This window comes from Adiantum capillus-veneris, chromosome 25 (genome assembly GCF_014529385.1).
Source record: "Adiantum capillus-veneris isolate H3 chromosome 25, ASM1452938v2, whole genome shotgun sequence".
NCBI classification, from domain to species: domain Eukaryota; kingdom Viridiplantae; phylum Streptophyta; class Polypodiopsida; order Polypodiales; family Pteridaceae; genus Adiantum; species Adiantum capillus-veneris.
The window spans coordinates 68,469,813-68,541,901 of NC_140955.1; the positions used below are offsets into that span (position 1 = coordinate 68,469,813).

Consider the following 72,089-nt stretch of genomic DNA (forward strand, 5'->3'; position numbering starts at 1 on the left):
CACTTGGAAGATGAATCCACCAACAGCTGTGCCCTCACATATGTTAGGGGGAAAAAAGCGTTGGCTAAGAAAACCTTAATCTAATGATGGAAGTTATAGGGCCAGAATAGTTTTTTTTTTGTGGTCCCGTTTCCATTGCGAGAGAGGACTAGGTCTCCTTCTAGGGCTATAAACCTAAACCATTGTCAATCCTGGAATTTTTCTTGTGTAAGGACTCTAACTTTAGTAGATCTAGAGACCTGTCAATGGTCTCATTCCACTTTTGGTGTAGGCAGGTTTGGGGACCTTACAAGTGGTATCATAGCATGGTTTAACAGGGTCCTGACCTTAGGAGGGAAAAAGTTGAAAAAATAGGCAAGTTATATTGTATTTTTAACTATGGTATATTGTGAAATGAGAATTTCCCTATCAATACAAAAAAATATCCGCCAAGCTTACCGAAAGTTTGTGATTTTCAACATCATGTTCGAGGCTGCTTGCAACTCCAGTAAATTTTTATTTCGCAAGAGCATCATGCAATTATTAGATGAAATGTTTTCCCCTCCTCCTACATGGGGAATCAGCTGGTCACAGTTTGGCAAAATTTTCATGATTGATGCAGGACAGATAGAAGGTTTTGCACTCAATTTGAAAAGACTCAAGTGGGCAGAAACACTTCAGACCATCGAAGTTTTCTTTTTCAGTGGGACTGAAGATCAAGATCAGACCATTACTATAGATGGGGATAGAAGTGTCACAAAATCAGTGGGTATATGATCAGGTAGCCAAAGTAATATACCCAGGTAGGGTCAGACCCATGAGGGTAGGCCCAAAATTTAGGGGACCAAAAGACGTCATATTTTTTGATCCCTTGTAAGACCCACCAGTGGTGAAGAGGATTTTGGTATAGAGAGTCACACATTGTATATAGCATGAGTCCATCTTGTATATAGTATGAGTCCATCTTGTATATAGTATGAGTCCATCTTGTATATAGCATGAGTCCATCTTGTACATAGTATGAGTCAGTATTGTATTAACTCTTGTATATACCATGGTTTTATGACATGCTTTGTGTAGTTTAATTGAGATGGTTATAGTGATTGTCAGATTTCTGTTTTCATTCAAAATTTCAAAAGTATATAGATTAGAAAACTTGCATGACAAAATAAAAATATTGTTATTACTAAAAGATTTTCATTAATTAAAAACCTAGGGTAATGCAAAAATCCTCTACACTTCCATTCAGGAAAAGAAACTATTGTTAAAACAAGTTCAACTCCCAAACTTCAAGGGAGAGGGAACCAACTTAGAACGTGATGCCGAAGCCTGGCTCGATGCCATAGATGATTATTTCTTGGCAGCAGGAGCTGCTTTGGAAAATCAGGCAATGTTAGGAATGTTTTGACTCACTGAAGATGCAAAACTCTGGTGGAAACAATACTGTAGAGATAACCCTTCCATTAGTCCCTCCTGGGAAAGAATGAAGCAGGCAGTTAAAGAAAGGTATCTTCCTCCAACTCACCAAGCTATTAAAATGAATGAATTCTTCGCCCTTAAACAGTTAGGGCTTACTTTGGAAGAGTACTACACTAAATATGTGTCTTTACGACGTTATGCACCCCCAATGACAATGGAACAACAGATTGCTCGTTTCTGCCAGGGTCTAAACAAACTTTTAAGTACCCTAGAAGCTATGAGACCTATATCTATTCAAGATGCTGTTCTGAGAGCTAAACCACTTGTAGTTGAAGGAAAACCCCCTGCAAGGAGCTATTACAACTACAATAACTTTAGAGAAAGAGCAAGGGGAAATTACAACCAAGGAAATCAACGAAGGGCAGTGTCAGCTACAGCCGCTATAGAGCAGAATTTTCCAAACATCAGATGCTATGGATGCAATAGAATGGGGCACTACAGGAGCCAATGCCTAGAGGGGGAAAATCCCCGAGTTGCTGCCGGAACCACTCTTCATACTCAGATAGGACAAGGAAATAATCAAAGAGGTAGAGGAAATAGAGGACGATGCAGAGGAAGAGGTAGAGGAGCCAGAGCTTATGATGTAGTAGGAGAGCCAACCTTGTTGGATGAGGAAGACGAAAGAGCTACTCTTTTTTCCTCCATTGATAACCCTGGAGCTCGGCAACAGTATGCTGTCATCCAAACCACTGCAAACAGAGAAGGTGAAAAATTTGAACTACTTATAGATTGTGGCAGCACACACTCTTTTCTCTCCCCTAAATGTTTAAGGAAACTTAAATTGATCCAATATTCCACCAAGAAATTAGTGGTAGAACTCGCAAATGGGAAAGAGGTTCTATCTCAATTTACAACCAGGGAAGTTGAGTTTGAACTAGGAGGAACCCTTCCTTCATCTTACTTTAGGACTCTACAAGTAGGAATCTATGATGGTATTCTAGGAATGGATTGGTTAATCAAAAATCAAGCCCATATTCACTGTGCTCAAGGGAACCTATCCTTCAAAAATCACTTAGGCGAAGAAACGTTAGTACAAGGATCAAATGGGAAGCCTAAGTCTCATTTAGTTAAGGCTAGTTGACTTCTGACGGGGTTACGCAAGGGGCAATAGATCTTTGTAGTAAAACTTAATAAGGCAGATGATTCAAGGGTTAACACAACTCCAGAATGGCTTAAGGAATTTTCAGATATATTTCCGGAAGATCTCTCAAATTTACCTCCTCCAAGGGACATAGACCACGAAATAGAAACCTTTCCAGGTAGTGAACCAATTTCAAAAAGACCCTACAAAATGTCCCTCCCTGAAGCTATTGAATTAAAAGAACAGCTTTGTCAGCTTATTGAAGAAGGATTCATAAGACCAAGCATTTCACCTTGGGGAGTTCCTGTTCTATTCCAAAAGAAGAAGGATGGATCTTTACTTCTCTACATCGATTATAGGGGACTTAACCAAGTATCAGTAAAGAATAAGTATCCTATTCCTTGCATCGACGAATTTCTTGATAGATTACATCGAGCCAAGGTATTCACAAAAATTGATCTTAGATCGGGTTACCATCAAATCCGGATTAAGGAGACAAATATTTACAAAACTGCATTCAACACCCGGTATGGGCATTATGAGTTCATCGTGATGCCTTTTGGTCTTATGAATGCTCCAGCTACTTTTAATCGTCTCATGCAGGATATATTATGAGAATATCTGGATGATTTTGTGTTGGTGTTTTTCTACCATATCTTGGTATATTCCAAAGATGAAAAAGAGCATGAAGGCCATGTACGTAAAGTACTTCATCTTCTACGCCAACATGAATTATATGCCAAGATGAGTAAACATGTGTTTTTCACATCCGAAGTTAGTTATCTTGGTTTTATAATAAACCGTGAAGGAATTTCAGTAGATCCCACAAAGATTAAGGATATAATATACTGGCCACAACCCAAAATGGACAGTGAGATTCGAGGATTCTTGGGCATTACAGGATGGTATAGAATCTTTATCAAAGATTATGCAGTCATCGTCGCACCCTTAACGCAGCTACTTTAAAAGACAACCAAACTTACATGGGAAAAAGAACAGGAGGATTGTTTCCTCAAACTAAAACAAAATCTCACATCAGCCCCTGTACTCAAACTTCCTGACTTCACACAAGAGTTTGAAGTAGTGACAGATGCCAGCGGTCTTGCTATAGGAGGAGTCTTAAACCAAGAAGGCAGACTAGTCGCCTTTACTTCTCGACAATTAAGAATACACGAGTTGAATTATCCAACTCATGATCTGGAACTCCTAGCTGTCATTCATGCTCTAAAACTCTAGAGGCACTATCTTTTAGGAGAAAAGTTCTAGTTAACCACTGATCATCAGAGTTTAAAATGGATTTTTTCACAAGCAACACTCAACATGAGGTAGAGAAGATGGATAGAACTCTTACAGGAATATGATTTTGAAATAAAATATAAACCAGGGAAAGAGTGTGGTTGCTGACGATCTTAGCCGTAAGGTTTTTCTTGGGGCTATTTCCACAGTCGACAATCCAATCCTAAACAAGGTTAAGGAAGCTTCCCTGGAAGATGAGGATTATCAAAAACTTCTACAAGTTATTAATCAACAGGACCTAAAAGAGAAAGAGAAAGATAGAATCAAGGATTATTCACTTGAGGATGGGCTTCTCTATTATAAGTATCGGCTTTACATTTCTAAGAATCCAACATTAAAGGAGTTAATCCTTTATAAAGGACACAACGCTCCATTTGCCGGCCATCCTAGCTTTGCAAAGACCCTTAATGCCATAAGGAAAAGCTATTTTTGTCCAGGAATGAAAGGAGATATACTTCGCTACATCAAACAATGTCTTTCCTGTCAAAGGATTAAGGCTGAACGAGTAATGATGCCAGGAAAACTTCAACCTCTGGACATTCCTCAAATGAAGTGGGAACTCATTAGCATGGACTTTGTAAGAGGCCTTCCCACTTTTCAAGGGGGTTACGACTCCATTATGGTGGTAGTGGATATGCTGACTAAAGTATCTCATTTAATGCCTGTAAAAACAACTTACACTGCATCAGACTTAAGCCGTTTATTTATCAAAGAGATCTTCAGATTACACGGACTTCCTAAGAGAATAGTCAGTGACAGAGATGCAAAATTTTGGAAAGCTTTATTTGAATCCTTAGGTACCCAGCTATGTTTCAATACAGCCTATCACCCTCAGACGGACGGCTAGACGGAAAGAGTGAATCAAGTTATTGAAGACATCCTTAGAGCCTACTGTAGTAGAGAACCCCGGAAATGGATACAATTTCTTCCTCTAGTGGAATTCTCCTATAATTCTTCATTTCATAAAAGCATTGGGATGTCACCATTCAATGCTCTTTATGGGCATGAATGTATATCAACCCTAAAAAAATTTGACCCTACTACAAGAGTAGAAGCTTAAAAGAAAATGTTGGAGGAGATGGATGCCCAAATTAAAGCCATACGACAGGACATTCAGGCAGCTAAGGACCACCAAAAACATTATACTGATCAAAAACGGTCTGATCGATTTTTCAAACAAGGGGATAAAGTATTCCTTAGGGTACGACCAAAAAGAAGCACTTTATCCTTGGGAAAATACAAAAAACTAAGCCCCAGATATTGTGGACCTTATGAAGTGATTAAAGAATCAGTGAACAAGCTTATAAATTAAAACTACATGAACCCCTCAAGGTCCATAATGTATTCCATATCAGTCTTATAAAACCCTACATCCCAAATCCCAACCACACTCTAGATGATGAACATATAGTGATGCAGAAGCAGGGAATTCTTGAACTCCAACCAGATTGTATTCTCGATACTAGGGAAAGGAGTCTACAAAATAGAGTTATCAGAGAATATTTAGTAAAATGGAAGGACTACCCACTGAAGACGCCACATGGGAAGGCGAAGTATCACTTCGCAAAGATTTTCCCAATTTCGGTTGAGATGAGGATATCTCAATTCCTTAAGTTGGGGTGATTGTAAGGTTTCAAGTTTATGAAACCTTAGTAATTGTACAAAGCCTGTAACTTTAACTTGAAAACACTGTAGGCTGATATTGGTATTTTTGGAATCATAACCAGAGCTTTACTATGGTTAGTATTTTTCAGAATCAGATTCTGATAAAATCTAGGAAAATTGAATGGTTTCAGTAATTATTATTAACAAATACTTTCTTATCCTAAGGTTCTAGAATTTACTGATATTTCCAATTTTCATCATTAAAAATCAGTGAAAATAGTCAAAATCGATTTTGGAAGCTGAGGGGGCAGTGTGGAGCTGTGGGGAACCTGCTCTGGTCAGTTTTAGCAGCAGGTGGCGCTACCTAGAAGCTGAGGCCTTGCTTGAGGTGCCAGAACCTACCAGGAATAGCCCGGGGCCCAGAAAAACTATAAAAAGATCCCCTTCCTTCATAAAAAATTAGACTCGGAGCCTTGGCACATTCTCTCTCATCTAGAGAGACCTTTACGCAGAAATCATTAGAGATCAAAGCTCTAGTTGGTTAATTAACGGTAATTAGCACTAACCTTTCTTAATTAGCAAAGCTAGGTTAACCTATTTACAATTTTCTTAATTAATTGAAGATTAAATCCTATGTATACTCAAAAATCTTCTCTTAATTAAAAATTCTCTGTTGATTATTGTGATTAAGCTTAGGGATACTAAGCTAATTAATTATTATATCGTATTAGGGTTGAAATTATCCATTTCAATCATAAATTAATGTAATTATACTAATTAAATTTAGATTAAGACAAGATAATTATCAAAGCTGCGTTAAACTGTCATTATGCTAGGAAAATTATCTTGAAATTTTTGAGTAATTTTCATAATTAATTAAGCAAAATTACATTGTTTTTGAGCGAAACAAAAAGGGGGAATTGATCAAACTAATCCAAAATGCTTTGAGATATTACTTAGAACTAAATTACATCTTAGGGAACCAGTGATAATTATCTTAACATCAGATAATTAGTTTACATAATTATCCTAGCAGAATTATAGTGTATTTAGGACAAATTAAAAAGGGGAAAATAGCAAATTGATCCAAATGCACTATTTTTAGGGAAAATTAAAAGGGAAAAATAGCAAATTGATTCAAAATGCTTTCAAATAATTAGCAAAGGTAAACCACATTTTATGAAACCTGTGAAAATTATCTTAACCTCAGATAAGTAGTTTAACTAATTATCTCACTATAATTACACTGTTCTTAGGGGGAATTAAAAGAGGGAAAATAGAATTGATTCAAAATGCTTACAAAGAATTATCAGAGGTAAACGACATTTTATGGATCCTATGATAATTATCTAAATCTCAAAAAATTAGTTTAACTAATTATTTCAATAGAATTACACTAATTTTTGGAGAAACTAAAAGGAAGAAAATAGTAAACTAATTCAAAATGCTTTTAGATCAATATCAGAGATAAATCACATTTTATGAAATTTGTGATAATTATCCTAACCTCAGATAATTAGTTTAACTAATTATCTCAATAGAATTACATTGTTTTTAGGAGAAAATAAATAGAGAAAAATAGCGAACTAATCCAAAATGCATTGGGATAATTATCAGAGGTAAAATGCATTATATGGAGCGTGTAATATTTATGTTAATCTCAGATAAGTAGTCTAATCAATTATCGCAATAGAATAACACTATTATTTGGAAAAAATAAAAGGAAGAAAAATGTAAACTAGTCCAAATTAATTTGAAATAATTATCAGAGATAAACCATATTTTATGAGACTCGTGATAATTATCTTAACCTCAAATAATTAGTTTAACTAATTATCTCAGCAAAATTACATTATTTTTATAGAGAAATAAAAGGGGGAAAATACTAAACTAATCCAAATTACTTTGAAATAATTATCAGAGGTAAATCATATTTTATGAGACCCGTGATAATTATCTTAACCTCAGATAATTAGTTTAACTAATTATCTCAGCAGAATTAATTATTTTTAGAGGGAATCCGTGATAATTATCTTAACCAAAAACCTTTTAAATAATTATCACAGGTAAAATACACCTTCAGGAACCCGTGATAAATATCTTAATCTCGGATAATTAGTTTAGATACTTATCTTCATTAAAAATAATCGATTTTGTGTATAAAATAGAGAAAGGAAATTAGTAAATGAATTTATATAATTACCAAATAAATACATGAGGTCTGAAATCACTATTGAAAGTTGGAAAAACTACCTTAGCATAAATGATTGGTATAACAAATTACTATCGGAAAAATTTGTCTAAATTAGACCATAAGTATAGGACGGAAAAGCTATAAATCAATTTTATGAAAATTCCTAAAGATAGAACATATCAAATTACATCTAGGGTGAGTAATCCACTAGCAAATAGGAATTATAATTTACTAATGCTAATTATAAGATATTCATGGAATATAGACTAAGAAGGAACTAGTAAAATAGCTCTCCTAATTAGATGATAATTATGGGAAAATACTAATAGTACAAGGAAGTTACAAGAGAAAGATCTCATCCAATAAACTATCAAAGATACCTACTTACTCCAAAAATCCTTATTTTTTGGTAAAAAGGAAGAAAAGAGATTATTCAATTAAACCTCTAATCGATTAAGTCCTTTTATAAAGACTGTCGATATGGCTCCAAAGAGAACCAGAGGAAATCCTCTTACCGCGGAAGAGGATATTAGCAACAAAATAAATAAAGCCACTTATGACCATGACGCTGGGCCTAGCCATAGGCCGACGGGGGAAAGTCTGCAGGCTCCAACGCAGCAGCACATGGACGACCAGTCCCAGGTGGATTTCTATTTTGTTCGCTTAAGTCTTTTAAAGTTCATTTTTAAGTTAGCATTGCATACGTAAGGGTTAGGAAGGATAAACTGACTGTAAAAGGGAAGGTAACTTCCAAGAAACCAATGAGCAATGATTGTAAATAGGAAAGAAATGACTGGGTTATGACTGATTGACTTAAGAAAGAAATGTTTGACCATCCTTAAGACAGCTTGTCTCAAGACACCTCTGATTCCTTGGAATATTTTACTCCAGGTAATGAGTAATGATGGCGATTCCGCCATGGATGAGTCGGTTTCCTCAGCGTGCGTCGAGTCTTTACCTCGTACTTGTTTGTGCTTGTGGATATTACTTAAGATATCAAGTTTATCCTAGAGGAACCGCCCGGTTGTATGGGTAACCGGTTGGGGTATGGGCGCCCGAACTTTGGGTGATGGTTTTTTTCACCGGGGTTTTTATAAATAAGGAATGGGTGCCATTTTTTCACCCCTGTATAGGTGGTCTTGAGACTGGTCTTGAGACAAGCCAGTACTGGTCAGAGATACTTCAAAATGACACTACCTTGTCTTAAGTTTAAAGATGTTTGTTTGCTAAAAGAATGTTTTCAATACTGTTTTCAAGGGTGATCCAGTGATGAAAGTTAAAAAAATCATTGTTTTAATTGTGAAAAGAATGTGGTAGTAATGAAACAACACAGAAATCATGTGTGAGTGCGGGGTGGTAAATGGGGATTGACTAAGGTTGTCAATCATGGACGGATGGACCTGATTAGTCAGGTAACTATCCATTCCCGTGCACTAAAACGTTTAGAAACTTCTTCACTTAGAAGAGGAATCCACCAACGGCTGTGCCCTCACATATGTTAGGGGGGAAAAAGTGTTGGCTAAGGAAACCTTAATCTAATGATGGACATTATAGGGCCGGAATAGTTTTTTTTTTGTGGTCTCGTTTCCACTGCGAGACAGGACTAGGTCTCCTTCTAGGGCTATAAACCTAAACCATTGTCAATGGTAAGGGTGAATTCCTTGGAATTTTTCTTGTGTAAGGACTCTAACTTTAGTAGACCTAGAGATCTGTCAATGGTCCCATTCCGCTTTTGGTGTCGGGCGGCAGGTTTGGGGACCTTACAATAATAATGTCCATACTTCTTCAGAAAAATCCCCTTTTGAAATCATTGAGGAGAGACCTAAAAGTCTCATGCTACTGAAAGTACATGGGAAGATCTTTTCTACCGATGATTATAGTTGGGACCTACAAGAATCTTTCCAAAAGATTAAGGAGGCTATATCCATCTCTCAACAAAGACAAAAAGCTGCTTCTAACAACCACAGAAAGGCCTTAACTTTTATAGAAAATAATTGGGTCTTACTTAAGTTTCCCAAGGCTTGATTGAGGCAAACAACGGGAAAAAATTCTATGGGCCATCAAAAGTATTATGCTAAATTAGCAAAAAGATACTATGGTCCTTTTCAAATCTTGAAGCCAGCCAATGAAATGGCTTATCAACGCAAGTTTCCCAATCATTGGCTCATACACAATGCTTTTCATGTGAACCTACTTAAGCCCTACAAAAGGAGAGCCACAAAGTGAACCAATTATTGAAGACCCTCCCAAAATTGAAGACCAAGAAGAGGTGCTACAACCCGAAGCTATCCTTCTGCATGAATACAAGGTACTACGACATGGTAAGATTATCCGTCGGTATCTTATTAAATTCAAAAATTATCCTTTTGAAGATGCTAGATGGATGCAAGGAATACACCTTAAGGATAGTATGAACCTTATCAATGCTTACAATGCTACATTAGAGTAAGCAAATGTATAGATTTCTTTTAAATGACCAATGTTTTTGTGTTATAAGACTACTTCCCTTTTTTGACCTTAGGGTTAGCTTCATTGAAGACCTCCAAAGGTTAGTGTAAGAGTCCTTTGACCTTAGGTCAGCTAGGGTTGTGCTTCAGGTGGGAACCCCGCCCAATCTTGCGGTGCTTGTCATGCCTAATGAGATTGAGATGCTTGAGGTGCTTGACATGCTTGATGATTGAGATGCTTGAGATGCTTGTCATGCTTGAGATGCTAGGGTTGTACTTGAGGTGGGAACCCAACCCAAGCTTGAGGGGCTTAAGGGCCGAGCTTGTGGTGATAACTGGGCCCATGGTTGAGGGGCTTAAGGTGTCACAAAAGTCAACAAAAATCCTTACAAGGAGGGGGGCGAGCCATGCAGGTAGGGGGGTGGTTGCTTGACATGTCTCTCTCCGAAAGGGCACCCCTTGCTCAAGAGGCAAGTAGAACACATGTCAAGCCCCTAGCTAGGTTACCCTCAAGGAGTGTCCAAAACCTATTGGTTGACCCCTAGAAAGGTCCAATGATAATTTAGTTAATCTAATTAATTGTTTTTTCATTTATCAAGTCCTCTCTCTCAAAGGGGACAGGGGGATACTTGTCCCAAGACTACCCTTATTTCTTGATATGCTTCTTGCATGTGATTGGCTAGTCCTGGAGGGGTCCAATGAGCTTCAAGCATGAGCTACAAGGGGGGGTCAACCAAAGCAAGAAGGGGGGTTGCTTGGGGCGTATACTCTCCTACACACACTCTTATTGTGTGAAGTGAAAAGTACAAGATCTCCATCTCCTTCTCCAAGCTAGGTAGATAATTTGAGAGCCTACACCAACACTCTTGGCTATGGAATGAAATTACAACCAAGAGCCATGCTTCAATGCTTAATCTTTCCATCTTCTCCATCTTCATTACTATGCTATTATGTATGCTAGCAAGAAGAGTGATGATTAGTGAGGAACTACTTATTTCTCCTATGGAATGTTTCTTCTTCCTCCCCTACCCTCATTCCCCACTAGCTCTCTCCACCTTCAAAGGTGTTTGAGGCCTTGGGACTGAGGCTTGGGATAGTGAATGCTTTTTGCAAAGATTATGTTATGCTCATGATGCATGAAGTTTTCCATCTTCATTGCATCACTTAGGTCACAAGGAACAAAAAGATTGTATTGTACCAAGTCTCTCTTGATGGGAGAATCTATAATACAAATGCGTATTGGAGGGGGGGACCAAATCCACATAAATCCGGTCCTCAACTATTGTCATGTTCTCTTAACTCTCTCTCTTGAAAAAGTATTGTCCATGCCAAGTTAACTAAGTACTTTGTTTATGTTTCTACCATCAATTAAGTTCGCCCTCTACGCTTTCAAAGTAATCTCACAAAAGTGCTTTCTCTAATTATCCTAATTCTGCTACTCTCAAAGTTCATAGGCCATTTCCATTACAGAGAAAGAGAGGGAGGGAGGGAGGGAGGGAGAGGGAGGAGTGTGTGACCCATCCTCCAAACATGAGAGAGAGAGAGAGAGAGAGCCAACATTAAGCAACCCCAGATGCCAGTTGTATCCACACACGCTTGATTTTTTTCCATGAGGATTTTTTAGCTACCATGTCATTTCATAAACCTTGATTAACAATCTCATCATAAATATGCTTATCTCCTTTACATGTGACATGCCTTCAATTTTTCATATGGGAGGAAGCCACCATTCTAAAATTTGCATTGGCTCAAAGACCCCCTTTTGAAGCTTCTTACCAAAAAATACTTGACCAAGCTTCGTAACGATGTCTATTTAGATAACCCCAGAGCTTGGGACAATTACCAAGAGAATGCAAAAAGCGATTAAAATTGCACGCCCAAGATTGAAGAAGACTTGTGAGGAGCACTACAAGCATATGGGAGAGGAAGTCGAGCGATTGACAGCTAAAAAGCGTGAAGGGACTGCATCTGAGGCTGAGCAAAAAAGGTGGCTTGAAGCACAAATTGACCTGGAAGATCTTTAGATGGAGGAAATCACAAAGTACAGGTTGTTGTCTAGAGAAACCTACTTGCAGTCCAGGGCAACCAATCATGTGCACTTTTTTAGAGCTTTAAAAGTCAAGTGAGGTTGGGGCCTAATCAACTCTCTTGAATATGGGGAGGGGAATGAATTGAAGGACTAGAATGAAATGGATAAACTGATGCTTGATCACTTGTGCCAGATCATAGTCCAACGATGTGCACTCATCCAAAGTGAATGAAACCAAGAATAATCTCTTGGGGAGTGTCAAGGTTATGGTTTTTCACTCCAAAGCCAATCTCATGGAGAGGGAGTTTACTGAGGAGGAATGCTTCTACGCATTGAAGGCTCTAGGTAATGAGAAGTCCCCTAGGTGGGACGGGATGACTACAAAATTATTTATTGAATTCTAGGACGATCTCAAGTCCCCTATTATGCAAATGGCCAACCACGCTTTGGATAATGGAACCCTTGACTCAAGTATTAGAAGGGACCTCATCAAACGGATTCCAAAGCAAATCTATTGCTCTGAGTTGAAACACCGGAGACCTATAACGATGATGTCAGTGGCGTACAAGATTAATGCAAAGACAGTTTCCCTTAGGCTATCTCCCATTCTGGATAAATCCATGACTCCTCATAAGCATGGCTTCATCAAAGGGAGGTCAATATATGAGAACATCTTGACTACCATGGTTGACATGGAGTATGCAACATCCACTAAACAAGAGTGTATTCTATTGCAGCTTGATCTGGATAAGGCCTATAGGATTACTTGGTCTTTCATTGAGGAGGTCATGAAATCTTTTGGTTTTTGGCCACGATTGTGTCGGCTAGTTCTCACTCTCAATGCCGAAAGCCCCTCTGAGCAACTTTTCAATGATAGGATCGTGGGTGCATTTTGAATTCAAAAGATTAATTAAGCAGAGTTGCCCACTTGCCCCATTTCTTTTTGCCATTGGCTTGCATCCATTGGTCATCGTGCTGGAAGATAGTGCTGCAAGAGGGGAGATATAAGGGTTTTCCTTAAGCCTAATAGGAACTAGGTCCTAGTGAAGCTCTTTGCGGATGATTCCTTTCTCTTCCTCAATTCCTACCCGCAAACTGCTCAAAGAGCTTTGGAGATTGCGCAGGCGTTCGCATTAGCCTCTCAATCAAAATGCAATATTGAAAAATCTAGATTGATCTCGTTGGCAGTATACGACTCCTTTGATCCTTCGTTGTGGATTGGAGAGATAGTTTTAAAAGGGAAGATCTTCCACACCTTGGTGCCCATCGAGGGTTGATGTAACATATAAGCAAAGATTCCAATGAGTTATGGATAATATTAGATGCAAGTTGAGAAGGTGGGAATATGTGTTTCTCCCATTCCCAAGCAGGGTTAAAGTAATCCATTCATTTCTGCTCCCATACATAGCTTTCACCAGCCCGTTGCTCAAATTAGCCGAAGTGCAATTCAAAGTATTTCTTGAACTCGGTAAAAAGGTTCCTATGAAACAATAACACCGGACTTGACACCATGATAGTGAGTCAGTTTGGGAGATTGTCATGAGGCCGATGGAGCAGGAGGCATCGAGATTTAAAATCCCCCTATCCATGCGGGGTCCCAATGTGCCAAGTTCTTGACGTCAATCACTGTTGTAATGGAATATGTCTATAACATTGATTATAGCGGAATTAAAGTAACAATAGTGTGCATTTTCTTAAGAGAATTTTAAAGATCATAAGGAGAGCACTTGATTAAAGGTAGAAAAATGAACAATATACTCATTAGATTGGCATGAATAATACTTGTAAAAGAGAGAGAGAATTAGGGAAATTGACAACAGTTGAGGACCGGATTTACAGCTTGCATCCGGTCCCCCCTTTAAAAGGATTTTGTATCATAGATTCTTCCTTGAAGAGAGACTTGGTACAATACATACTTTGTGTTTCTTGAGACCTTGTTGATTCCATGAATATGGTAAGCTTCATGCACCAATATTATGCCCGTAACTAATCTTGTAAAGTCATTAACTTGTCCTTGGCCTCAATCCCAAGACCTCAAACACCTTCAAAGGTGGAGATAGCTAGCAGGGACTCATGGAAGGGAAGACGAAGAAGAAGTAACATACAAGAAAGAAGTACTTTTCTCATCATAGATTACTCTTGGATCTTAGCTTATCATGGTAATATAGATGGTAGAGAAGATGAGCATGCCATTGAATCTTGACTCTTTGTTGTATTTTCATTCCATAGCCAAGAGGTGTTGGTGTAGTCTCTCTATTTCTCAAGCTTGGAGAAGGAGATGGAGATCTTTCTCAACACAATGAGAGAATGTGTGAGTGTGTGTGTGTGTGTGTGTGTGTGTGTGAATGGAAAATGAAACCCTTCTCTTGCCTAGGTAGACCCCTCTCTCAATTTACTCTAGCTTGATCCCTATTGGCCCTTGTCAGGCTTGGCCAATCATAGGTTATGGTCATTTCAAGCAATAGGGGTAGCATTTGGACAAGTGTCCTTCTTTCCCCTTAGAGAGAGAGATATATTAATTAATTAATTACATGCATCTAAATTCTCATTGGACCTCCCTTAAAGCCATCCAATAGGATTTAGGCACATCATGAGGGTATCATGGGTAGGTGTTTTAGGGCATAACTACTCCCCTGTTCATGCTCGCAAGCACAACACAGACAACATACTTATCATCCGATGATACGACTAACCCGTAGGTGCACGTAGGCAATCCCGTTAGCTTGTCAGGCTAAGACCAATCTACACATACGCACTTTCATGATGCATCAATCACTAACCCTGGAAGAATGCAACCCACTCTATCCCTAAACGCTCACAACACCGTTTACACTTCCAATGAACTCGGAATCGCATCAAACTTACTAGGCACCATCCACTCCATAGTCTAATCTCACCAGATTTGAACCTGAGTTATCTCCATTACAATCGCGATAGACTCACAGGTCATAATTCAAAAGTGGGTGAAACCTAAGTCTATGAATATCTACGTGTAGCTAATCTCTTTATCTTTCCATAGAGCACTTGATTGTTGAAAACAGACACTGTTTGTGTTACTTATAAGAAAAACAAGCTCGATGAAGGATCGATCGTGAACAGCTCAAAAATATGAATGCGTGGCATGGGCGTGTAGCTCTCGGAGAGACTACCGCGATGATGTGGTCATGTCGTGAATCCGGTGAGGGAGAAATGCGTAGCGAAGAGGATAAGACATACTCACTCTCTCTCGCTCTCAGACTCGTACGACACATGATTAATAATAAAAAAATGTTATCCTCCAAATGGTTCTAAGGTGACCTTTATACTTGAGTCACCTTAGCTCAAAAATGTACATGGGTTCTCTTCCTCATAATTACAAAGTGGGAACAAATATAGGTCCTGACTGACTGATTAATCTTTACATAACCCAGACAAGTGGATCAAAATGATAAGATGTCTTTGACATAAAAATGGGAATTTGATATGCTTTACAAGATGGGCTCATTACAACAGCTGGACAAATGGGGCTCCAACACTCCCCCCCTCCTAATTCATGTCTACCACGACATGATCGTCTTTGTCTTCAGTGTCGTTGTCGTCCTTCTTTGTTGATTTGATGTAGAAACGCATCATATCGCATAGACTCGCTTGCCATTAATGGGCCAAAAATTTTGGACTTGTACATGAAGAAGCTTGGGTAAAATGCTTCTTCGAAGGTTTGGATATGGTAGCTTGGCAGAAACATTAGCCGTCTGAAATAGGCATACAATACTGGCTCTGTAGGTGGCCCACTTACATCGTATGACAGCTCTGAGATGCTTCTTTCGGTATTCATATACTCTAAAGTCTAGCTTTCTGAGAAGACTGTGAGACAGGCCAAAAAGGTTCGAGCTATTTTACATAGCATCTTGCAGGATAGGTCGGGAGAGCCTCCGAATTCTGCAATGGCGCCCTGAAGGGTTTTCACCATGTAAGAACCGGATATTCTCTCTCCCTCTGCAGGCCCTGGCAATACTAGATAATTTAGCCATGTCGGATTTCTGCTTTGTAGTGCTTTATGTTGGCTGTAGGTGTATGTTCGGAGAGTTGGGCAAAAAGTTCTGTCATTCCTCAGCTCAGGCGGTGCGTTGACTAAGTGAATCAGGTTATTAGGGTGATCCAAAAGCCATTGACGCCTCCACTTTGGCTGGTTGTCTACTATCCTGTTTTGCTGTTCCCGATCCTGTAATTCTCCTTCAAACACTGGCACTTGTTCTTCTTTTGCGAGCTACCGTTGATGTGTCAGAGTTTCGTATTTCAGCAAAGCATAGGGTAACTTAGGGGCATTCCATTCCTCCCGTAGCTCTGCTGCTGTTTTGCTTGATCTGGAGAGCCCTTGTAGCATCTCCTTTTCTAGTTGCATTGCCTTGTACCATATCATCTCTAATTGTTTTTCCATTTGCTCATCCAGCCTCTGCTCTTCCAATCTCGTGACTGAATCTTTGTCTATTTCTTGGTCTTTGGAGCCAGTTTGATCAGTCTGTGTATCTGGGGCCTCCTGATCATTTGATTCTTCCTCGTAGTCATCTTGACCCCCATATACTTCGGCGAGTCCAGCCAAATCCGTGGCTGCTTGCTCCAGGTGCACTCGTACCTGTCCTTGGTGTTGCCTTGCAGTTTGTAGACTTGCGATTTGCGCAGCCATTGTTCTACTATTGATTTGGAGAGCTTGAAATTCCATTTCTTTTTGAGCTGCAGACTGCTCTAACTCTTTTACCCTGATGTGCAAATTTTCATTTTCTTCCCTGAGTGATTTGGAAACAATGCTTTCTATTTCACTGTCAGGAGCTGGTCCTTGTTGCTGTTCACTTTGTAAGTCCAAAATTTGCCTTTGTAGTTGATCCTCTGCTCTAAGCGTACTTTCGGCTATCATTAAGCGCTGTTTTCTTTCCAACTCCAGGTCCCTCTTCAGTGCAACCACTTCTTCTTGCGGGTGGACTACCGGTGTTGTTGGTAACGACGTTTTTTGTTTCTTAGCTCGTTCTATTTCCCTTGCTTGTATATCTGTTCCTGGTCTCAAATCTTTGACTTCAATTTGTAAGTCATCGATGACGATTTGCAAACTTTTGACTGTCTCCAGTGCATCTTGCTTTTCTTTTTCCAACTTATGGATGTGTTCATCTCTGTCACTGACATCTTCAAGGAATACGTTGATTGTATCTTCACAAATGGCATTGAAATCTTCAGACTCCTGTAAATTGTCTTTGAGGAGATTTACCGTGCTTTTGAGCCCCAAGATCTCAGCATCTCTGATGCTGATCAGTTTTAGAGTGTCATCTCTTTGCTCCTGCAGTCTCATAACTTCTTGATGGGTTTTTTCTAACTTCGTTTTGTTGGACTTGTTCTGATCAGCTAACCATTGACTGTGCAGTCTTGTTCTGTTTAGTAGTGTCTCCATTGACTGCAAATCTTCATCTATAGTAGCTTCCAGCTCAATTTCTTGAGAGGAGGAAGCTTTATCTTTTGTCTGATCCACCTCATTTTTCTTGCCTTTATCAATTTGTGATATGGTTCCAGTGTTTGGGTGACCATCTGTTCTTTCTTCTTCTTCTTCTTCACTAGGTGGTGTATGAACTCTCTCATCACGATGTGAGCTTTCTGAATTCAAAGGAGAGTCAGCAAGTGGGGTTGATTGCCTCTCACTTGTCTCTGGCCTTGGAGATGGCGGTGGTGTTTCCTGATCTCGTGAAGTTGGCCTCAACTAATCTCTCAAAGTTTGGAGATCCTCCTCTTCTAGTAGCAATTCTGGTTCGTCCCTAGCATTTCTTTCTTGGATGTACCTCTCGAACCAGTCCAACTCAAAAGCTGGGTTGTTTTTATTCTTCGTTCTCAATGTGTAAGTTCTACTAGAAGGTTTCCAAGTGGCGCCTACATCGCCTCGTAGAGATCTCTCGAGAACAAATCCTTCTAGCATTCTTTCCATTTTTGCTACCTTCTGCAACCTGGTGTTGTTTTCCATTTCCGCTTTCCGCTTCTTTAGTCGGACATATTCCTCTTCAGTTCTTCTTTCTTCTTCCATCTTTTATTGTGTACTTCTTGTTACTCTTTCCAGCATGCGTCCTCCAATGGTGTTAATAGAGGCTGGTACTTTCCTTTGTGATCTGTCTTCGATATTCTCTCTTAATACCAGCCAGTCGTTCTGATGAGGAGCAGGTGGCAACTGATCTGTCGCGCCTATGGCCTGGTATATTACTCTCGTTAGGACTTCTCCTCCTGCAATGTAATTTGGTCTGTCCTACCGTAGCTTTGTCACTTCTTCAAACAGATATGATACGTGATCTAGATAGAACTCATGTGTCATTCCCATAGCCCATGTTAGTGTGGTTGAGATGCTCCCGTGTGGTGTAGTGTATCTTGGCGGTCTTTTGTTGTAGCTCAACAAACACTGACTGTAGATCTGTGTCAGTTCTCTTACTTTCGGGTTTGCTATGAGTTCGAAAGAAGGTATTTTGGACTTTTGCAAGTAGACTGTGAGGTTTTTCCTTCTTTCTCTCGTGTTGGCTCCTTGATCAGACAATTTCAATGCCTCCTTGATGATCTCTTTGGTGATCTAGATCTCCATCTCTTCATTATCCATGCCTGCCACTCTGCAAGTTCCATCTTCTTGGATAGTCTCACTTAGGTGTTGTACCCTCTTGAAATCTATCCCTACTGGTGGTAGTGATACAAAGTTCCACAAGCCAACTTTTTTGAGCCATGACCTTTGCGGTGATCTTTTCAAGTAATTTTCTGCCTCCTTGGGGATCATCACTGTATCCACTAAATTTCTTTTGTCATCCACATATGAACCTTGATAGATCTGAAAGGCTGTTGCCTGTTGCACGTCTGCAGGTATCCAGGTGGCCACTGGCTTTAGTGAATTGGGTAGAAGTGCATAGGGTATTGCACCTTCCGTTGCGAGGTTCTTGCCTTTTCTTTTTCCCGGAGAAGCATCCATGGATCCTATATTCACAATTAACAGTTAATGTACAAACATAGTACTTCTCTTCTCAATTGATTACCACTTAATCATGCATCTATCTTAATCTCAAGTTTCTTTTCTATTTTATTGATTCTCATATTCTCAGTATCTCCATCGTTCTCGTCCTCCTCCACAATTTTGCTCAACATGTAGTATGGTATTATATCGTAGCCATTCTCATCACAAAATTTGGTGGGAGTGACTTCATTGACGCATACATCCAATGTAGCCAAAATTTGAGACCATTCTAGGGGTTCGAGCTTCTCTTCAGGAAAAGGTTCTTGTATATATGCATCGTCTTCCAAGACCCTCTCTAGTGTCCTTTCATTGTGGTCAAATTCACTACATTGAGATGCCCCGCACATCCATATCTCCTTTTTCTTACAGAGCCACGCTGGGACTTCTAATCCACTAATGGTGGCTGAGTCAAATTCTTCCACAGGGGTTCTCGTGACATCATGGTAGCTATGATTTTTCATGTTTACTCGTGTAGTAGTTTCAGCATGTCTTAGATACAAATAATCATACCCCCAATCCTGCACCATTTTGAGTTGCCTCATGAACGGCCTACCAAGGATAATTTCATAGTTGTTCTTCTTGCCAAAATCTACTATGGCAAAGGTATGTTCGTACTCTATGCCACAGGAAGATACCACAATTGCCTCAAGCAATCCTATAGGCCTTTCTATATGCCCATCCGCCAGTTGCAATTTCATTCTAATTGTTTGTATTGTTGGTTTTCCCCATTTTTCCCATAGCATTTTGGTCGCAATGGCAATGCCAGCTCCGCTATCAAGTATTGACTTAGTCTCTATGCCGTTATACTCAACTGGTAGGGTTGTGTTGCCATCTTCACCCTCACAATACTCTCCTACCTTGTTGAGTGGCACTGGTCTAGTGTTGACTTTCTTCGGTTCTGTGTCATTAAGCTCGGTTTCGAAGAACTTAAGAGACGTCCTTATACCAAATTTTTCAAGACATTTTCCCACTTCCGTCCACATGCTTGGCCTAATTTTTAACAATTCTGCCACTGTGATTGTACACTTGACCGGAGTGGTCAACAAGTCTGTCAGGATTTTAGTGTCCAATTGATTTGACCCACCTATTCTTTGAGAAGGTACTCTTCGAATTTCTGACCTTGCCTCATAGTCCCCCATATATGATGCCAAAGTTCTGAGTGATGCTAGTCTGCTATCTTCGGATGCAACTGAACCATTATCCCCTTGAAATGATTTAACGTCTAACTCCCATGGAGGCTTATTCAAGTTCAACTCCGAGAAAGGCGCCGAATCGACTGTTTTTGTCTCATATTTTTCTTGAGCTTTTCTCACCGTTTCCCATAGCTCCTCAGGCCAATTTTCTTCCACAGTAGGGGTATATGGTGGAAAATCTTTTAGTGATTCATCAGTGCTATTAGGCATGTCTCTTGCATCCTCTACATCCGGCAAGGATTTAACGTTTTCTATCTTGTCAGATATCCTTTGTTTGGTTTTGTGAGGTGTTTCATTGTTTGGTGGTTTGATTACTCTATCTCCCACTTCCATAGGTGGAGGCTCCAGTAAAGCTTGTGCAGTTTCAATCAGTTGTTTGCACATCTCTAGTCTCTGTTTTTCTATCTCTGAATACGGATATGTCATCCACCTTTGCTCTAGAGTCTGTCTGTTCTTCAATCTTGCTTCATATGCTTGCAAGATTGCATCTAAGGGTTCATTGATCTTATCTACCAATACCGACCCTCCTGAGCTTGCACTTCTTGGTCCCTCCGTTGATTTTAGAGAGTCGGACTCTCTTTGCTGTTTAAGTTGCTCTCGAGCTATCGTTAGCTCAGCTTCTACATCTTTTTGTTTTCGCTCACGTCTAGCTTTCATTTTCGCTCTTCGTTCTTTCCAAGGATTATCACGACTGATGCTAGACTTGTCAGTCTTGATTTCTTCTTGATTTTCATCGTTACTCTTGGGCTGATTGTCATTTTTCCTTGCTTGGGCTCTCGTCAAGACCTTAACAGGAATCGGAGTTTCGTTTCCTGACCCTCCGCTGGAAGGCAGCGCTCCCAACATATTCAAGGTAGTTTTTGCTCCTTTGCTCGGAGTTTTAGGGCAATCAGGGATCAAGTGAGTAATTCCACACTCGGTGCAATATGCGTTGACCCTAATGATTTCATCATGAGGGAAGTCCCTCATCCAATGGTCTCCACCACACTTGTAGCATGGTCCTTTAGGCTGTTGAGGTGCTCCTGGAGCTCCTCTTTGTTGGTGTGCAATTCTTTGCCCGCTCATGCCTCCGTTGGCTATGAACAACAGTGTTCTTTCATCCAAGCTATATCTTCCTTCCCCCGCTGCCGGTGCAGCAGTTGGTGGTCCTATATTTCCTATCATGCTCCATGGTTCTGGTGTAGAGGGTTCTTTCAATGGATAATAGACAGAGTTCGCCACATATCCTTTGGGCTCGTCGTAGTATGCATGCATAGGTACCAAAGCCTTCTCATCCGACTCAGTTACTGTCGGTGTGTATCTTATGCCGACTGGTCGTAATCCTGGTAGGGGTGGTTGTTGTCCCAACACTGATTGTGGTCTTTCTACACCTACAGGTCCTGGTAGGTTTCCTGTCTGATATCTAGGCATCGGCGGGACTTGAGGGGATGTCGCCTGAGCTTGCGGAGCATATGGTCGTTCTCTCACATATCCCTTGTTATAATAAAACTCCTCCGTCCCATGGTTTGTCCATTTTTCTTCAATCGCACACCATTTTGGTTGTTTAACTTGTGGTTTGGAATACAAGTTAATCTTTTTAAGCACTTCCTCTACAAGCTGCTCTTGGCTTACCGCTACTTCTCCTTTCGGTGTTGTCTTAGCAGACTTGCTTCCGCTTTGTTGCGAGGAAGAATCATCGTCAAGATCCTTGAACTCACCCTCTTTGTAGACCGCACAATTGTCCACAAGGTATAGAGCCTCCTTGGTTAAATCATTCAACATCGTGCTCCCTTTCATATGTAAGTCCTTCTGGAGATCTACATTCCTTAGTCCTTGGATAAATATAAGCATAAGTCTGGACTGAGTTGGCAGTTCTTCCACGGGGCAGAACTTAACATATCTTTTTAATCGGAGGGCTACCTTTCGCACAGACTCTCCATCTTTCTGTTTGAATTTATGGATTTGTGAGACTGTATTATGAGCTATTCCCCTTTGTGAGAATTCTTCGATAAACTTGTCAAACACTTCCTCCATAGACTCAAAGTCTCTTCGCTCCACTGAGTCAAACCATGTAGCAGCATCATCCTCTAAGGTAAAACCAAATCCTGCAAATTGGGTAGGAAATTCTAACACCTCTTCAGCTCTAATTACACGCACAAAGGCTGCTACATGATCTCTCGGATCCCTGCTTCCCATATATTTCTTGTTTACCCATTTTTTCACTTGAGAAGGTCTAATTCTATGATGGTCTACAAATCTCATCATGGGATATCCCCGTCCTAGTCGATATACCTCCTCTGGTCTTCTGTAGTGGCCAGGTTCCTCTCCCAATGGTGCTCCTAAGCCATAATTTCTAACAGTTCTCGCGAGAGATGGTTCATCTCTCTGAACTCGTTCTAGGGGTGGTCTTCCAGGCTCAGTTGACCCCTGAGTCTTTGGCTTACTCTCTCCTTGATACTGTGCATAGAGTGGTGGTTCTTCTAAATCCCTTAGCCCTTGTGCGGTTTGATAACCCTCTCGGGTTCGGTCTTGTTCTAATGTAGCACTTTGTCAAAGCCATGACTGCAATGATGGCTGAGTAGCTGGTTGGTCTTGGTAGTTGGACGTCGTTTGTTGGGTAGAATGTGAGGTAGTATCATACTCTTCTGAAAAGGGATTTGTCAACTTGCTAGGGGTGTAGTTGGCTCTTGGTACTTCGTCGGGGCCATAAGTTGATGCTCCTGGAACTGTTGCCATTTCAACCTCCTATGGGAGAATACATTTGTATTCTCGCCCGTATCTGTCAACAAAAACAATATCCTTCCCCATAGCAATTTCATAAGAGAATAAGTAAAGAACCTTGTCTTTGCTTAATTCATTTGGGTAGGGTTCCTTGCATCGAAAGTAAGAGATTATTCCCTCGCTTTCATGCTTATAAATCCCCGCATTCTCATTATAGGTTGGGACCCTGGTTGTTTTCTTATCATACATAAAGAGCGCTCCATGTCGATCAATGTTAGGAGGCGGTTCTTGGGTTTCTGAAACCATTTTCCCTTTTTCCACGTTATCTCCATATCTATTGTAATCCTCAGGGTTACTAACTATCAGATAGTGGTTCCCCTTTTCGTCTCGGAATCTGTCTCCATCATCATAGACTCGAATTATCTCTAGTCTCTAAGCCGGTCTCTCTTCAATACAAATACACTTGTGTCCTCGATAGTCAGAATAAACTAAGGCTCCCCTCGAGTTAGTTCCTTCCAAGAATATTATAGTGAACTTGGTTTTGTTTAAAGGATGTAGGGAGGTGCTCCCCCCTGGCATTGGTCCTTCATCGTTGAACCCTCCTAGTTGTTGAGTCCCTATCATGAAGAAGGACTTTTCCGACGAAGTGTCAGTATCACTACCCTCTTCAATGATCGGTGCTAATGGGTCTAGTCTCGTCTGAGTTACACTCTCTTCGGTGGACGTGGTGCTTACTTGACTTTTGACACTTTTAGCAACCGACTTAACAAAGGCTCCTGACCTTAAATACATAAGAATGAAAGTTGGGTTGCAAACTTAAATCTTACCTGGACTCCTTCTTGTGCGGCTTTGTGATGATCTCCTTCTGGGATCTACACAAGTATGGTTAGTCTGTTCACAAGGGTTTTCCTTGAATCACCAAAAAATCTTTCAAGTATGTACAGCAACCACTTAGTCAGCCTTCTGGTGGTCCAATTTCAAATATGAAATGATGGCTGGGATCTATATGGAGAGTATGTCCTAGCAGTATAGTCACAAATTGCAAAATATGTCTGAATCACTACTTTCTTAGTCTATCGCGATAGACTGACAATTTGCTCAGCACAAATCAATTCAAAATTGTGACTTCACCCTTGAGTTCCAGTTACCCTCTATAGCCTATCCCTCAAGTTTTATGAAGTTTGGACACTTGGGTTGGGTTTTGGTCCCATTTTAGTATTTTAGTCAGAGCTTGATTCTCTATCTGAACCTCATATTGACCTTCAGTGATCTAAATGCCTTGAATTTTGGTGTGTATGCTATATAGGCTCTGATAAAGCTCTCCCTCTGGAAAATTTGAAAGAAAAGGTCCCCAACAGCAGTTTCCCTGGTCTATCGCAATAGACTTGGCATTTTCTCCATTGTTAGCATTTTTCTCAAGTTTTCTCCATAGCTGGTTCAGCCTCCCCTTGTGTAGTGCATTGACAAATTTTGGCACTGTTTGGACATTTGGTCAAAGCTTTCTTGCCCTTGTCTCTGAATTCAAACTCTAAAACACTAGTTTTGAAGTTTTGTGATCAAGATGGTGTTCAGTTTCACTCAATTTTTTAAATTATTTTTTTAATGTTTTTTTTTTAGTACCCTTGTGTTGATGTGTTAAACCTGTGGTATAAAGGTTTTTTTTTTCCTATTGTTAGTCAATCACCAACTTCATCAGTCTATCGCGATAGACTAGGCAGAGAGCAATGGGGATTTCATTTTTGTCTTTTTTTGGATAGTTGTGTTCCCTGTGCCCATATAAGTCTATCCCCCAAGTTTTATGAAGTTTGGACTTATTTTGACCTTAGACTCAAGCACTTCACAAATTTCACTTTTCTCTGGCAATTCACAACTCAATTGCACTTGAAGTGATGCAAATTTGATGACACTTCATCTTAAACTTGTGAACATCAGTCGTACCTCATGACACAGTCAGTTTACCCTAGGCTAATGGTTATATCTCTTCTTGGCCTTGTTAGGGTCACTTAGTGTTTTCTTATGAGAATCATCTGTTTCTTTTTGTTGGTTTTGGTAGAAATTTTTATGTTTTCTCGAGTGTTGGATCATAAATTTCAATGTCTACTCTTTTCACCCCCTTCAAGGGTATATGGTGTGGGTTTTGCTTTCAAGGCAAAACAGTGTTATTGTTTCTTCTTTTTGTTTGTTTTCATGTTTTTACGGCGTTTTTCTACTCTATTTCTACACAAGTATAACAAACACTCAAAACCAAAAACCATTACTCCACATTATCCTACTTAACTAAATCTAACTAGTCATAGACCCTTGGCAAGACAGAGGCTTCCTGGCTATCCACTAGACCTCGGGATACTCTATCCTGGATCTTGTTCTAAAAGTTTAAGCTCTCTCTAGTCAAAACTAAAGTAAGCTAACCATCACAGGAGTGACGTAGATCTCCCTACTTAAGGTCTTGTGTCCCCGGCAACGGCACCAATGTTTTAGGGCATAACTACTCCCATGTTCATGCTCGCAAGCACAACACAGACAACATACTTATCATCCGATGACACGATTAACCCGTAGGTGCACATAGGCAATATCATTAGCTTGTCAGGCTGAGACCAATCTACACATATGCACTTTCATGATGCATCAATCACTAACCCTGGTAGAATGCAACCCACTCTATCCCTAAACGCTCACAACACCGTTTACACTTCCAATGAACTCGGAATCTCATCAAACTTACTAGGCACCATCCTCTCCATAGGATATACTTACCTATAAGTCTAATCTCACCAGATTTGAACCCGAGTTATCTCCATTACAATCGCGATAGACTCACAGGTCATAATCCAAAAGTGGGCGAAACCTAAGTCTATGAATATCTATGTGTAGCTAATCTCTTTATATTTCCATAGAGCACTTGATTGTTGAAAACAGACACTGTTTGTGTTACTTATAAGCAAAACAAGCTCGATGAAGGATTGATCGCGAACAGCTCAAAAATATGAATGCGTGGCGTGGGCGTGTAGCTCTCGGAGAGACTACCGCGATGATGTGGTCACGTCGTGAATCCGGTGAGGGAGAAACGCGTAGCAAAGAGGATAAGACATACTCACTCTCTCTCTCTCTCAGACTCGTACGACATAGGATTAATAATCAAAAAATGTTATCCTCCAAATGGTTCTAAGGTGACCTTTATACTTGAGTCACCTTAGCTCAAAAATGTACATGGGTTCTCTTCCTCATAATTACAAAGTGGGAACAAATATGGGTCCTGACTGACTGATTAATCTTTACATAACCTAGACAAGTGGATCAAAATGATAAGATGTCTTTGACATAAAAATGGGAATTTGATATGCTTTACAAGATGGGCTCATTACAACAGTTGGACAAACAGTAGGTGCTTGACATGTGTCCTTATTGCCTCTTGAGTCTTGGGCTTGCCTTGTCTGTGTGTGTGTGTGTGTGTGTGTTTTCTCTCTCATGCTCCTAGCTTTAGGACTCGTCCCCTCCTCTGTAGGAGTCATGCTTGACGTTGAACACCTCAAGCACCTTAGTCATGAAGCACCTCAAGCACCTCAATCCACTTAGTCATCGAGCACGACAAGCACCTTAGTCATCAATCACAACAAGCACCTAAGTCAGCTCAAGCACGACAAGCACCTCAAGCACCTTAGTCAACTCAAGCACCACAAGAACCTCAAGCACATGCCTAGCTTGCCTAAGATTTAAAATACCTAAAGGTCCTAGGTCTAAGGACTTTTAACACTAACCTTTGGATGTATTTAATGAAGCTAGCCCTAAGGTCTTTTAAGATCCATTACTGCTCATTGCTCTTTGAAAGACCATCTCCCTTTTGGACCCTGAATGGGGTATCCTTCTCTCTTTTTTGGTCCCGTGCTGAGATAGATCTAAAAGCACATATCTATATTCTAACTCTTGTTCCCTTTCATTTTTCTACATTAAACAATTAATATATGAGAAAATTATTTGCAATAGGTAGATATTTGATTTTATAACATTACCTCTCTCTTGAAACCATAGTCATCCTCGACTATGAGGTAGAAAAGATAAAGTCTTAGTCATTAGTCTATGTTCCTTAGCAGGTAGATGATCCCTTTTTACCCAATGACATCATTATAGAATGGATGACTAGTCCATTTGGTGCTTGAGAGGTATAGCTGCTACAAGCATGTTTGCTCTTTATTCTATATCATACTCCTAAAAAAGAGTGACAAATTCTACTTGGTGTTTGGGAGACATCGTCATCACAAACAAGATTCTAAGCATGTATACTACTCAAATTTGTGACAATAAAAAGAGAACTAGTCTTATAAGACAAAAACATTGTTCATGTAAAAAAAACATTTACATTTGCTTACTCTAGTATAGCATTGTAAGCATTGACAAGGTTCATACTATCCTTAAGTTGTGTTCCTTGCATTTATCTAGTATCTTGAAAAGGATAATTTTTGAACTTAATAAGGTACCATTGAATAATCTTACCATGTCTTAGTACCTTGTCTTCATGTCAAAGGATGGATTCAGATTGAAGCACCTCTTCTGATCCTCGATCTCGGGCGGGTCCTCAATTATTGGTTGTCTTGGTGACTCTTCTTTGTAAGTCTTAAGTAGGCTCACATGAAAAGCATTGTGTGTGAGTCAATGATTAGGAAACTTTAGTTGATAGCCATCTTGTTGATTGGTTCTAGGATTTGAAAAGGCCCATAGTATCTTTTTGCTAGCTTAGCATAATACTTTTGGTAGCCTGTAGGATTTTTTCCTGTCGTGTGCCTCTCAATCGAGCCTTGGGAAACTTGAGTAGGACCCAATCATTTTCCTTGAAAGTTAAGGCCCTTTTGTGCTTGTTAGCAGCAGATTTTTGTCTTTGTTGTGAGATGGATATAGCCTTCTTAATCTTTTGAAAATATTTTGTAGGTCTCGTCTATACTCATCAGCAGCAAAGATCTTCCCATATACCTTAAGTAGCAAGGTACTTTTAGGTCTTCCCTCAATGATTTCGAAGGGTGCCTTCCCTGTAGTAGTATGGATAGTGTTATTGTATGCATACTCTACAAGAGGTAGATACTTCTCCTATTGTGAGATTTGATCTACTTTCGTGACATAGGTCTTGAGTAGACCTAGAATCGCAAGATTAGCTATCTCACTTTGGCCATCCGTTTGTGGGTGATTGGCTGAAGAGAAATTTAGCCTTGTGTCTAGATTCTCAAAGAGACCCTTCCAAAAATTAATGGTCATTCGAGGATCTCTATCCATCATGCAACCAACACATTCAAAAGGGAAAGCCGAAAAAGTTGAAATGTAGCAGCGAGAACTCCAGAGTTTGTTGGCAACTGGAGTTTTCCATGTTGAAGGGGACTGTACAATGTTCAAAAATATTTGTCTCAACAGCTAACAATCGTGCCACTTTGAAATTCAAAATTTTCAATACAGAGGAAGATGAAAAGAAAAACAAGTGAAAGGGTCACGACGGCTTTCAAAAACAATAAGAAAGTGATAAATTGTTTAAATTGGCATCAGTGTTTGGGAAATGATTGCTTCAGCTTAGTCTTGAGCCGATTGAAAATCAAGACTAGCTAGCTGCAAACCATGGTAAATGAAAGAAAAACGGATGAAATATGTGAGAAAGTCATACAAACATTTTTTGCTAGTATTTTTGGTTTTTTTCTTTGTGAGGAGGAAACTCGATCAACATCCGCTTAATAAAAGAGACTTTCTTGTCTGCTAACACTAATTGGAATCAAGCTACAAAATGCAAGAAATGTAAAGCCATGTGAAGTTGTGAAATGAATGGTGAAATAAAAATAACTAATTAATATATGTGTGTGTCTAAAATTTATTAGAATTATGCAAGGTGAAGCTTCACTTTAGCATTCTTGAATAGTTGAATGAAGTCGACTAAGATACCTTAGTCAAAACTATTATCACCCTTTTATAAGCATTGTCGTGCGCTTAAAATTATGTAAGGTGAAACTTCACTTTAGCATTCTAAAACAATAGAATGCAAGAAAAGTAAAGACAGGATGTGAAATGAAAGGTAAGTCTCTATCATGCACTCAAAACTATGAAATTCCCCCTAACCCAGCCCAACACTAAGGGTTTCTTTTAGAAAGCCAAGGATGTGAATGGGTGGAGCTGTTAAATCTTGGTCGGTAGAACAGATGGCGAGCTCTTTATATTAATCTTGCGATCTCTGCAATTGGGTACCCACTTACTTGTTGCGAAGCTACTACACGACACAATTCAGCATGGTTATGAGAGTCAAATTTCTAACAGATTGAAGAATTACATACTTGAGTAGGTTCATATTTTATACCGACTAGTAAAATGGCACCACCTTCAGTGGCGGCATGGACCCTCTTACCCTCAAACCCATCGCTCTTGATAAATTTCATAAAAGCAAATCAAGAAAATTTCTCTCTCTCTCTCTCTCTCTCTCTCTCTCTCTCTCTCTCTCTCTCTCTCGTCCCCCTCTTGCCATAGGATTAGAGTAATCCCACCTCGATAACTTTTAATTCACCTTTCTTGTAAAGTTGAAGGTGAAAAAGCATACATACATTTATCTCTCTTTTGACTCTATTTTCATCTCTACTATAGTCCAAGAAACCACATCCTAGCTTATAAGTCTTGAATGCAGTCTTCTCTTCATGCCCCCATCTCCCTAAATGCGATGCAAGTAGTCGCCTACAAGATGCGACCATTGAATATGTGCAAGATTTTTTAAAGACAACACGCAGGCAGTACCTCCAAGGACTCTCATTGCACATTCATGCCCAATACACCGATACGATATTGTATGAAGAGATTTATTGGACATGACAACAAGGGCTAAGGAGGAGAGATGAATTGAATCTTGCAAAGTTGTAAGCAAGGAGCATGTTATAGAAAAACCTTTTGGTTTGATAGCAGAGGTGAAGGATAAGAAATTTACATCCACATGAACAACACATGGCTTGAGGTGAGCCTTATCTTCGCCTCATCTTTGAGTGATCGCCTTATCCACATGATTGAGATACGACAAAGCAACCGGTTAGGACCTTGCAGAGGCAAATATGGCATGGAGCTACATGATTTGAGGCTATTGGAGGGGTTGAGTTCAAAGGTAGGCATTCGAATACGGGGGGCAAAACTACAAAGTGCAAGAGGTACTTATATAGCATGGGGATAGGGCAAGGATAACCATTGTTTACACGTAAGCATATCACATGGATGTGGCCAATAGAGTGGAGGTCACCGCAAGGATCAGTGGGGGCTAGAAATATTATAGATTCATAACGATTAACCCTTGCCTTTGCTGGAGAAGAATGGACCCACCCCACTCCACCCCGTGCCTCGATAATAAGAGCGGATAGCTATACACCTTTAAATTTCTTTAGACTATAGCCTTTCAAGATGCAACATGCGACACTTAGCAAGACATAGTTTTCCATTATACAACATTACAGAAGTACATATAACCTCAAGTGCCTTTGAGATGTAAGCATATCGACTCTCTCTCTCTCTCTCTCTCTCTCTCTCTCTCTCTCTCTCTCTCTCTCTCTCTCCCTCTCTCTCTCTCTCCCTCTCTCTCTCTCTCTCTCTCTCTCTCAAACTGCCTCGAGTAGTGTTTGGGAAAAATCATTTTTCCAAACATACAAAATTCCTTTCCTTGAATTTTTTGAGTTGGCATACAAAAATCATTTTTCCAAACCTACATAATTCCTTTCCTCTATTTTGGGGTGGAATTTCTCCTTTACCATCCGTATTACTATGCAAAGCTAAAAGCTCCAAGAGTAATCTATGGTTGACAATAATAAAGAGAGTAGAATGAATATTGACAACTTTGATTTCGCACATGAAGGTGCTACTAGTGATGCCCCCATGTTTGTGAACTATCATGTTACTAGGTTACAACAAGATATGGGAAACCCTGTCTTGCAAGCCGAAGTTAACCAACAACTTTGCACACATGGGATTCTCCAAACTCCCCAAGCAAAGAGAGAGCTTAGGAAGACTCTTGTAGAGACTTCGAAAAGAAGACTCTGATCTCTGATGAGAGAAGAGGAGGAACCCTATGAAAGACAAAGAAGTGAACCTCCAAATTCTTTGGAGGATGTCGCTCCACGAAGATGACGGTCTCGATGATTCCCAATTCCTCCCAAGAGGAAAACATCATCATATAGTCCTTCTCCTTGTCATTCTAAGAGGGAATAGAGGAATCAAAAGAAGAAATAGGTGAGAAAGAGGTCACCCTCTTCTCCATCTTCACCATCTTCCTCCTAGAGAATACAAGAAAGGAGCACATCACAAATCCTATGCTACTTGGAAAAGGACTTACAAGCTTAAGAAGTTCATAGGAGGGATAAAAGAGCGGCTCTTTTCTCACCTATGATGTCACCTTGGGTGCTACAAAAAAACTCTAGGCCTTTATCCAACAATTTGATGTGGCCTTTGAAGATGAGGGCTTTACGGAGTCCTCCAAGCTACGTCATGTAGCTATGCATTTTCAGAACTCTACTGGACAATGGTGGGCTAGTCTACAAGGTAATGGCAAAGCTCCCAAGACATGGAAAACTCTAGGAGTTTCCATAATGAAGCAATTTCTTGCAAGCGACGCCAAAGACAAAGTGCTTACCAAATAGCAAAGTTTGAAGTAACTCCCAATGAGTCTATCCATAAGTATGTGGACAAGTTTTGGGATTTACATCTCAAAGCTACCATCTACCAAAAGATAGACTTCACCGAACAAAAGCAATAATTTTATGCGGGACTACTTAAAGATATGGCCAATTATGTTAACTCTCAAAGGCCTAGGACCATCGCTGAAGTGATACATCATACTATGGCTGCTTCACGAATTAGTTTCTAACAAGGGGCTAAAAGAATTTTTAAGCCCACGGAAACGAAAGACCGAAATGAACCTAGAGGGAAAACAATACTCAAAATTCTTCCCTAGGCAATTCTAGCAACAACAACAACACCAAGACCAAGGAGAAAAGAGTTCTCAAGGTAAAAACAAACTCTCTCTTGATGAGTTAGAAGCTTTTCGCAAAGACCATAAATGTTTCAAGTGTAGGGAGCAGGGACATTGCTATCGTTCTTGCCCCAAAAGAAATGCACGCAATGAGACTCCTAGAGTTTCCATGGACAAAACTCCAAAAGAGGATATTTCAAAGGATCATCCCTTTTCTATGCTTTGGGACAGGCAATACTATCTACATCTATACAGGGAGTGACCCCCCTCCCGCCCCCCGGGCCGTCTGTAAGTGTCACGGATCAACGGGTGGGGTCTAATCGGCCTTTGATCCATCTCAATGGAAAAAAAAAATTAGGGCTTCCTATGTTTCCTTAGGCCCTCAAACCCATGACCTCCGACTCCACAAGCCTGTGCCCTATCCACCTGCGCTGACACATATCGTTGCTCATATGGCAAGCCTGGGTGTATAAAACCTTGCCCCCCCCCCCCCCCCCCCCCCCCCCCCCCCTCCCTCTTGCTGTGTTGATCCGACGGTCCAAATCATTTGCGTGGTCAATAAGGAGCCCCTGTCCCTTGATCCCTTGCCTTCCTTCACGTGTCGCTTATGAACGGGACACCCCCCCCCCCCCCCCCCCCCCCCAAAAAAAACAAAAACCAGAGAGAGAGAGAGAGAGAGTTGTTGCCCGAGTGTTTCCCTTTAATGAGGAGCGATGACGACATAACCACCGCCATCGCTCCCCCCATCCGGACGATGATCGCAAGCGTAGCCCACCTCGGAAGCAGCTATTTTGCAGGCGGTGGAAGAAAGGAGGAGCAACCGAGGCGAAAGCACGAGAGGTAACACATGAGCTTGAACTAGCAGAAGCTGACCCGCTAGAGCTTGAATTGGCAAAGGCAGACCACTGCCATTGCTCCCCTCATCGGGACAATGATCACAAGCATAGCCCGGCCCGAAAGCATAGCCCGGAGAAGAAGGAGGAGAAGAAGAGGAGAGGTGCCACCTAAGCTTGAACTAGCAGAAGCTGAGCTGCCAGAGCTTGATTTGGCAGAGGCGATTGCGCTTGAAGCAACAACAAGACAACACGCCTAATGAGGAGGCTCGTACTTACGACGTCCACGATGGCAGCTTAGTTGGCAAGCCCCTGTCACTCTTCTATTTCCATGGCATGAGCGACACCCTGTCACTGCCTTAGCTTCCACATGAAGGAGGTTGGTTTAGTTTCTTACACGTAGTTTCAAATCTTCTTATGCTAAACAGCTCAAAGAACTAAGTTTCTTATGAAATGTGAATTGAACCATGTGATATTTTCCTTTCCCCAAACTCACAATAGTTCTTGAAGTTGCCACAGATATCGGCAAGGCTGCCACCCCCAACAGACAACTCCCTCAAGATGCAACCGAGCCAATCGACGCGAACAACTCCATAGCACTCCCGAAGCACCAAAAGCCCAACACCTTCAAATGACCAACAGACTCGATCCAAGCTTTTGGAGGGGAGCCTTGCCCCATCGAGGAGAGGACCGAACACTGCCACCTGGAAGCATATTCTGCCACCCCTGTGAAACTTGTCGCTGAGTCGAGCACAAAACCGTGTGGTCTCATATAAACTCCAGCATCAAATTGCTACCCACCAATGCTCCAAAAACCTAAGGTTTAGTGTAATCCACCGGCAACTTTTGAGACTTACCTCTGAATCTTAAATTTGAAGGTGAGAAAACCTACAAAATGTAGAAAATTTAGTGTGAAAACCTTCAAATTTGGTCAATTTACCTTTACTATTTCTCATATGTAGGTTTGTTAAGCTTTTGGAAAAAAGTTTTTTTGACCACTGCTACCCACCCATAGGAAGGAAAATTCAAACATGTTTTTGGGTCCCCCCCTCCCTCTCTCTCTCTCTCTCTCTCACACACACACACACAAGATAGCATAGAAAACAATATGTGTGGGATCATTATCTTATTCACTTGGGAGTAAAATTCTAAAGGGCTTTGGATTAACCCAAAACCCAAAGTAGACCATCATAGGATTAAATGGAGAATATAATAGTACGTTGACGTGCATCCGATACCCACTCCCCGCATGGCGTGCCCAAACCTCTTCTTTTCCAACCCCACTCGCCCATGACAAAGAAGAAACCACCAAGCTACTCTCCCATGGACCCACCCATTCTATGCTACTTAAGAGCATTTGCATGGACCACTCAAACACTCAAATTGGAGGAATTTCTCATTGGGCCCTACGCCGACACTAAAGTCTCCCCAACCATGGCTAACCAAGTTCTCGCATATCCTCTATCTCTCTGTGTGGACATCTATAACATGTCTATTAATCTTATGACACTTGTAGTCCAAAAACTAAGAGATTATTGGTTTTTTTTTGTTTATGATGGATGCATGTACACTGATTAATACTTGCATAAGTTGAGGTTATGGATAAAAGCTAAAGGGGCTACTCAATTTTCATATTGTACTGATCAATAGCCTTTCATAAATGCATCGACTTTCCTAATACAATCTCTTGAGTCTTGATTAATGTAGTCATTGTAATATCTATACTAATAGATAAAAGATCTATACTAATAGATAAAAGGGGAGGGGATTCCGCACACACCCCCCTCCCCTGCCACATGGCGACTCCTAGAGAGTCAGGGACCTTCAGCGGGCTTTTGGGCTCTCAGTCAAGCATTTTCAAAAAAAACCATCATCGCCAGCCGCCTACTCAAGTTGGCACGCTCGGCGATGCGAGGTGTTCAATGCGGGCGGGAGAGAGAGAGAGAGAGAGAAGAGAGAGAGAGATAGAGAGAGAGAGAGTGCAGGTCCTGCTCCTACTCTTGCTTTCCTCACGTCAAGAGAGAGAGAGGTCCTCATAGAGAGGTCCTCCTCAAGAGAGAGAAAAGAGAGAGAGAGAGAGAGGTATGCCACTGCTCCAGAGAGAGGTCTGCCTCATACGCTGCTCCAAAGAGAGAGGGCTACATCGCTCCTGCGGCAGAGAGAGAGAGAGAGGGTCTCATTTTCCTGCCACGCTGCTGCCAATGCATTGCTCCTGCGAGAGAGAGGGTCTGCGATCACGCTATTTTCTTGAGAGGGTCTGCCTCACACCATCGCCATCGCAGGAGCTACTGCGGCTGCTACTGCACGATCGGCCTACTGCTCCCCGGCCTACTGCTCCTCTCGCGGAATGCGGCTCCATCCGACTACCACACCATCGGCGGCCTGCAGGTAGCGTAGCACTCTCTCTCTCTCTCTCTCTCTCTCTCTCTCTCTCTCTCTCCACCCTGCGAGCTGGGCCTATTACCTTGCACCGCCTTGGGCATGAACTGTCACCCTGCATGAACTGTCGTCGTGGGCATGAACTGCTACCGTGGGCACATGATTCCGCCGTGGGCATGAACTGTCACCCTGCATGAAACGCCCCCCCCCCCCCCCCCCCCCAACCCCCCCAAAACCCCACACGACCTGCTCCTGGGAATGAAATGAAATGGAATGTTGGTTATGTAGGCTTTGGATATTTTACGTGATTCCAGAGATGCAAAAAATTGTATCAATACAATATGCTAAAACTAGAATTTGTGTTGTTTATGTAGGCTTTTTGGAGATAAATTGTTTCATTATTTTACAACATCATGCCTTTTTTTTTATAGACAAATTTGTGTTGGTTATGTAGGCTTTAGAGATGATTTGCTTCATTATTTTACGTGATTCCAGAGATGCAAAAAAAGTTATTTGTATAGATACAATATGCTAAAACTAGAATTTGTGTTGGTTATGTAGGCTTTGGAGATGAATTGCTTCATTATTTTACGTGATTCCAGAGATGCAAAAAAATATTTGTATAGATACAATATGCTAAAACTAGAATTTGTGTTGGTTGTGTAGGCTTTGGAGATGAATTGCTAAGCACTAAAAAACGGATCTAGAAAATAGATACAAGGGTACTTTCGGGGATTTTGAAATTTAAGGGGTATTTTGTGAATTAGCACAAAAAGTGCTTGAGGAGCTTCCTGTCCGAGATGTCAAGGGGGGAGAGAGAGAGAGAGAGAGAGAGAGAGAGAAGTAGGTGTGTGTTGTTTTTTGATGCGATCGACCCTAGCAAGGGTGCATCGATGTCCAATAGTAGGATCAGGAAGCTTTGAGCTATTTTAAGAGGGGTCATTTATAGACCTTGGCCCTTTGAAGATTCCTACCTAGGATGTCGTCTCTTGGAATGCACTGATTGCAGGAATGCACTAAGCCAATATTTGCGGACGCCCATGAAGTTGCCAGTCACGGCCCACACCTACTGCGTATCAATGCCCTTGATATTCCACTCGAATGCCTTTCCACATGTATTAGCGTTGCCACTACCCTCCTCTATAGCCCGTAGGCGTACGTATATTCTCTATTGTGGTAGCCGCCGGCTAAATGACCACCAAAGAACCCTAAAGAGATTTTCCTCTTTCCCTTCTTCAACATCCTTGGCTACTCACAATCGTCAACAATCAAGGAGAGCTGAGTTCTAAGCTAGATACACAAGGAGAAGATGGTAGAGAGAGCATTCTCTGGGGAGATGGATGAAGTGGGGTTATAGGTGAAGCTTCAATGGAGGAGGGTGTTGGGTCCAACTTGAGGATCGCAAGGGTTGGGGATGGGAAAGAGCGTGAAGGTGCTTAGTCGTCCATAAGAGAAGAGTGGGAGGGTGGTATTAAGGATGGTGTAAGAGTAGCGATGATGGAGCTGGTCCATTTCTAAAAGCTTCTCGGATATGAAGGGGTAGGGTGTTGTTGTGGAGGTCATGGTGGCCTTTTTTTTGGAGTTGGCCATCCACTGGATGGGAGCTTTGAACCACTGATTGCAGCCAGTATTTGTGGATGCCCACGAAGTCCCCCATCACGGCCCACACCGTGATCTCGAATGCCTTGCCACATGTATTAGTGTTGCCACTATCCTCCTTTATCGCATGCAGACATACGTATATTCTCTGTTGCGGTAGCCGCCGACTGAATGCCCCTTTAGTAACCCAAAGAGGTTTTCCTCCTACTTCTCTTCAAAACATCAGACAGAACTCCATCTCGATGTTGGGTGCTACTCTCACACAGACAATGATGGGTACATGTATGAGTGCTACGTCACAGATGTTGTAGAACTATAGAGAAAAGTAGGAGAAGAAGAAGACAAGTTTTAAAGTTTCAGGCTCAACCCCATGAGACCTCAAGGATCAACAAGAGTTGAACTCACAGATGCAAAGATGCTTTGGGTTGTTTTTGGGTGGAGCGAAGCGAGGGTGTCGCTTCAGATGCAATCACATACGCTTGCATCTTGAGGGCAAGGGTCATGGTCACAAAGCTCTAGGTTGTTTTTAACAAATGCAAAGAGAGGGCATGTCTCCAAATGCATGAACCTTGAAGGTATGTGGCATCACACAAGATGCTGATATGGGCACAAAAAAACATGATAATATTGTAAAATTGGGGTCGTTGAAAGAAAACGTCGTGCTTGGCACTACCTTGGTCGACATGTATGCCAAATTCCATGCACTTCATAAAGCACAAAAAGTGCACAAGGAGATTCCAACCTAGGATGTCATCTCTTGGAATGCACTGATTGCGGGAAATGTCCAGCTTGAAGTGACCAATAATCTTTGAACCACTGATTGCAGCCAGTATTTTTGGATGCTCACGAAGTCCCCCATCACGGCCCACACCGTGATCGAGAATGCCTTGCCACATGTATTAGTGTTGCCACTATCCTCCTTTATCGCATGCAGACATACGTATATTCTTTGTTACGGTAGCCGCCGATGGAATGCACTGATTGTGGGAAATGTCCAGCTTGAAGTGGCCAATATAACATTTCATTTCATCTCCCTCCTCTCCACGTGAGATTGAGACTGTGAGTTATCATCATCAATGCCCGAGGGTGTTCAGCATGCAGCGGTGACCACAGAACCTCATTCCCCCGCACCCGCCCCTCATAGCTCTCAGCATGGCGCGGTGTTGACCATCGACTCTCACGCAGGCTCGCCATTGCAGCCTTCCTTCATCCTCCCGGCTACTGCAGCAGCGCACGCCATCCTCCTCCGGGCTACTGTAGAAGCGCACGCGGGCTATCATCGCTTCTCATCGCCATCGTCATTTTTGTGGGCTCATCGCCATCTGAGCCGGCTACTGCAGTAGCGCACACGGGCTCCCCCGCACCCGGCCCCTCACAGCTCTCAGCATGGCGCGGTGTTGACCATCGACTCTCACGCAGGCTCACCATTGCAGCCTTCCTTCATCCTCTCGGCTACTGCAGTAACGCACGCCATCCTCCTTAAAGCTACTGTAGCAGTGCACGCGGGCTGTCATCGCTTCTCATCGCCATCGTCATTTTTGACGGCTCATCGCCAGCTGAGCCGGCTACTGCAGTAGCGCACGCAGGCTCAACATCCTCCTCCCGACTTCTGCAGCAACGTCATCGTCATCTCTGCGGGCTCTCATAGACCTTGGCCCTTTGAAGACGTTTAATATAACATTTCATTTCATCTCCCTCCTCTCCACGTGAGATTGAGTTTGTGAGCTTGAAGTGGCCAATAAGCTTTGAACCACTGATTGCATCCAGTATTTGTGAATTCCCACGAAGTCCCCCATCACGGCCCACACCATGATCGAGAAGGCCTTGCCACATGTATTAGTGTTGCCACTATCCTCCTTTATCGCATGCAAACATACGTATATTCTCTGTTACGGTAGCCGACGGAATGCACTGATTGCGGGAAATGTCCAGCCTGAAGTGGCCAATATAACATTTCATTTCAGCTCCCTCCTCTCCATGTGAGATTGAGACTGTGAGTTATCATCATCAATGCCCGAGGGTTTTCGGCATGCAGCGGTGACCACAGAACCTCATGCCCCCACACCCGCCCCTCACAGACTCTCAGCATGGCGCAGTGTTGACCACCGACTCTCACGCAGGCTCGCCATTGCAGCCTTCCTTCATCCTCCCGGCTACTGCAGTAGCGCACGCCATCCTCCTCCGGGCTACTATAGCAGCGCACGCGGGCTATCATCGCTTCTCATCTCCATTGTCATTTTTGTGGGCTCATCGCCATCTGAGTCGGCTACTGCAGTAGCGCAGGCGGGCTCAACATCCTCCTCCCGGCGTCTGCAGCAGCGTCATCATCATCTCTGCGGGCTCTCATAGACCTTGGCCCTTTGAAGATGTTTAATATAACATTTCATTTCATCTCCCTCCTCTCCACGTGAGATTGAGTCTGTGAGTCACTGTTCAGGAAAAATTTGTTTCAGCTTACTATCGTTTGAGTTTTAAACTGGATCAGAGCCCTATGTGAGTAGGGCTAAGCACTGCACAACAAGCCAAATAAATTAAAGTGTAACTCACTCGCAGATTGGAACAGCTACCACCGGACACTAGGTGACACTCTTAACAGTTGAGGGTTTGAGATAAGCGCTGACAACATCTTGAGCGCACTCTGTACCACCGGACACTAGGTGACACTCTTACAACAATATGACACTCTTAACAGTTGAGGGTTTGAGATATGGCAACGGATATCACCCTGAAAGACCTCTTGGTGGTGTGAGCTACACTTTTTGAAACGCTAAAAGTTTAGGTTGGAATCCCCTCCATTTGGTGCTTGGTTTTCCAAAGTCTACCAACAGTTACAAAAAATAGGTCTCATAGACCTTGGCCCTTTGAAGACGTTTAATATAACATTTCAAGCTGTTTCATTTTATACCTGTCCTCTCCACGTGAGATTGAGACTGTGAGTCAGTGTTCGGGAAAAGGAGAAATTTCGCCCTTGAATTCTAGCATTGCCTTGGTCGACATGTATGCCAACTGCCATGCACTTCATAAAGCACAAAAGGTGCTTTCAATGAGCTTAATCTATGGGATGTCGTCTCTTGGAGTGCACTCATTGTGGGATATGCCTACACATGAGAGAGAGAGAGAGAGAGAGAGAGAGAGAGAATAAAGATACAGAGAGACAGAGAGAGAGAGAGAGGTATGGGGCAGTCGCTCTCTTGGCCCTAACCAAGTTAGGCATATCCCACAATCAGTGCATTCCAAGAGACGACATCCTACACACGGGCTTTGGCTATTGCTCTCTCTATGGCCACCTTGCGCCATACAGAGGGAGGTATAGAGAGGTGGATAGGGGAAAAATAGAGATAGAAATAGATAGAGAGAAAAACATGTATAACACGGTGCTAAATATATATCTTATTCTTTCTTATAGAGATGGAGCACGTGCTTACCGAGTCTGAAGGAGATTCTTCGGAGGTGATATTTTCTACCCCAGAGAGAGACCCAAGCAACAATTTACGAAATGCCAAGCGCGTTTCCCGAGGTGGCGATGGACCTGCAAAGAAGCAAATTGTAGATGGACTAGGTATCATCCACATAGTATGCTCCAAAATTCAAGCCTCATGTGACAAAGCGGAGGCATCACAGGTTTCCTATAGAGAGAGCATTCACTGGTTGAGCCATTCACAATATGAGCAAGGGGTTTATCTTCATCGTCTAGAGGAGCAGATGCAGCTACAGATTAATGGTATTTTGCAGCAACAGAGCTCAATGCAAGGACAACTTTCTCGCATAGAAAGCAACCAGGCAAAAATCATGAGTCTCTTGGAGAGGTCCTTTCTTGACAAGGATAGCATTGATTTCAAAAGCATTGTGCCTGAATTATGAAGTACTAGCAACAAATTGACCATCGTAGCAGTACAACATACAACAGGTATCTCCGAAGTTCGATCTATCTCAAACAAGCTCCATGCATTGGTAACGAACCATTGGCCCAAGAAGGGGATTAATGCCGTTGGAGATGTTCCATCCAATTCAAAGCAGGGCAACCCTTGCAAGAAGTGAATTATGTAATCGATAGTAATACTCACTTATTTCTCATTATAGACTTAGCGGATCTATATTTTGGTGGCTTTGGGGATATTGACTACATTTTGGGCGAGGCTTATGTATGTAGTGGATACCAATTTGCTCACGACTCTTGGTTGTCTTCTTTGGATACTACATTCTCAGAGGATCTCCATAATTGTAGTATTTTTGTTGCCACTGTGTCTTTTGGGTCATACCTCCCGTTCCCCGCCCCCCCTCGCCCTCTCTCTCTCTCTTTCTCTCTTTCTCTCAAGTTATGTTGCAGTGAAACTCTCTCTCTCCCTCTCTCTCTCTCTCTCTCTCTCTCTCTCAAGTTATGGTGCAGTGAATCTCTCCTCTCCCTCTCTCTCTCTCTCTCTCTCTCTCTCTCTCTCTCTCAAGTTATGTGGCAGTGAATCTCTCTCTCCCTCTCTCTCTCTCTCTCTCTCTCTCTCTCTCTCTCTCTCACACACACACACACACACACACGCACACATACACTCACACACACACACACACACACACACACACACAAAGTATTCTAGGTGTGTGCAATGTCTTACTTCTTTCTAGGTATGACAAATGTGAAGCACTTCATAAAGCACAAAAAGTGGGAGAGAGCTTCCTATATAGGATGCCGTCTCTTTGAATGCATTGATTGCCAGATATGCCCAATTTGGGTAGGGTCAAGAAGATCTGGGCTTATTTTGGCAGATGCAAAGCGAGAGTGTCTCTCCTAATGTAATCACATGCACACCATTGCCGATGTGGTATTTGCTTTTGATTGCGTAAACGGAATGTACACAACAACCCAAGCCTCAATGCAACTCTACCAACTCAAATGGGGACCTGTCACCATGGTAACTCTTCATAATGAAGCACTTTGGGGCTGATTTGGATGCACCTTTGAATCCATCTTGAGCAAAGGTTTCCAATGGTTAATAATGGGTTAACTTGGCGACTCCTCAAGGGTCAGGGGACCTCAATCGGGCGAGAATCCGGTTGACGTGCAGACTGGCGCGTTGTAACCAATGCGGAAAACTGCCAGTTGAAACTTAACCGACAACTGTCGATGGGCTAATCGGATGGACTCGCTCCCACAACTATATCCTTAGTAGTAGTTAGATGAGATATAGAGAGATAGATATAGAAGTATATAGACATTTACCATGTGGGTTGGCAAGCCTCCTCTCACTGACTCTCTCAAAGAAAGATAGACATAGTTGGGAAATCCTTTCTTCTCCATACTCTCTTCTTAATTCTCTAGATACTAACCTGTATATACCTGTGAGTACTTATAAGAGTTCTTTTTTGGAAAGATGGCTATTGGTCCAAAGGTGTTGTCTCCTAGACATGCAAGACGTAGTAGTATGGAGCCTGATTTACCCTTGTAATTTTTTGTGGTAAAAGCGCACATTTGTAAGGCCCCCATTATGAGGAGAAGCCATCGTGCGTGAAGGAAACTCACTCACCAGAAACCAAAATTTTCACGGACAAGAATCAGGGGCAACTTTAAAGGCCTCGGGGGCGGAGGCCCCCGAGACTTTTTTGTTCACCGGAATATTATGGCCGGACGGCGGCCGGAAAGTGGTCGGATAACAACCGGTCGGTTGGCTGGTGGTCGAAAGTCAATGGCCGGTGGCCGGTGGCCGAATTCAAAAGCGGACTTGTCTTCTCAAGGGCGGCCACACATGGGCGGATTGGAGGGTCCGATTTCGACTTATTCGCACAAGGGCGGCTACACATGGCTGTCTCTCATAAGAGAGGGCAGCCCTTTTGGCCTATAAAAGGAGGCCATTTCTACACACATTTAATAGTGTGAAGTTGATACAACAAGGTGAGTGTGAGGTGGTGAGAGTGAAGCAAGGCGGGAGCTCCATTAAGGGTATAATCCCTTTGTAAACTACTTCTTGTTTTGAAGTACTAAAGCCATTGAGTGGCTGCTTTCCCGTGGACGTAGCCCACATTGGGTGAACCACGTATATCGTGTGTACTCTCTCTCTCTCTCTCTCTCTCTCTCTCTCTCTCTCTCTCTCTCTCTCTCTCTCTCTCTCTACTCTATAATCTGGTGTATATAAATCTGTCTCTCTCCATTAAGTAATCTACTCAATTATCTATTTAGCTACGTCTTATTTCCTAACAACTGGTATCAGAGCAAGGTTTGCTCGTAGCTAAATTATCTCAAGGAAAGGATTCGTTGAATTGAGTGGGAGTTATGGCGGAGGAAGGGAAGCTCAAGATTGAGAAGTTCAACGGCAAAAACTACCAACATTGGAAGATGCAGATTGAAGACTATCTCTACCAGAAGGACCTCTATTTGCCACTAGACGGTCTTGCGAAGAAGCCCGCAACAATGGCAGATGAAGCATGGATTGTCCTTGATCAAAAGGCACTGGGAACAATCCGGTTAAGCTTGGCGTCAACGGTGGCCTTCAATGTTTCGAAGATGAAGACCACGGAGGACTTGATGAAGTCACTTGACGACTTCTACAGAAACCATCGGCATCCAGTAAGGTATTTCTTATGAAGCGCTTGTTCAATCTAAAGATGGCAGAGAATGGTTCAGTTGCAGAACACCTAAATGACTTTAACACAAACATAATTCAACTTCGATCAGTGAAAATCAATTTCAATGATGAAGTACGAGCTCTCCTTATACTATCATCTCTACAAGATAGTTGGGACAGCCTTGTGATGGCTGTAAGTTATTCTATCTCTGGCACAAATACTCTTAAGTTTAATGATGTTGTGGGTGTTCTCCTAAGCGAGGAAATGCGAAGGAGAAGCACAGGAGAATCATCAAGTGCTGCACTATCAGTGGAAACAAGAGGAAGGCTTAAGGAGAGGTTCAAAACCCAAAAGGGTCGTGCTCGCTCAAGGCGGAGCAAGTCACGCACAAAGTCAGTTCTTGAATGTTGGAACTGTGGCAAGAAGGGCCACGTCAAGAAGGATTGCTGGTCCAAGAAGACGAAGGAGACAGAGTCTCAAGACAACAAGCCAACATCGGAGGCCAATGTGGCAGGTAAAGTAGAGCAAGATGCTCTAATTCTCTCATTAGACAATGTGTCTCATTCCTGGATAGTAGAATCCGGGGCTTCATTCCATGCGACACCACACAAGCAACATTTCCAAGACTACACCAAAGGTAATTTTGGGTATGTATACTTGGGAGATGATGAAGCTTGTGAGATTGTCGGCAAAAGTACAGTTTTTGTCAAAACTGCTAACGGAAATAAATGGAAGCTTAAAGATGTTAGGCATGTTCCTTCTCTTCGCAAAAATTTGATCTCTATAGGACAATTGGATGATGAAGGTCACAACATTGCATTCGGAAACAAACGGTGGAAGATCTCAAAGGGATCTTTGGTGGTTGCCAAGGGTGAAAAAGTCGGTACACTTTACTTGTGTACTGTTAGCACACAACCTTCAGCTTGTGCAGCAACTACAGAAGTTGACAGTGCGGTGTGGCACTATCGACCTGGGCATATGAGTGCCAAAGGAATGCAAATCCTTCAAACAAAGAAGCTTCTACCAGGTTTGAAAGAAGTGGACTTAGAGTTCTATGAAGATTGTGTTTATGGTAAACAAAAGAGGGTAAAATTTCAAAAATCAGGAAATGAAAGAAAAAATAAAAAACTTGAGTTGGTTCATTCTGATGTTTGGGGTCCTGCAAGTACACCATCACTTGGTGGCTCATTGTACTATGCGACTAGAAAAACATGGGTTTATGTCATGAAGAATAAATCCGATGTATTTTCCATATTTCAAAGGTGGAAAGCCTTTGTGGAGAATGAAACAGGTACCAAGGTTAAATGCCTCAGATCCAACAATGGAGGCGAATATTGCAGCCAAGCTTTTGAAAGCTTTTGTGCTAGCAATGGCATTCGGAGGCAAAGGACAACCCCAAGGACACCTCAACAAAATGGGATTTCGGAAAGGATGAACAGGACAATCATGGAACGAGCACGAAACATGCAGCTACATGCAGGCCTACCGCTTGAGCTTTGGGCGGAAGTTGTAAGTACGTCTGTGTACTTAATCAATCGGTCACCCTCAATGGCATTGGATGGGGGAGTTCCAGAAGAGGCATGGACAGGTAAACCGGTGAATTATGCATTTCTCAAAGTGTTTGGGTGTGAGGCTTTCATGCACATAGATAGAAGCCTAAGATCAAAGTTAGATGCAAAGTCCAAAAAGTGTTTCTTCATTGGCTATGGAGAAGGAGACTTTGGGTATCGCCTATGGAATCCTGAAGATGGTAAAATCTTAAGGAGTAGGGATGTAATTTTTAACGAACAAAATATGTACAAAGATTACTTGGAAAGAAAACAAACAAAAGAAACAGGTGATGAGTACATGGAGCTTGAGGACGGTGAAGACTCAAGGACTGCAACAAACGCTGACAATGTGCAACAACGTCAACCAAATGAGGAGCCTCAACCTATTCCCCGAAGTTCTACAAGAGCAAGTAGACCTCCAGAAAGGTTTGTTCCTTCCTTCAACCATCTCTTGATCTCAGATTCTAGAGAGCCGGAATCATATGAAGAAGCTATGCAACATGAATCCAAAGAAGAATGGACGAAGAGCATGCAAGTGGAGATGCACTCACTACATCGCAACCAAACATGGGAGTTGGTTGATTTGCCTAAAGGTAAGCGGGCACTTCAAAACAAATGGGTGTACAAGCTAAAGGAAGAAGAAGGTGGGAAGAAAAGGTACAAGTCTAGGCTTGTGGTAAAAGGTTTTTCTCAAAAGAAAGGTATTGACTTCAATGAAATATTTTCTCCTGTTGTAAAAATGAACTCAATTAGGCTTGTCTTAAGCCTTGTGGCTGCTCATGATCTAAATCTCGAGCAAATGGATGTAAATATGGCATTCCCTCACGATGACTTAGAGGAGGAAATCTACATGCTTCAACCAAAGGGGTATGAAGTAAAAGGTAAGGAGAAAATGGTTTGCAGATTAAAGAAGAGCTTGTATGGTTTAAAGCAAGCATCAAGACAATGGTACTTGAAGTTTGATCGATGGATGTTGGATCATGGATTCACAAGATGCAACTCGAAATACTGCGTCTACACGGAGAATTTGGGAGATGGGAAATTCATCATCCTAATGTTGTATGATGATGACATGTTGATTGCAAGTGCTAACATGCAGGACATCAAAGACCTAAAAGAGGAGCTGTCCAAATCTTTTTCAATGAAAGATTTAGGTGCTGCAAAGAGGATACTTGGTATGAAAATATCAAGGGACAGGACAAAGAAAACAATAAAGCTATCTCAAGAAAATTACATCAAGAAGGTACTAGAAAGGTTTGCAATGCAAAATGCAAAACCAGTTTCTACACCTTTGGCTGGTCATTTTGAACTAACGAAGGATATGTGTCCAAAGACACAAGAGGAGATTGCCTATATGTCTAAAGTTCCATATGCTGCAGCGGTAGGTTCTCTAATGTATGCTATGGTCTGGACAAGGCCAGACATTGCACATGCAGTGGGAGTTGTGAGTAGGTTCATGGACAACCCAGGTAAAGAGCATTGGCAAGCTGTGAAGTGGATACTTAGGTATCTAAAAGGGACAACAACAAATGCTTTGTATTTTGGAGGAACTGATATTTTTCTGGAAGGGTATGCTGATGCAGATATGGCAGGTGACAAAGATACTCGAAGGAGCACTACTGGCTATGTGTTCACGGTTGGAGGCACAGCAGTAAGCTAGGCTTCAAAGCTGCAGAAAGTGGTCTCACTTTCTACCATGGAAGCAGAGTATGTAGCAATGACGGAGGCAAGCAAAGAAATTATGTGGCTTCACAGATTCTTAGAAGAGCTTGGATTCAAACAAGACAATTGTGTCTTGTATAGTGATAGCCAAAGTGCTATCCATCTTGCGAAGAACTCAGCCTTTCATTCAAGGACAAAGCACATTGAGGTGAGATATCACTTCATATGCACTCTTTTGGAAGAGGGACAACTAAAGCTAGGAAAGGTGCATACAAGTGAAAATCCTGCAGACATGTTTACAAAGGTGGTCAACAAGGAGAAGTTGAGCTTTTGCTCATCTTCAATCGGCATTCAAGGATAAGAAGCCAGAATGGAAAGCAGTCATAGGTTTGGTTTGGAGATCAGTCTCCAAGTGGGAGATTGTTAAGTATGGAGCCTGATTTACCCTTGTAATTTTCTGTGGTAAAAGCGCACATTTGTAAGGCCCCCATTATGAGGAGAAGCCATCGTGCGTGAAGGAAAATCACTCACCGGAAACCAAAATTTTCACGGACAAGAATCAGGGGCAACTTTAAAGGCCGGAATATTATGGCCGGCCGGCGGCCGGAAAGTGGTCGGAAAACAACCTGTCGGTTGGCCGGTGGCCGGTAGTCAATGGCCGATGGCCGGTTGTCGGAAGTCAATGGCCGGTGTCCGGTGGCCGAATTCAATGGCCGGTGGCTGAATTCAAAAGCGGACTTGTCTTCTCAAGGGCGGCCACACATGGGCGGATTGGAGGGTCCGATTTGGACTTATTCACACAAGGGCGGCTACACATGGCTGTCTCTCATAAGAGAGGGCAGCCCTTTTGGCATATAAAAGGAGGCCATTTCTACACACATTTAATAGTGTGAAGTTGATGCAACAAGGTGAGTGTGAGGTGGTGAGAGTGAAGCAAGGCGGGAGCTCCATTAAGGGTATAATCCCTTTGTAAACTACTTCTTGTTTTGAAGTACTAAAGCCATTGAGTGGCTGCTTTCCCGTGGACATAGCCCACATTGGGTGAACCACGTATATCGTGTGTACTCTCTCTCTCTCTCTCTCTCTCTCTCTCTCTCTCTCTCTCTCTCTCTCTCTCTCTCTCTCTCTCTCTCTCTCTCTCTCTCTCTCTCTACTCTATAATCTCGTGTATATAAATCTGTCTCTCTCCATTAAGTAATCTACTCAATTATCTATTTAGCTACGTCTTATTTCCTGACACGAACTACGCGACGTGCAGCAGTGCGAGATAGAGTTCGACGTTCTCTGGGTGAGATTGATGTGCCTCGCTGGGAAGATTGCCAGCATTTGATAAACCTGAATCGATGCAATGAATTTACTCAGGGAAGGATTGCATTGGATGCAGATAACGAGTCAATTCTCTCACAAAGTTATGTAGGGATTGAAGTGGAAGACAATTTGGAAGCCAATAATGGAGATGTTCTTGAGGAGCTTGTAATTGTCTCTAGAGAGGGAGATTACTCCAAAGTTGAGACACTTTGCCTATCTATCACCTACTTATATTCTGAGACCACTTCCTTGATGCATATCTCTATGTTATCTATTTCTCATGAAAAGTGTATTCTTCACAACATAGGCAACTTGGATTTTGCATGTTCCTTTTGTGGTGCTTTAGCTTGGAAAACGAAAGCAAAGACCATTCGCACATTTGGGGGGAAGAGTTTTTGCAACTCAGGAAATGTTTCTTTGCCGCCATTAAGTGAACCTCCTTTAGAATTAAGGCAATTGATGCACGGGGGTAATACTAGAAGTAGAAAATTCTTAAAACATATCAGAGCATACAATAGTGTGTTGGCATTTGCTTCTTTGGGAGCTCATATAGATGAATCTCTCTGTCAGAGAAAAGGAATCTATACCTTCAAGGTGCATGGATCTATTTATCATAACATTGGTCCATTGATGCCAGAAGAGCGATCAGGTCAAATCCCTCGCTTTGGTCAGTTGTATTTTTTTGACACTGAGAATGAGTTGCAAAACAGGATGAGTCATGTTTCTAAACTCAAACCAGATGTTTTGGAAATCTTGCAATCGATGATGCATCGAGTAAAATCCGTATGTTCAAGCTTTTAGGGGGTTAGCTACAATGGTCCAAACTTCCAATATTTCGGAGATTAGGATGGTCATTACTGAGAAGCGTACAAATGGCTGGCAATATGTTGCTCCAACAAGTGTGGAAGTTGCTGCAATCATGCCTGGTCAGGGTGAAGAGAGCAACATCGGCCATCGTGATATTGTGTTGAATCTTTTGGGTGGTGGTCTAAAACGAATCTCAAATTGCCATAGGTCATACATGCCTCTATTATATGTGTTGCTATTTCCGAATGGTGAAGAAGGTTGGAATCCTTACATACCCCAAGTGAACAGAGCGGAAGTAAGCAGAGAGCAAGTAAATGGAACTACAAAGTATATTTCTACAATGGATTTCTACAAGTATAGATTGCAAATTAGAGATGACACGACACAATGTCTTTTACGTGGTGGTAGGCTACTGCAACAATATATTGTTGATGCATATAGTTGTATGGAGGAGTTGAGGCTTTTGTGGGTTTGTAATCATCAAAGTGAACTTCGCAGTGAGGTGTATCAAGGCTTGACAAATATGGTTGGAGCAAGAGATGGAACAAGGGATGATAGAGAACTATTATTGGGTGCTAATGTTGGAAGAAGGGCTGTATTTCCTTCTTCGTATGTTGGTGGCCCTCGCTATATGCACCAGCTGTACCAGGATGCCATGGCAATTGTACGCAACAGAGGAAAACCTGATCCCTTCATTACATTCACATGCAATCCTAGATGGAAGGAGATATAGGATGCATTACTGCCTGGACAAACATCCAATGATCATCCTGATCTTACTGCTCGTGTTTTCTACCATAAGTTCAAGGATTTGATGGGCTTGCTGATTAAGAGAGCTATTTTTCGTAAGGTCATTGGACACATTTCTGTGATTGAGTTCCAAAAGAGAGGTCTTCCTCATGCTCACATTCTATTGATACTTGCATCAGAGCATAAGCCAACAGAGACATTGCATTATGATAAGATTGTGTGTGCGGAGCTTCCTTATAAAGTAATGTTTCCAAGTTGTATGATGTTATGAGTCGGTGTAATGTGCATGGCCCGTGTGGAAACTTGAATAAGAATGCTCCATGTATGAAAGATGGGAAGTGCAGGTTTAAATATCCTCGAAGCTTCAGTGCATCGACTACTGTGGCTAGGGATGGATACCCAACGTACATGAGGAGGGATGATGGAAATTACATTGTTCGTAATAAAGTGCAAATGAGTAATAATGGATTGTTCCATACAATCCATTTTTGTCAATAAGGTACAATGCACATATCAATGTGGAGGTTTGCTCCACTATATCCGCTGTGAAATATCTCTACAAGTATGTGTATAAGGGACATGATAGGGCCACTGTTGTTCTACAAGATAGTGAAGGGCTTCTAAATGAAGTTACAAACTATCTTAATGCTCGATATGTATCAGCATCTGAGGCTATCTGGCGTATACTTGGGTTTCACATGCATCAAGAGAAACCTGACATACAACGGCTCCAAGTTCACTTGCCTCATCAAAATCAAGTCATCTTTAGCGACAGAGTGACTATACAGAGTGTGGTGGAGGGAGATGTCATCAAAAAGACAACGCTCACTGAGTGGTTTGTTGCAAATCAACAATATCCAGAGGCCAACGATTTGTTGTACATAGACTTCCCAACAAAGTGGGTTTGGAAGCCATCAAGTAGAACATGGAATCAAAGACAGATTGGTGACATGATTGGAAGAATGTACCACATTGTTCCCAATGCTGGAGATTTGTACTATTTGCGTATGTTACTCAACATGTGCAAAGGATGTAAGTCTTTTGAGGATATTATAACCTTCAATGGACGAGTATATGACACATTTAAAGAAACATGTAATGCACGAGGATTACTGCAAGTCGATGATGAATGGTTTCTTTGTTTGGAAGAAGCTTCTTTTCAGCAAACAGGGCAACAATTGCGCCTACTGTTTGTAGTCATTTTGGTTTTTTGTGAACCAATACATCCTAGGGCATTGTGGAATCGCTTATGTAAGGAGCTTTCTGAGGACCATGTATATCATATGAGGGTTCGCACAAATGATGCGAATATCTGTGAGCACATGGCACAGAACCAAGCTTTGTCAAACTTAGAGACAATGCTTCAACACTATGGAAAGAGGCTCTCGGATTATTCTGGAATGCCCCAGGTGGATCACACCTTGCAAATTATGAGTGAGCATGGAGTGCTTGCTGAAGAGTTCATGTATAACAGAGAGGAGCAAAGAGTATTGTCTGCTCGAATGGAATCATCTTTCAATGTTGGGCAAAGGGAAGCTTACAATCGGGTTTTACAAGCAGCTTGCATGAGCAGAGGGACTGTTTTTTTCTTGGATGGGCCAGGTGGAACGGGAAAGACTTATATCTACAATGCTTTGCTCTCTCGGATACGCGGAGAGTCCAAAGTTTCTTTGGCATGTGCATCGTCCAGGATTGCAGCACAGCTTCTCGACAACGAAAGGACTGCACACTCTAGATTCAAGATCCCTATTGATATAACTTCTGAGTCCACATGTAACATTAAAGTAAACAACCAGCTTGCTGATCTGTTGCGAATGAGTTCACTGATCATATGGGATGAAGCCCCCATGGCTCACAGACACGCTTTTGAGGCTCTTGATAAGACACTAAGACATGTCATGAAAAATGACATGTTGTTTGGTGGAAAGGTTCTCCTCCTTGGTGGTGATTTCAGACAGATATTACCTGTTGTGCGCAAAGGGGGAAGAGAAGACATTGTTAATGCATCTTTGTGCCACTCATACATTTGGCAACGTACAGAAATCATGCATCTAACACAGAATATGCTAGTGGTCAATTGTTTAAGTAATGTTATTGAAAGAGAGTTTGTGCAATGGACACTTGATATTGGTAATGGCGATGTTTGTGATGGGGACATACTTGATAATGTGGCCCTGTCGGCTTGCATGATGCTATCACAAAATAATTTGCAAGCATTGGTTGCTTGCATATATAGAGACCTTGAAACACAGACTTTCCATGCATCGTTTTTCAAGGATAGAGCAATTTTGGCTCCACGGAACAAGGAGGTGGATACTATAAACAATTTGGGCTTGCAACAATTTCATGGTACTTATAAGGAATATGTCAGTGCGGACTTAGTGTGTGAATCAAATTGTGATAGCATTTTATTCACAAGTGAGTTTGTAAATAGTTTAGATCTTGGGGGAGGCTTTCCACCGCATGTTTTATAATTGAAACAGAATGCTCCAGTTATGTTGCTTCGCAATTTGGATCCAAGAAGTGGTCTTTGTAATGGGACACGCTTGATTTGAAAGCAATTCCACAGCAAAGTGATTGAAGCAGAAATCATTACAGGGTCATATGCAGGAAATGCAGTGTTCATTCCAAGGATTGATTTTCTCATGGGATCTAGAGAAGGTCTCCCTTTTTATTTGAGACGCCGCCAATTTCCCCTACGTTGTGCTTTTGGGATGACAATCAACAAGGAGCAAGGCCAAACATTGGGAGTTCTTGGATTGTATCTCCCAACACCTGTTTTCACCCATGATCAACTATATGTGGCAATGTCTCGCGTGAGATCCTCTTCTGCCATCAAGGTTGTGGTTGGTGATAGTCACTTAACAAGCATTAGTAGACATGGAGATCAAAGAACATACACTTCTAACATTGTCTACAAAGAGGTGTTGCAATTGACCTGCCCCCTGCCACCCCCTTGCCATGGGGTTTAATGTGGCTGGATATGTTTCATCCAATAAAAAAGCACGATGACTCTCGCAACTATTTCTTTGTCATTTACAAGCTTAGTATCTTCTTATGAAACATGGTGTAGCCTCAAGCAAGGTATATTCGCTGAAACAATTGACTAAGATTTATTAGTCTTGACAGATTTATGCTTCATGTGCTTTTTCATGAATTTCTAATCCTTTATGTATATGTATATGTATGAATGAAGGTGGATCCTAAGGCCTCTGTGACTTACACACTAGGGAGACGACCTCGACACGTCCGAGGTAAAATATTGTATATGTGTGTTTGTGACATTTTGATACTTTAAAGAATTTAAATCTCACAGTCAACGATTATGTATTAGATCCACCATTATCGAGGGGTCCAATCACAGCCATGCAGGTGAATCATCTACTCAAGGACTTGGATGTAGCAAGGTAACAATGTTGATGTTGATATAGTAAAGTAATAGCTTTTGTGTATCAAAATAATTGTCTATACTAATAGCTTTTTGTTTGTCTATAGATCACAGTATTACCCAGAATTCTTAATGGTGGGTATATATCATGCTTCGTATGATCCGACCTTACTGTACTACATTCAAGTTGCTATTCAGAGAGGATTCAGAGCACATGTCACCATTGCAAAGTTAGGAAGAACTAGTCCAATTAATGCTATGTTTGTCAGAATCTTAGTCTCGATGCTTGGTTCCTACGTGTTTTTGTGTTAGGATCTCTTCCTCCAGTGATTGGTAGATGTGTTTTACATCGTGGCCATGGGTGGTTCGATACCGCAGCAGGGCATGTCGTAGACTACGCTTTTGAGCGTATAAATCTTAAGTCTCTACGCATGTTATATTTTTTGACATGGGAAATATCACTTACTCTATATATGTTAGTGCAAATTTAGTTTGAAAATATGTTGTGATGACTTTTGTTTAGGTTAATGCATAAAGGTTTTCATGTTGTCCATCTTATAAATTTCAAACACACACAGTACCGCTCTCTCTGTCTCTCTCTCATCAAGCATGAGAGAGAGAGAGAGAGGAAAGGAGAGAGAGAGCTCTGTCTCTCTCTCTAGCTAGAGAAAGAGAGAGAGCCCAACACATGGACAACAGAGAGAGAGAGAGAGAGACAGAGAGAGAGAGAGAGAGAGAGAATCCACCCAGTATGTAGACAAAAGAACATGCTCAAAAAAAACCAAGGTTTAGTGTAATCCCACCTACAAAATTTGAGATTTACCTCTACATTTTAAATTTGAAAGAGTGCCCTATAGCCTTGATGACTGCGAGAGAGAGAGGGAGAGAGAGAGAGGGGCACCAAAAGAGGGCGGCTATACTAGATAGTCGGACAACACTACAGCGTAAGGGTAAGAGGGGCCATGCTGCCGCCAAAGCTCTGCACTGTTTTTGATAGATGGGGAGAGAGGGAATTTCTCCAAATGCAATCACGTACACTTTGTGCTTGAGGAGCTTCCTATTGGGGATGTCACCTCTTGGGATGCATTGATTGAGGGATATGCCCAAGTTGGACAAGCCCAAGAAGCTCTCGGATGTTTTCGGCGAATGCGAAGCAAGGGTGTCTCTCTAGATGAAATCACATATGCTCTCAACTCGAAGGCAAGAGTCGGGGTAAGGAAGCTCTGCACTGTTTTCGATAGATGGGGAGAGAGGGCATCTCTCCAAATGCAATCACGTAGACTTGCACCTTGAAGGAATGTGGCTTTACACAAGATGTTGATATAGGCAAAAGAATTTGCGATTATATAATTGTTAGTCAGGGGTCATTGAAAGAAAATGTCGTGCTTGGCACTACCTTGGTCAAAAGGGTGTCTCTCATATGCATTCACATAGCACTGCCGGAGGCGATGCCACCGCCGAAGGCGGCAGGTTGCACTAGTTGTACTTAATAATCCTTTCACGAATGCATCAATTTTCCTAATCCAATGTTTTGAGTCTTGATTAATGTAGTCATTGTAATATTCTTTGCTTACACACACTAATGGTTATTGTGGTAATTATACCATCAGCAACCCTTTAATCATACTACATTAATGGGCCCTCTGACATGTAGGAAATTGTCCAAACATGGGACATAGCATTGCAGTCCTTGGGATATGGAGATAAGCTGCCTTTGGTCCCTAGCCTAATACAAGGGATTTTTCTATTTATTAAGGACCCTACTTTTCACAACATCATTATACAACATGATCTTCATAACATTGAAAATGATGAACACTGTGAGCTAATGATGCTAGCTGTCCTAGATATCCCCACTTGGCTTAGATCATATGCCATGGTAAACAAAAAGACACCTACTAATGCTTCTAGAATGCATGAGTTGATAGCTAACATCAATACTATTCTTGAGGAAGATACCAGGGAACAAAAAAAATGGCGGAATCACTTCCCCTCTCTCATGTGACGCTTCATGGAGTTGCATGGGAGAAAGTTGATGAACGACCCACTTATGAGGCAACGAAGACGGAGGCTCCAGAATTTCGATTGTCCTCCCCGATGAATACTACAAGCAACCTAATCCTTGAGGAGCTTAATGTGGATGAGTCTAAAGTCATAAGGCAAGAATTCTCTGTTAATAATGCCCTTATGGAGAAAATCAGCCTCCTCAGGATATGCACACCGACCCTTTCATACCGGATCTCCTCTTGGAGATTATGCTTCAAGACACAAATCAAAAGGTATGGGCCTTTGGTAATTTTTCCTTGCTAGCCCCCATCAATGAAGTTTTTTTGCTCCTTTTTGGATGACAAAGACAAAGTTGTCGCAAAACATGGGTTGAACCAAATCCTAACCACCAACTCCTCCAATATTCCTGACCCATTCTTGATGTGTTTCCCATTCACCATCTCTATTTTTGAAACCCAAAGGTGTTCACAAAACCTAGGGTGTTAGGAAATAAGACGTAGCTAAATAGATATTTGAGTAGATTACTTAATGGAGAGAGATAGATTTCACACACAAGAGATTATAGAGTAGAGAGAAAGAGAGAGTACACACGATATACGCGGTTCACCCAATGTGGGCTACATCCACGGGAATGAAGCCACTCAATGGCTTTAGTACTTCAAAACAAGAAGTAGTTTACAAAGGGATTATACCCTTAATGGAGCTCCCACCTTGCTTCACTCTCACCACCTCACACACACCTTGTTGCATCAACCTCACACTATGAAATGTGTGTAGAAATGGCCTCCTTTCATAGGCCAAAAGGGCTGCCCTCTCTCATGAGAGGCAGCCATGTGTAGCCGCCCTTATGTAGATAAGGGTCCAAATCGGACCCTTCAATCCGCCCATGTGTGGCCGCCCTTGAGAAGACAAGTCCGCTTTTGAATTCGGCCACCGGCCACGGCCAACCGACCGGTCGATTTTCGACCACTTTTCGGCCGCCATCCGGCCATAATATTCCGGCGAAAAGGAATATTCCGGCGAGGAAATAAAAGTTGCCCGTTATTTTTGGCCGTGAAAATTTTGGTTTCCGGTGAGTGATTTTCCTTCATGCACGATGGCTTCTCCTCATAGTGGGGGCCTTACAAATGTGCGCTTTTACCACAGAAAATTACAAGGGTAAATCAGGCTCCATACTTAACAATCTCCCACTTGGAGACTGATCTCCAAACCAAACCTGTGACTGCTTTCCATCCTGGCTTCTTATCGTTGAATGCCGATTGAAGATGAGGAAAATCTCAACTTCTCCTTGTTGACCACCTTTGTAAACATGTCTGCAGGATTTTCACTAGTATGCACCTTTCCTAGATTTAGCTGTCCCTCTTCCAAAAGAGTGCATATGAAGTGATATCTCACCTCAATGTGCTTTGTCCTTGAATGAAAGGCTGAGTTATTTGCAAGATGGACAGCGCTTTGGCTATCACTGTACAAGACACAATTGTCTTGTTTGAATCCAAGCTCTTCTAAGAATCTGTGAAGCCACATAATTTCTTTGCTTGCCTCCGTCATTGCTACATCCTCTGTTTCCATGGTAGAAAGTGAGACCACTTTCTGCAGCTTTGAAGCCCAGCTTACTGCTGTGCCTCCAACCGTGAACACATAGCCAGTAGTGCTCCTTCGAGTATCTTTGTCACCTGCCATATCTGCATCAGCATACCCTTCTAGAAAAATATCAGTTCCTCCAAAATACAAATCATTTGTTGTTGTCCCTTTTAGATACCTAAGTATCCACTTCACAGCTTGTCAATGCTCTTTACCTGGGTTGTCCATGAACCTACTCACAACTCCCACTGCATGTGCAATGTCTGGCCTTGTCCAGACCATAGCATACATTAGAGAACCTACCGCTGCAGCATATGGAACTTTAGACATATAGGCTATCTCTTCTTGTGTCTTTGGACACATATCCTTCGTTAGTTTAAAGTGACCAGCCAAAGGTGTAGAAACTGGTTTTGCATTTTGCATCACAAACCTTTCTACTACCTTCTTGATGTAATCTTCTTGAGATAGCTTTATTGTCTTCTTCGTCCTGTCCCTTAATATTTTCATTGTAACATTTAATGGCCTAAAAACTTGTGTGTAGCGGAAATTAGCATGAACATAGTGGGCATTTCATTAGAATAGATTCCTAATGAGAATTACAAGAGTGCTTGGGTGGAGAGAGCAACAAAAATCATAACACCTAGTTAGATAGCATGAACAATACTTTCAAAAGAGAGAGAAATTAAGCTATTGACAACAGTTGAGGACCGGATTTGCATGGAGCCGGTCCCCCCTCCAAAAGGCTTTGTATTATGGTTTCTCCCATCAAGAGAGACATTGTACAATACAATTCTTTGTGTTCCTTCAAGACTAGCTAGTGCAATGAAGATGAAAGCTTCATGCACTAAGCAAAACACTTAGCAAACACAACATAAATTATCCCCGGTCTCAGACCCAAGACCTCACACACCTTCGAAGATGGTGAGAGCTAGCAGGGTATGAGAGTAGATTGAGAGGAAGAAGGAGTATCTTACGAGAAAGATGTACATCTCCTCACATAATCACTCATATTAGCATAGCTTAGCTTAGTAATTAGCTTGGTAGAGGATATGAGCATGCATTGAAGCTTGGCTCTTGGTTGGATTTGCATCCACATGCCAAGAGTGTGTCGATGTAGGCTTCTATCTCACAAGCTTGGAGTAGGTGATGAGCTCTCCATTAAAGCTTCAGAAGAGATAGTCTTCTCTTTCTTCACACATGAGATTGTGTGTGTGTGTGTGTGTGTGTGTGATAATGCCTTGCAAAAATCAGCCCTCTCTCTCTCTCTTGGGCGAGCGCCTCTTGCTCAACCCTCATTGGCCCTCCCCAAGTCAAGCCAATGACTATTAAGCAGCATAAGTGATAGCCTTCTGACATGTGTCCCCCTTTCCCCTTTTGTGAGAGCTTTAGGTTAATTAATAATTCAATTAAACTCTCATTGGACCCCTTTGACTCCTAGCCAATAGGAATCAGGCAAGCCATTGGGCCGTCCAATAATCATCTAGGAGACTTAATTTTCATTGGTTCATTTATTAAGTTTTTTTAAATTAGCTAAACTAGATTTACTCTAGCCTAATTCTCATTGGTCCACCTCCAAGGCCATCCAATAGCAATTGGGCACACCTTGTGGGCATTTGGGCTAGGGAGCTGACATGTGTCCCTAATTCCCTTTGTGTAAAGGGAGCCTGTGTGTGTGTGTGTGTGTGTGTGTGTGTGTGTGTGTGTGACTTTCTCTCTCATCCCCTACTCCCAAGGCTCGCCCCCTCCTATGTAGGGATTTGAAAAGACTTTTTGGTCACACACAAAGCATCCAATTTCCCCTAGGGTTGACCTTTGGACACAACCTTTGAATTTTGGAACCTTAGCATTTTGTAAGTGTTAATGGGCTGAACCTTAGGGTCTTTTTAGCTCATTTTTACACATGGCTCTTTTGCAGATGGCCCCCCTTTGGATCCCTATTTTCCCTCCATTGGATCCCTACTGTGGCCGGTCTGCTAGCTTAACCAATATTCTAGCTTTTTCTCCCCTGGCACTTCCCCATATTAAATGATCAGTTTAACATGAGAAAATCATTTAGGAGAATTAGATATTGATTATTATGACATTCATACCAAGTATTGATTATTATGACATTCATACCAAGAATTAGATATTGATTATTATGACATTCATACCAAGTATCCTCTTTGCAGCACCTAAATCTTTCATTGAAAAAGATTTAGACAGCTCCTCTTTTAGATCTTTGAAGTCCTGCATGTTAGCACTTGCAATCAACATGTCATCAACATATAACATTAGGATGATGAATTTCCCATCTCCCGAATTCTTCGTGTAGACGCAGTGATCCGAGTTGCATCTTGTGAATCCATGATCCAACATCCATCGATCAAACTTCAAGTACCATTGTCTTGATGCTTGCTCTAAACCATACAAGCTCTTCTTTAATCTGCAAACCATTTTCTCCTTACCTTTTACTTCATACCCCTTTGGTTGAAGCATGTAGATTTCCTCCTCTAAGTCAGCGTGAGGGAATGCCGTATTTACATCCATTTGCTCGAGATTTAGATCATGAGCAGCCGCAAGGCTTAAGACAAAGCCTAATTGAGTTCATTTTTACAACAGGAGAAAATATTTCATTCAAGTCAATACCTTTCTTTTGAGAAAACCCTTTTACCACAAGCCTAGACTTGTACCTTTTCTTCCCACCTTCTTCTTCCTTCACCTTGTACACCCATTTGTTTTGAAGTGCCTGCTTACCTTTAGGCAACTCAACCAATTTCCATGTTTGGTTGCGATGTAGTGAGTCCATCTCCACTTGTATGCTCTTCGTCCATTCTTCTTTGGATTCATGTTGCATAGCTTCTCCGTATGATTCCGGCTCTCCAGAATCTGAGATCAAGAGATGGTTGAAGGAAGGAACAAACCTTTCTGGAGGTCTACTTGCTCTTGTAGGTCTTCGGGGAATAGGTTGAGGCTCCTCATTTGGTTGACGTTGTTGCACATTGTCACCGTTTCCAGTCCTTGAGTCTTCACCATCCTCAAGCTCCATGTACTCATCACCTGTTTCTTTTTTTTTATTTCTTTCCAAGTAATCTTTGTACATATTTTGTTCGTTAAAAATTACATCCCTACTCCTTAAGATTTTACCATCTTCAGGATTCCATAAGCGATACCCAAAGTCACCTTCTCCATAGCCAATGAAGAAACACTTTTTGGACTTTGCATCTAACTTTGATCTTAGGCTTCTATCTATGTGCATGAAAGCCTCACACCCAAACACTTTGAGAAATGCATAATTCACCGGTTTACTTATCCATGCCTCTTCTGGAACTCCCCTGGATCCAATGCCGTTGAGGGTGACCGATTGATTAAGTACACAGACGTACTTACAGCTTCCGCCCAAAGCTCAAGCGGTAGGCCTGCATGTAGCCACATGCTTCGTGCTCGCTCCATGATTGTCCTGTTCATCCTTTCCAAAATCCCATTTTGTTGAGGTGTCCTTGGGGTTGTCCTTTGCCTCTGAATGCCATTGCTAGCACAAAAGATTTCAAAAGCTTGGCTGCAATATTCGCCTCCATTGTCGGATCTAAGGCATTTAACCTTGGTACCTGTTTCATTCTCCACAAAGGCTTTCCACCTTTGAAATATGGAAAATACATCGGATTTATTCTTCATGACATAAACCCATGTTTTTCTAGTCGCATCATCTATGAATGTTACATATTACAATGAGCCACCAAGTGATGGTGTACTTGCAGGACCCCAAACATCAGAATGAACCAACTCAAGTTTTTTATTTTTTCTTTCATTTCTTGATTTTTGAAATTTTACCCTCTTTTGTTTACTATAAACACAATCTTCACAGAACTCTAAGTCCACTTCGTTCAAACCTAGTAGAAGCTTCTTTGTTTGAAGGATTTGCATTCCTTTGGCACTCATATGCCCAAGCCGATAGTGCCACACCGCACTATCAACTTCTGTAGTTGTTGCACAAGCTGAAGGTTGCATGCTAATAGTACACAAGTAAAGTGTACCAACCTTTTCTCCTTTGGCAACCACCAAAGATCCCTTTGAGATCTTCCACCGTTTGTTTCCGAATGCAATGTTGTGACCTTCATCGTCCAATTGTCCTGTAGAGATCAAATTTTTGCGAAGAGAAGGAACATGCCTAACATCTTTAAGCTTCCATTCATTTTCGTTAGCAGTTTTGATAGAAACTATACCTTTGCCAACAATCTCACAAGCTTCATCATCTCCGTAGTATACGTACCAAAAATTACCTTTGGTGTAGTCTTAGAAATGTTGCTTGTGTGGTTTCGCATGGAATGAAGCCCCGGAATCTACTATCCAAGAATTAGACACATTGTCTAATGAGAGAATTAGAGCATCTTGCTCTACTTTACCTGCCACATTGGCCTCCGATGTTGGCTTGTTGTCTTGAGACTCTGTCTCCTTCTTCTTCTTGGACCAGCAATCCTTCTTGACGTGGCCCTTCTTGCCGCAGTTCCAACATTCAAGAACTGACTTTGTGCGTGACTTGCTCCTCCTTGAGCGATCACGACCCTTTTGGTTTTTGAACCTCTCCTTAGGCCTTCCTCTTGTTTCCACTGACAGTGCAACACTTGATGATTCTCCTGTGCTTCTCCTTCGTATTTCCTCGCTTAGGAGAACACCCACAACATCATCAAACTTAAGAGTATTTGTGCCAGAAATAGAATTACTTACAGCCATCATAAGGCTGCCCCAACTATCCGGTAGAGATGATAGTATAAGGAGAGCTCACACTTCGTCATCGAAATTGATTTTCACCGATCGAAGTTGACTTATGTTTGTGTTAAAGTCATTTAGGTGTTCTGCAACTGAACCATTCTCTGCCATCTTTAGATTGAACAAGCGCTTCATAAGAAATACCTTATTGGATGCCGATGGTTTCTCGTAGAAATCGTCAAGCGACTTCATCAAGTCCTCCGTGGTCTTCATCTCCAAAACATTGAAGGCCACCGTTGACGCTAAGCTTAACCGGATTGTTCCCAGTGCCTTTTGATCAAGGACAATCCATGCTTCATCTGCCATCGTTGCGGGCTTCTTTGCAAGACCGCCTAGTGGCAAATAGAGGTCCTTCTGGTAGAGATAGTCTTCAATCTGCATCTTCCAATGTTGGTAGTTTTTGCCATTGAACTTCTCAATCTTGAGCTTCCCTTCCTCCGCCATAACTCCCACTCAATTCAAGGAATCCTTTCCTTGAGATAATTTAGCTACGAGCAAACCTTGCTCTGATACCAGTTGTTAGGAAATAAGACGTAGCAAAATAGATATTTGAGTAGATTACTTAATGGAGAGAGAGATATTTCACACACAAGAGATTATAGAGTAGAGAGAGAGAGAGAGTACACACGATAGACGTGGTTCACCCAATGTGGGCTACGTCCACGGGAAAGCAACCACTCAATGGCTTTAGTACTTCAAAATAATAAGTAGTTTACAAAGGGATTATACCCTTAATGGAGCTCCCGCCTTGCTTCACTCTCACCAACTCACACTCACCTTGTTGCATCAACTTCACACCATAAAATGTGTGTAGAAATGGCTTCCTTTTATAGGCCAAATGGGCTGCTCTCTCTCATGAGAGGCAGCCATGTGTAGCCGCAGATAAGTCCAAATCGGACCCTTCAATCCGCCCATGTGTGGCCGCCCTTGAGAAGACAAGTCCGCTTTTGAATTCGGCCACAGGCCACCGGCCATTGAATTTGGCTGGTCGATTTCCGACCACTTTCCGGCTGCCGGCCGGCCATAATATTCCGGCGAAAAGAAATATTCCGGCGAGGAAAAAAAAGTTGCCCCTGATTTTTTGCCGTGAAAATTTTGGTTTCCGGCGAGTGATTTTCCTTCACGCACAATGGCTTCTCCTCATAGTGGGGGCCTTACAAATGTGCGCTTTTACCACAGAAAATTACAAGGGTAAATCAGGCTCCATACTTAACATAGGGTGTGTTTCTGGTGTAAAGGGAGTGATCTATCTAATTGGTCAAGATCAATACTTCTCTAACCCGTGGAGTATGCACAAACCCTTTATTAAATGCGGGTGTGATTTTATAGGGAAATCATGCAAGGAAAGTAATGTTCCCTAGTGCGATCATGCATTATGGCTCATGATACATAAAGTATAGGCCTTCTTCCCAGCTGACTCCTTGACAAAGTCAATGCTCAAATTCCTAAAGTGGGTCTCTACAGAAGGCCAAGTCTTTCCTCATCTATGTAATGTGTAGAGAAATTATAAACTCTACTTCAAGAATGCAGCTCTCTTCTTCCAAACTCACCAGGAAGAGAACTAGAATTGTTCTTAGCCAAGGCAGTGCTCCCTACAGGTCAAGGTAACAGAGGAGGAAAAAGGTCCATTTCAATGCAAACACTCGGGGAAGAGGTGGAAAACCACGCAACCAAACCCCTAGATATCTAATCCAACCTCTCACCCCCTCTTGGACCCCTATTGCCTCAGTATTGGAATCTTCTGGCAGCTACTCTACTGTCAACCGGACCTCCTTGACTCCTAACAAAACCCCACCATCTACATATACCATGCATACTACACCATCAAACCCACCTAATGCTCGTAGCAGATCTGCATATACTCTAGGATGTGTCCAATCAGTAAAAATCTTTTGTGTTTTCGAATGACAGGAGGTCATCACCAAAGATGAAGTCGGGAGAAAGCAACTAGCCCCACCACCTATCAATTGAAATATGTAAATGCATGTTCATATGTGCCTTCTATAAAAGTCTTCATGGGTTTTCTTGTCTATGGAATGGGAAACAAGGTAGCATGTAACCTTGACCAAGTCTATTTTAAATGGTCTCTTTGGAATCTGTCAAGGACATGGTATGTAATGCAAAGGCGGTTTTTTTTTTGGAATTGCACCACACATGCTTTTGTAAACCTAGGAGTATGGGATTTTCTAAATAATTCAACCATATATTAAGTTATGAATTGACTGACTTTGATCATACATTCAAAAGCTCTTACATAAAGGCTTAAATCACATACCTACCCAACCCTTATCTACTTATACTACCTATGAAAACCGATGGAATCTAGTACTCACCTTGCTAGCTAAAAAGGTAATTTCTATTGACTATCCCATAAGTACCATCAAAGAACTATTTTTGGATTATTTTCACATCAACACACCAAGACAAAGGTATGTAAAAAACATTCAAGACCTAGAACTAGAGATAAAACACATAATAGAAAAAAAAACCTGCTTGGACAAAGCACCCAATAACCCCCTCTCCATATGTAAACCATATATGGTGTCTCAAGCTAAGCAAAGGCTAGTAGAAACAAATGTATTCCTCACATGAAAGACACAAAAAATTCCTTCAAAGAATATGCCTTACATGTGAGAAATTCCACATCGGAGACATTTCTCCTCTCCCCTAATTAATGGCCAACTATAAGGCTCATTAAAAAGCCTCTAGATGGATCACTAATGGAGCATATTGTTGTTTTTCATATTTATCCTTGCTCATGGCATGCACCTTAAAAATGTGCATTCCCCTCACTGAGAAGGGAGCTTTTTTCTTAAACCAGAAAGCATTACTATGCCAGAATATTGAAACCCAGTCTTGGTGGATATCACACTCACTATATGATGTGGTAATCAATCTACCAGTTGATGCTACCACCATTTTCTCAATTGACCATCAAGAAATGTTATGAAAACATCCCCATGAAGGAACCATTGGGCTAAAAACTTGAATAGCTCAACTCATTCCATATGCTTATGAACATGCACACAAGCATACAAGTTTCTAAGCTGACCAGTTGATGCTACCACCATTTTCTCAGCTGACCATCAAGAAATGCTATAAAAATATCCCCATGAAGGAACCATTGGGCTAAAAACTAGCATAGCTCAACTCATTGCATATGCTAATGAACATGCACACAAGCATACAAGTTTTCTCAGCTGACCAGTTGATGCTACTGATAGCCGTTTTTCGGTTCTCCATAATTGCCATAGTGAGTTAACCCACCCTACCAAAATCATCCAAACACTGTGGCTATCCCTACCATTTCATTGTATATAGGTGTGTGTGAGTTAGGGGACTTTTCCCATATCTTCTTAAAAACCCTCAGCTAGCTAGTTACTGGGCTAGTTGAGCCAAAAAAATATAAAAAATATAAGTATATTATGGCCCATTTGTGTGTAAATATTTCATTGTATAGAGGGCCTAAATAAAAGGGATTTTCATAATTATTTTGGTATTTATTTAAATATTTCTACCTCTGGTGTGCTAATTATGCTATGTACATTGACTCACCATTACCATATTTTTTCTTACCATTTTGCATACTCTTTATTCCATATAAAAATAATTTCATGCAAGCTTCTCTTATTTTTGGTGTAACTCCATCCCAACAAAAATCCAAACAAACTAGTTTTATTTATGTGTATATTTTTTCACTATTGTGATTTTTCCTTCCTACATCTATTCTCTTTTACTCTCATAAATTAGAACACCAAAAATATTCATCTTTTTATGGTAGACTTATAATGAGAGAGATTTATTTTGACCCCTTTATATTTTTTCCACCTATATTATTTATATTTGACATGTACATATTTTTTAGACCCCTCAATATTTGATTTTCTTAGTTGTACTATTCACTTATATCATGATCTCAACAATATCTTCAATTATAGACCTACCAAATAAGGTAAAGGGTATGTGGAATGCATGCATGCACCATGGGGAGCTCACTCTTGGAGGTATTCAAAAGAATCATCCAAAGAAGGACCTCACAAGGACCTTGTGCAATGGAAAAAACAGTCGTTTTTGCTGAATTTTTAAAGATCACATGCTCCCCGAATTTGAAAAGCTGATACAAACAAAAGTTGTAGCTCCTGAGCTGAACTTTCACCTCAAATTTTTTCATATTTTTTTGAGCTACAAGCTATGAGATAGGATTTTATTTGTGGACCCCAGTTTGCCCATGCTATGCAGCCACACTCCCTCTTCCACTTTATCATTTTCCTCTTTCACACACACCTCTCCACTCATCATCCCCACCTCTCTCACCACTCCTCTCTGCACCCTATGCACCTTATTCTAAAAATTGAAGAATAAGAGAAACCATGGTGAACTCATGTTTCCAACACACACTTCCATTCTAAAATTGACCACCTAGTCTCATTTTTCCTCATCCATATTACCCATATCTATCAAAAAACCATAAAATTCAGCCTCTTTTCTTGAAAGACAGCATCATGGTGATTGATTACTCATATTCAATTACCTTGGCTCCCAAAGGAAGGTCAAGAGTGAAAAAAACGTACCGTCAAAGCTAGTGGACCGTCAACAAGCGTCAAAACTGACCCTACTCAAGACACTTGGAGTATCAACATTGTAAGAAATCCATGTTTTCTTACCTATTAAGAGTTTTTTCTTCCTTATTTGTATCCTACTTGGATACTCCCATTGTAAATATCCAATTCCATTTGTAAATCAATAAAATAACTAACTCTACTAATTTACTAACACTAACCTACTATGAAAAGTCCTGTCACCTCCACTTCTCTCCTCTCTCTCTTCTTCATCTATCCACACCAACTTCTTGATAATTCCAAGCAAAAGAAATTAGATAAGTGCTGAAAATCTAACCCAACCATGGTTAGAGGAGTAACCCTAGCCTTCAAAATTACTATAAAAGGAGGGTGTAGCTAGCACAAGGGGAGAGCCATAAGCAAGAGCACTATGCTATAGCTTGAGAAGCCAAGCTCAACCTCTCTAGAAGGAGCTCTTGAGTGGAAGCTCATTGTCGTATGCTTGTGCATGTGTTGTAATAGGGGTGATTGGCACGGGAACTCTATGCCATTGTAAGAGAGAGAGAGATCATTCAACTGAGAGTGGAAAATCTATCATTCCTCCTACTAGTGTAAGCCCAACATTTGCTGAATCAAGTAGGGTGGATTTGGACTAAGCTTGGATACTTTGTCTCTCTTCCAACGTGAAGTAATGGACAACAATGATGTGTAAGTGTCTTGGTGATATTTTTAGTTCTTAATAGCTTGTGTCTGGGTGTTGTCATCAATTTAGCCATAAATCCCACATATTGTAAGAGGGCGACAGGGTGGAGAGGACTCCCCTGGCCTTAAGACAGTGATTGGGGTGGCTTTTCTTGTGATGTGTCGTGGTGAAATTTACTCAAGCTATGTTGAACAAATACTAATCTCACTTTGATCGGTCATGACAGATTTGTAAGAAGGTATTAATGCAACAAGCACCCCCTCCCTCTTCTCTCTCTTTCCTACATATATAATTGTGTTTGCTTGATCATTGCCGATACATTTCAAAGCAGCCCGAGCACTCTCTCTCTCTCTCTCTCTCTCTCTCTCTCTCTCTCTCTCTCTACGCGTCCTAGTTCGCATCCAAAACTAGGTGGTGCCCCAAATTTGTGTAGGGTTAGGTTGCGGGTTTGTGTGTGTGTTTGTTGTTTTTTCCAACCCCAACCCAATTGAGTAGCATGGGAGCCTAGAAGGGTGCTTAGAGGCCACTCTTCTTGTTGCCTGCCCCGGACCGCCTCACTACCACCATTTTCTTAGCTGACCACCAAGAAATTCTATAAAAACATCCCCATGAAGGAACCATTGGGCTAAAAACTAGAATAGCTCAACTCATTGCATATGCTTATGAACATGCACACAAGCATTACATCTCCTTCAAAAAGTTCCCATCCACTTGCATTTTTACCAATTGGTCTAGTCAAGAGTACAAGAAAGGCATATCCATCACCAAGCAACAAGCTCTTTTTATAAACTAATGGCTCATAGACAATATGATTGTCCAATGCAATGGGGGTACCTAGAGACAAATAAATGGCATACCTATGGGATGAGCTTGTTCCCCAATATGGTGCAACCTCTATATGCACTCCCTTGAATATGAGTATATCTCAATCACACAACAAGACCCAAAAAATAGAAAAAAAAGTGGCATCATTACATACAACATTCAAATATTTTGATGATATATTATGGGTCAACAACCCTCACCATTCATTCTTCTTCAACCAAAACCAAATTTACCCCCCCCACCCACCCCCCCATTTGACAATAGATCATAGTGCTACATTCTTTAAGGATGGATTGGCTATCAGAACCAATTTTCTTAGCATGTAACTTGAAATTACAAATGGCAGGATAAATAGGAGCAAGATACAAAAGACGATATCTCTTCAATTCAAGTATTCAAATACATCACAGAGGTAATAATAGACCATTTGGATGGGTACACAAAGTAATATCATCTCAAAGAAAACCCATCCTCTTCTCCAACTCTTCACCTTGCCGAGCAACCCAAGACATTAAAAGGCTTGTACATGATTTTTGTGCCAATGGATTTGACAGAGTCAAACTCTGAAACTTACTGAAGAACTATTTGGCCAAATACACATCAGATTTTCACAACATACCAACAATATTGCACGAGATCAATGGTGGGCACTAGGTCCCTCTGGGGGCCTAGTGCCCCTCTGGGACCTCCTAGTGCGGGAAGGAAAAAGGACCATCTTTACATATAAGATAGCATAGAAAACAATACATGTGGGGACATTACCTTATTCACTTGGGAGTAATAATTCTAATGTACTTTGATTTAGCCCAAAACCCAAAGTAGACCATCATAGGATTAAATGGAGAATGTAATAGTACGTTGATGCGTGCATCAAGTACCCACTCCTTGCATGGCGCTCTCAAACCTCGTCTCTTTGTTAAGTATGGAGCTTGATGTACGCCTTGTAATTTTCTTATTAAAAAATCACATTTGTAAGGTCCCCGTTATGAGGAGAAGCCATCTTGCGAGAAGAAAAATCACTCCTCGGAAAACCAAAAATTCACGCCAGTCTCAAGCTGGAATATTATGACCAGACGGCAGCCAAAAAGTGGTCAAAAAACGATTGATCGGTTGGCCGGTTGGCCGGTGAACGATAGTCAATGGCCGGTGGCTGGAGGGCGAAAGCCAATGGCCAATGGGGCTAGTAATTGAATTCAATGTCCGGTGTCCAATTTCAAGGCGGACTTCTCTTCTCAAGGGTGGCCACACATGGACACATTGGAGAGTCCAACTTGGACTTGTCTACACAAGGGCGGCTACACACAACTGCCTCCCATGAGAGAGGGCAGCCCTTTTGGCCTATAACAGGAGGCCTCTTCTACACACAAAATGAATTGTGGTGCATTGTGAAGTTGATGTGAGGTGGTGAGAGTGAAGCAAGGCGGGAGCACTATTAAGGGTATAATCCCTTTGTAACCTACTTCTTGTTTGAAGTACTAAAGCCATTAATGGCTGCTTTCCGGTGGATGTAGACCACATTGGGTGAACCACGTATATCATGTGTGCTCTCTCTCTCTCTCTCTTCCTCTACTTTATAATCTCTCATGTGTGAAAATCATATCTCTCCATTAAGTAAACTGCTCTAATATCTACTTATCTACGTCCTATTTCCTAACACTTTTCTACCCTCATGGCCCCCCTCGCCCATGACAGAGAAGAAACGGCCAAGATACTCTACCATGCACCCAGCCATTCTATGCTATTTAATAGAATTTGTATAGAATCCTAAAACACTCAGATTGGAGGAGTTTCTCCTTGGCCCCTACGTAGCCACTAAAGGCTCCTCAACCATGGCTAACCAGGTCCCCACATTTCCTCTATCTCTGTGTGTGGACATCTATAACACGTATCTTAATCTTTTGACACCTGTAATCCATAAACTAAGAGACTAATGTTTTTTTTTTGTCTATGATGGATGCAAGTACTAGGATTAAAAGTTGAGGTTATGGATAAAAAAGGTAAAGAGGCTACTCAATTTTTATATAATACTCAATTTTCCTAATCTAATGTCTTGAGTCTTGATTAATTGTAATATTCTATGCTTACACACACTAATGGTTATTATGGTAATTATACCATCAAAAACCCTTTAATCATATACATTAATGGGCCCCTATCATGCAGGAAATTGTGCAAGTATGGGACATAGCATTATAGTCCTTGGGATATGGAGATAAGTTGTCTGTGGTCCCACCCTAATACAAGGGCTATTTCTATTTTTTAAGGACCCTATCTCTCACAACATCATTATACAGCATGGTCTGCTTATTAACATTGAAAACGATGAACAATGTGAGATAATGTTGCTATCCATCTCAAATATCCTTGCTTGGCTTAGATTATATTCCATGGCAAAAGAAAATCCACCTATTGTTGCTTCTAGATCACATAGTTGATAGCTAATATCAATACTATTCTTGAGAAAGATACCAGGGACATAAAGAATGGATAGAGCACTTCCCCTCTCTCATGCGAGGCTTCATGGAGATGCATGGGAGAAAGAATAGGAACGACCCACTTATGAGGCAACAAAGATGCAGCATGATACAAGGTGCTCCATAATTCCCATTGTCCCCCCCTATGAATACTACAAGCAACCTAATCCTGAGGAGCTTGATGCATATGAGGCTGAATTCATAAGGCAAGAATTTACTATTAATAATGCCCTTATGGAGAAAATCACCCCCCCATCGACCCTTTCATACCGGATCACTTGTTGGAGATTATGCTTCAAGACACAATCAAAAGGTATGGAACACCTTTGGGTATCAAAAATAGAGATGGGGATGGGAAACCCATCAAGAAGGGTTCCGAAATATTGAAGGAGTTGATGGTTAGGGTTTGGTTCAACCCAAGTTTTGCAGCAACCTTGTCTTTTCCATTTAGTAAAGTAAGCAAAAAACCTTCATTGATGGTGCTAGCAAGGCAAAACTACCAAAGGCTCACAAAACCTAGGGTGTGTTCTTGGTGTAAAGGGAGTGATCTCTCTGACTGGTCGAGATCATTACTTCACTAACCAATTTTAGAATATACACAGAACCTTTATAAAATGTGGGTGTGATTTCATAGGGGAATCATGCAAGGACGGTAATGTTCCCTAGTTTCACCACGCATTATGGCTCATGACACATAAAGTACAAGCCCTCTTCCCAACTGACTCCTTGGAAAAGTTAACACTCAAATTCTTAAAGTGGGTCTCCATAGAAGGCTAGGAGGCTATTAAGGCTCTCCTCATCCATGTAATGTATAGAGAAAGGCTAAAACTCTACATCAAGCATGCAGCTTGATATAGAGAAAGGCTAAAACTCTACATCAAGCATGCAGCTTGGGTCTCCATAGAAGGCCAGGAGGCTATTAAGGCTCTCCTCATCCATGTAATGTATAGAGAAAGGCTAAAACTCTACATCAAGCATGCAGCTCTCTTCCACCAACCTCCACCAAACTCACCATGAAGAATATTGGAATTGTTCTTAGCAAAGGCAGGGCTCCCTACAGGGCAAGGTAACAGAGAAGGAAAAAGGGCCAGTCTAGATGCAAACACTTGGGGAAGCGGTGGAAAATCGTGCAACTAGAACCATGGGTATGCATGGGCATGTATCCCCATCATGTATGGCCATGGGTCATATGTATAGCTAGTCTTGTGACAAGTGTTAAGTTAGGCATGGAAAGTGTACCATGGGAACTAATCATGGCCTAGATAGGGTAACGCATGGGCCAAAAAGTGAGGTGTGAGCAATGGAGCATGGACCTAGGACACCACACCCCCTCATTATAGCAAGAATCTAGTGCTACCTCCTCTTGTAGGACTCAAATTGTGTGTGTGTGTGTGTGTGTGTGTGTGTGTGTGTGTGTGTGTGTGTGTGTGTGTGTGTGTGTGTGTGTGTGTGTGTGTGTGTGTGTAAACCTTCTAAATCTATTTATAGCAAGAGAGTTGAGGGGGATGCCTATATAAGTGTAGCTCACCCCTCTCTAGGCACACACAACCCCCAAGTCTTACAAGAAAGTGTTGCTGCAGGAGTTTCCATTGGAGGAGCTTACTTACATCAATTAGCATATACAAGGAGGCTTAATCAAGGTGATTAATTCAAGTTATGTTACTCTAATTGCTCCATAACCTCTTCTCTCTGGAGGACCTATGTTGAGCCTACCCTATTCTATTATTTAGGCTAGCTTGTTACAACATAATTTCTACTCCCTAGTGTCTATTAATGCAGGTGGTAATCAATAGGCTTTTACCTATTGATCGTTCCCTTCCTTGCCGTATTAAGGAGTACTAAAGCTACCCTAATTTCTCAAGGAGATCTAATTCTCTTGATTATGCATAATTAATGTTTAATTGTTTCCTACCCACTTATGTGATTTTGGTACATGATTAAGAAGGAATTAATCTTTCCTCTTATGCTCTAGTTAATACATGATTAAAGAGTAAAATCAATCTCTCTTTGTGCATTAAATTTTTGCAGGATTATGTTCCCTTGTACATTAAATATTATGTATGATTAGAGTTCTATTTGCACTAATCTAATTGCACATATTTATGCATGGTAAAGTAGATTTTGATCCTCTCTTCTACCCAAGTCTATGCATGGTTATGGGCATACATTGTGCATAGTATTGATGAGTCAAAAGTGATGCATGGATTGATTCCTATATTGCATACGGTGGATGTAGTTATGGTAATATTATGGTAAAGATTATGCATGTGTGTTTATGATAAGCTTGTTTTCTTCATTCATGGTCAAGTGACTAATTAGGGAAGAATTATCCTCCTTTTTATTATGTAACATTAGATACCTAATTAGGGAAAGAATTCTTTTACTCTAAATCACTTGCGCATAATAGCAT

The 72,089-nt window shown here is 41.5% G+C and overlaps 2 protein-coding genes across 2 annotated transcripts; both read left to right on the top strand.

The window, feature by feature from the left end:
• The first annotated feature begins 38,780 nt into the window (after positions 1-38,780).
• LOC147425051 (uncharacterized) lies at positions 38,781-39,119 on the top strand. The gene has a single exon (XM_086500609.1). It carries the CDS (start codon positions 38,781-38,783, stop codon positions 39,117-39,119), a length of 339 nt encoding a protein of 112 aa, XP_086356735.1.
• A 9,567-nt stretch (positions 39,120-48,686) lies between these two features.
• Positions 48,687-51,870, top strand: LOC147425052 (uncharacterized). The gene is made up of 3 exons (XM_086500017.1): positions 48,687-49,310; positions 49,497-49,637; positions 49,972-51,870. Exons 1-3 carry the CDS (start codon positions 48,687-48,689, stop codon positions 51,868-51,870), a joined length of 2,664 nt encoding a protein of 887 aa, XP_086356143.1.
• Positions 51,871-72,089: the final 20,219 nt, after the last annotated feature.

What these genes read in the sequence shown, in the direction of transcription:
- LOC147425051 (XM_086500609.1), top strand. Translation starts at nt 38,781, where the DNA reads ATGCCCGAGGGTTTTCGGCATGCAGCGGTGACCACAGAACCTCATGCC.
- LOC147425052 (XM_086500017.1), top strand. Translation starts at nt 48,687, where the DNA reads ATGGTCATTACTGAGAAGCGTACAAATGGCTGGCAATATGTTGCTCCA. An exon ending in ACCAGGATGCCATGGCAATT is followed by an intron (nt 49,311 to 49,496) that starts GTACGCAACAGA and finishes ATTTTTCGTAAG; the next exon opens with GTCATTGGACACATTTCTGT. An exon ending in GTGCGGAGCTTCCTTATAAA is followed by an intron (nt 49,638 to 49,971) that starts GTAATGTTTCCA and finishes TATGTGTATAAG; the next exon opens with GGACATGATAGGGCCACTGT.